This window comes from Leguminivora glycinivorella, chromosome 2, assembly GCF_023078275.1.
Source record: "Leguminivora glycinivorella isolate SPB_JAAS2020 chromosome 2, LegGlyc_1.1, whole genome shotgun sequence".
Taxonomy (NCBI): Eukaryota; Metazoa; Arthropoda; class Insecta; order Lepidoptera; family Tortricidae; genus Leguminivora; species Leguminivora glycinivorella.
The window spans coordinates 9,282,060-9,343,007 of record NC_062972.1 but is presented as its reverse complement, the minus strand read 5'-3'; the positions used below and the strand labels follow the sequence as shown (position 1 = coordinate 9,343,007).

At 37.8% G+C, this 60,948-nt stretch overlaps 2 protein-coding genes across 2 annotated transcripts; one reads left to right on the top strand and one right to left on the bottom strand.

The window, feature by feature from the left end:
• The first annotated feature begins 735 nt into the window (after positions 1–735).
• Positions 736–48,557, top strand: LOC125242288. The gene is made up of 5 exons (XM_048151051.1): positions 736–960; positions 37,348–38,844; positions 39,077–39,261; positions 46,464–46,678; positions 47,609–48,557. Exons 1-5 carry the CDS (start codon positions 933–935, stop codon positions 47,841–47,843), a joined length of 2,160 nt encoding a protein of 719 aa, XP_048007008.1. The 5' UTR covers positions 736–932; the 3' UTR covers positions 47,844–48,557.
• Positions 48,558–58,589: 10,032 nt separating this feature from the next.
• On the bottom strand, positions 58,590–59,981 carry LOC125236371 (sex determination protein fruitless-like). Its single transcript, XM_048143158.1, has one exon. The coding sequence runs from the start codon at positions 59,615–59,617 to the stop codon at positions 59,333–59,335; it is 285 nt and encodes a 94-aa protein (XP_047999115.1). The 5' UTR covers positions 59,618–59,981; the 3' UTR covers positions 58,590–59,332.
• Between the last annotated feature and the right edge of the window lie 967 nt (positions 59,982–60,948).

Below are 60,948 nucleotides of genomic sequence, written 5' to 3'. Positions count from 1 at the left end.
AAAGTTAAATTTGTTTTTATTAATTCCTATTTTGTTACCAAGATTTTGTTGATGAATTGAGATTTTTATTAAGTTTTATTTCGTCATTAAGGTTCTCTAGTATCTATATTTTCTTAATTATAACAATTATCCTGTATATATCTTACGAAAGTCGAATGATATTACTAAATGTTGGTAACAAAATAGGATCAATTAAAATTTGCTGACGTGGCATTGTACAAAGTTGACGGGAATTGCTGACCTACTGATGATGGTGAATCATTTATTAAGTATCGATAGTAATGGTAACTTAAACGAGCAAAACTACGAGCTCAAACTCTGTAAGAGTGCATGGGGTGTCCAGTAACATAGCAGCTCCAAATAATATTGTCACCAACTCACCAAATAACATACATATACAAGTATACATATGTATACCTAGGTACTAATTTAAGTCGTATTATAAGTCAATCGATGACCGGAGGATCCTCAGAGGGGCTTGATTAAAATATTTGTCTTCAAACGCTTATACAAAGGTTGGGCCTAGGTTGTACTTACCAACGCTATTTTCTTAGAATTCAGGGGCGACGTCCTTTGTTGTTCCAACAATGACGATTCATAAGCATTTAAGCAAGGGTCGCCGAAATGAATTGCCCACTGTGCTAAGTGTGCCAGCCGTGAGAAACGTTAACTAGCCATTCTGATTGTGTTTTTCACGTATGGTGGATTGTTACACGGCTCGGAAACGCGGAGGGCTTTTCCTGTCCATGTCTGGTTGTAGTGCACGCTCTCGAGTGGAGCCTTCATTTGTTTCGCGAAGCGCGCCAAACGCACGCGCGAGTCCGGCCACGGCGCATGCGTGCGAAACCGCGGGAACATTCGACCTGTGTTTACTGTTTACGTGCGATTGTAGGACTTTGCAGTATTGGATATTTTGATGATAGTTCAACATTATGGGGACTTTAATGCTTATCTTATGCGGTAAGTTAACTAATCTGATATTTACATAATCATTATATGGGTTTTTACTTTTGTTACTTACAACCTTATTTTGTTGATAGGTATTTTAATATATTATATTAACGTTAAATTACCAGTGCTCGACAGTGACCCAGTTGAGTGTTCTATCTTAAATCGTTGTCAATAAATTGTTGACAGAAGAGTGTCACCCTATTGGCCATTAGGGTATCGAGCACTGTCACTTTTACCTTTGCTAGGTATTTTCGACTTAAAACATAACTGCCATAAAATACTACAGATGTTTATAATTTAAAATCACTTCAAAAGTTGACATAAAAAGAAACAACGGTATCAACCGGAAATGCGTTCAGGGACGAAACAATCATTGAGACCCTTATGCCATTGTTAAGAATATAAATAATCATATCGTAAGTCAAAATTCACTCTGACGTAAGTATATAATTATGTTCAAATATTTTGTGGTGATATATTTTATTATAATGCGTATAGTATCAAGATCAACCTTCACACAAATAGCTCGTTCACAATGTAAAAATAATTAAAGCATGTCCTTTAATTTAAACACCACGATAAAGTGGAATGTGTGGTGATGCCATCGAGATCCGGAGATACGCGCGAGGTGGTAGCAATTGCAGCGGTTAATTATATACTAGCCTTATTATCCCTCTATTATTTACTTAGGGTTAAGAACTTGTCTTTACGATGTTCAAAGGCGGTATCAATGAAATACCAGAAGCACGTAAGTGAAACGGGTCATCACAACTTTATTAACAATACCACCCTTGTAGTGCAGCTAGGTACAAACAAGTTTTTTTTATTTTTATTTAGCCTGTTCGAGTGTCCCACTGCTGGTCTAGGGCCTCCTCCCTTTCTTGCCATTCGGTCCAATCCCGCCACTATACAGAATCTATGATGGTTGTGCTGTGGCTCAAGATCCATCCTGTGACGATATGTCATAATAAACATACTCTATATGCAGGAAAATGTGCAGTCATAAAATGTAGCGTTAAAATTAAGCTGAAGATTTATTACTATGCGTGTCCATTAGTCTTAAACGGTCAGCTTACATAAAATTACTATACGAATACTATTTCATTATTCCATATTTTATCATGAGAAAAAAAGTAACGTTTCACAGACCTGGGATCTTGCTCTTTAATTAAAAAGAGAAAGATAGTGCGAGCAAGCATTTAACGCGCGCGTCACTAGTGTCACTACCACTGACATTTTATGTCATAAGAACCTAGATAGGGCCGAATTTAAATATCTATAAGGTGCTGAAACGTTTCAGGACGTTCTCTCCTTCAGCACTAGATCACAAAAAAAGTAACGTGCTTAGCAGCGTTTGTACTATAAAACGGTATAAAGTGGAAAAATGTGCGTAGTAAACGAGGTTGAGCTCAATGCCAATGTCTCGCAAGAAAAACTGGCAGCAACATAATTGTAGTGAATTGCTATCCGCGGTACAATTGCTGTGGCGGGGACATGAGGGACATTGGGACAATATTCTACAACAGAGGACGCCCAAGTGAACTTTTCTGCAGTTTGACAGAGTGGAGATGTTATTTCAAACGTCACTATTTTATAAATTGATAGGTGCCGTTTATAATGACATTTTCACGCTGTGCTGTCAATTAAACTCGCTGCAGAATTACCTTGGACAGCTCGGATCGACTCTAGTGTTACTGCTCTACTTAACTAGTAAAATATGAGATCTCTGATGATAGTTGTCTAAGAGCTTAATTGGTTATCCACTTACTTACTACGCAAGTATAATCATTATTTAGTCTATAAGACGATCAATCATCTTAATAACCAAACCCTAAATAAATTAATCCGTTTTACCTAAGAAAAAACTTACACGGTATTTTTTTTTGCAGTTTCCTTAAAAAATCTTTTTTTTTTCACAACAAAAAAAATTATAAAAAATAGTTTGTTTACGTTCAATTTGAGCTCTTTCTAAAAATACCCCACTTGACCTAGTAACTTGAAATTTACAGTTTGCCCCGCTTACATATTATTTTGGCCATTTTCTACAATTAAAATTAATAAAAAAAAAAAAAATATACTTTCTATTTGTAGAGGTTTACAATGTCACAACTATTCCAAATTTCAAGTTGATAGCATTGACATCAGTAATGTGACAGGCGGACAGACATACGGACAGAGGCACACCATAAGGGTTCCTGTTGTACCTTTTTGGTACGGAACCCTAATAACAAAGGTAGCACTATAAAAAGCAAGAATAATTTTTAAGAAAAAAAAAACCGCCGCCTTTGGGGTTCTGGTGAAAGGTACTTCCGAATGTTGGATTATGTAGAAATGTGTAGGTATTTTTTAAAACTGCTTTTAATGTAAATCTTTGATTATTTGATGGAAACACAAATGAATATACGTATACCGTTAAGGTTCGAAGAGTTTCCTCAATTCTTCATGAATCCGATATCCGATTATAAGAAATCGAGCTTGACAAAATTTGAAAACTCAATATTTAAAGCATAGTAAAGAGAACAAATAAATGTGACTATTCTGAACTTAAATGTATGCTGTTCCTATAAAAATACGAAAGTCACTATAAGTGTGCCGTTCAGATTTGAGGAGTTCCGTTCTGATCAGCATCAAAGTTCCACTGCACACCAAATGTCACTGTTCTGAACGTAAACGCAAGTTGTTCTTATAAAAATACCAAAGTCATTATATGCGTGCCGTTCAGATTTAAGGAGTTCCGTTCTGATCTTCATCAGCAGTTCCACTGCACCAAATGTCACTGTTCTGGACGTAAGTGCATGCTGTTCTTATAAAAATACCAAAGTCACTATATGTGTGCCGCTGCCGTTCAGATTTGAAGAGTTCCGTTTTGACCATCATCAGCAGCTCCACTGCACCAAATGTCACTGTTTCGTACGTACGTACTTGCTGTTCCTTTAAAAACACAAAAATCACCATATGTATACCTATCAGATTTGAGGAGTTCCCTCGATTTCTCCAGAAAAATGGGACCAATCTGTATACATATACATTCAATAAAAAAAAAATTTCAAAATCGGTCCAGTAACGACGGAGATATCATGGAACAAACATTAAAAAAAAAAACATACAGACGAATTGAGAACCACCTTGCTTAAGATTTGGGGCGGCGGTTAAAAATTAAATCTTGTTTACTCATTTAAAATTGCCGTATTATTAAATACACGGTGTAACATGAGGAAACCGAAAGATTTGAACTACGCATAATTATTTCTGAGGGCAAAATAAAGATAAAATGTTAAATGACGTCAAGCTAATTTCGGCAAAAAAAATTGTTTGTATCTTTTTTGTTTGTTTTCCTGGATGTAAAGATTTTCAGAAAAAATTAAATGTTATTCGTTAAATTGGCACTTAAAATAAAAAAATACAAAAAAATACTTTTTTGCAACGAGTCACTAGTTACTTTTTGATATCTATCTGTGAGGATAGTATTAGATTATGTCCGATAACGGCATCATCGCCATCAAAACAGCGTTTTGTTCTGAGAAATAATAAGTGTTTGTTATTTTTTTTAATGCTTATAACTCTGAAAGTAGGCGAAATCCAGAAAAGTTTATATGACATTTTACTCTTCTAATATGATGAGGAATACGCTGTTAAAATTATTCGGTTTCCTCATGTTACACCGTGTATACTGCGGTTATGCAAATAATTATTGGTTCCCACTGTAGTATACATTTTTATACTACGTCAGTGGCAAACAAGCATACGGTCCGCCTGATGGAAAGCGGTCACCGTAACCTATGGACGCCCGAAACTCAAGGAGTGTCACATGCGCGTTGTCAACCCATTAGAAACTTTGTACGTGTACGTACACTCCCTTTTGCTGTGTTAAGTACACAGTAAAAAGGAGTGTACAAGTTCCAAGGAGGGTTTGAGTTGCAAAAGGACAATAGACGGAACAAATTAGTTCCGTAGGTCCTTCCGTCACCAGCACACCTAGGGTTGCAAATAGAAAAAAAACCAAATGTTTTTTTTTTCAGAATTGTGAAAAAAATGAAAAAAAACCAAGCACCATGGTTTTTTTTTCTAAATATGGTTTTTTTTTTCAGATGATCAAATAATACGACAATAACGGTTTTTCGTGATTTGTAACGTTTCAATAACAATAAAGTGTATTTTAATTCGATAAACATTCTGTATGCATGCATACGTTTATTGGGGAATCCCCGATGCGGCGTGGAGCGTGGAGAGGCGGTGGTGTTGCCAACAGTAAATAGCGACAACTACTAATTACAGATTGTGTAAATGTTAGTTTTATAAAACCAGAAATTAAAGTTATTATATTAAATTCATTTAATAGTTAACATAAAGTCTAAAAAACCGTATAAAAGTATTAACTGTTTTGCAAATTTTGAGATTTCGTCCTTTAAAAAAAACATACCTACTCCAGAAAAAAAAAAACAGTTTTTTTCACGGTTTTTTTTCATGTTTTTTTTTTCAAGCCAGAAAAAAAACCGTTTTTTTGCAACCCTAAGCACACCGCACTCTCGTTGAGCTCTGGCAGCCTTACTTACCGGCAGGACCACAACACTATGAGTAGGACCACAACACAACACATTACACATATAGTTATACCTAATTAAACAAACCATTTATGGTTTGAATGAAACCAGCCATGACTTAAAACATATTGCGATGATCCGGTGTGAATTTGCTCGTCACGCATTTCGTTGCAATGATCTTAGGTACATTTTCCACTTGAATCTGTGTACCTAATGTAAATATTAGAAATAATCCGTGTGGTAAACCAAGAAAGGCAAGATTTAAAAGTGGCTTGAAATAACTTCAAGGTTCCGTAACTCTCAAATATTCAGAACAGTATAAATCAAACAACGCGCGTCATTATAACGAAACTACCAAACCGCAACACTTTGTATAAAGTATTAAGTACTAGGTACATTTAAATACATATAAAGTTACTATACGTCGAAAGTAAATCGAAAGTTTACACCTTGATGGAATTTGATACCTAATTACAGAATCAAGAGAATATATGTATATCATGATCATGCATGATGCAAATATTCGTCGAAGGTAATATTTTTTCAATGATGACCCAATTCGACCTTCAAGATAATATTAAGATACGTCAAATATTAGTTAAGTGACGTTTTTGTTTAAAGAAACGTTATTTTGCCACTGACATATCCATATCGTGTATCTAGATCCAATATTTGACGTATCGCATTATTATCTTAAAGATTGAATCGTATCGTGAGTTACGAAATTGTTAATAAATTTCGATTTTGCCAACCTACGGCTTGTCAGAGAACTTTCGTTTTATTTAAGAGAAATGTTCGACTAGCCGAAGCCGATAATGAGAGATGCGAGTCATGGAGCGGTGCGTGTCTGGCAGCCTGGCACTGTCCTGAGAATAGAATAGATGCAGGCGGATTAGAGCTTGATGGACAGTTCTAAAATAAGGAAATCTTTTTGCTTTGTCCATTGATACGTACGGGGCTTTCTCTATCCGCGTTCTGATGCCGTTTCCGCAATTAAAATACATCCGTCGTTGCGGCGGCAACGTAGAGCGGTCGCATTCTTTTGTTTTATCAATAACTTATGTATTCAGTCCAAAATGTCCAAATAGAACTTGCATCACACGGACTTTCAGCGGTAAAACAAAATCGTTGATTTTTTACAAAAACTCATACTTAAATAAGATTGCTACCGACTTTAGTACTTAGGTACAAAATATTCTGTAGCATTAAATGCAACAACGATAAAGCCGGATTGTCATTTCGCAATAATTCGCCGGGTGTAATTGTATCACGATTGCCATCTTTTACATACTTACCCGCTTACGTATTCGTAAGAAGTCATCTTGGTTTCTCAGTTATGAATCGTATTTTGATGCTATAATCGGTCATTGCGCGTGTTGCAACGATTTCACGTGACTTTAGCGTACTCGCACGATGTAACTACACCATCGTTATTATTCATAGTTAAAAGTTAAACTAAACTTGTAAAAGCACTCCATATTGGCTCATATAAAATTATTTGTTAGAAAATTATTGTTTATACCGATTTGTGCTCCGAATGATCACTTCTCATAATTTTACTTATCATAATTTTGTTTCATTATTATCAATAGTACTACTATCACTGTTCATAATAATAATTTAGCCGAAAATTTTTAATCATAACTTCTATACAAATATTTAATAACATTCATAATTTTGTGTTTAAGAAAATCATTCATCATAAAGTAATTAAAAAAGTTTTGGGGAAGTTCTATGAAAAACTTGTGCCGTTTATAGAAGCGCGCTTGGAGCTTTTACAGTGACATACCTATACAATTTACATTAAAAAAGTCGTTTCTGGTTTACTCACGGTCAACCTAACACGCTCCTCCTCGCTACGCTCGTCGTCGCACCTAACTGGACTCTGTCACATGTGATTTCTGTTTTGTTAACAATAATATAACGATAAATTATATTACTCGCAATAGTTATGATCAATAAGTATATAAGCATTAACATTAGTATAAAATGTATTTATGATGAATGACATTATGAACATAAGTCATTCGAAGTTACGATAGTTATTAACATAAAATTGTTATAAATAATGATCATTATAATGTAAAATTGTATGAGAACCATTTTCGGACTACCAATAATCTATGTACCAATTTTATATGAACTTTGGCGCACCCTGTAAAAGCACATCCGGAAAACATTAGCGATCGTTAATTCTTGGTTAACCTAGAAATTAGAGAGTTTGATTACGTTGTTGAGAACCCAGAACCTACCTGCTTATAGTTAAACAGGTATTAGGTACCTACTACCTAGGTATTTTACAGAGGCTATATTTATATTTGGCAATTTTCTTGTCGCCGCGATTAGTATTAACAATATCTACAGCCAATTAAGTTACAACAACTATTTGACAGGATTTGTTAAGAAATAGGTTAGGTACACCTATTATAAAATAGCCGGTAAGATCTATAACTGCCCCTCGCTAAATAAGGTAAGCAGTAACTAGAAGCAGTTAACCAGAAATCACAAGAATGTGTTGCGTTACTTGCGTTGCTGAGAAAGTGTTATAATACTCCCAACCATCTGAAAAGTTTCTCCGGCTTCGCGAGCTTTTCCAAGTGGTTTCTTCTATGTAGTGAGTTACTGTTCCGCGTTGCTTTTGGTATCGTCCGGTGTCCTTATGTCACCGGCGTAAATCAGATGTGAAATGACGGGGTGGGCCGGCTAGTTACGGATGCGGCGCTTTCACCGTTTATGGTTTGCCGCGACCTGAGCTGACCGCGTGTAGCCGTGATTGCCAACATAATGTAACGACAATGCTTCTGTTTTGAATGTTACATTGTGATTCCGAATGTTTATTCAGGTAGTCCCACAAATGACAAATTTCCTTATTTAATTTCTCTCTCTCTCTCGTCTATTATATCTTATTTTATTCTGCTCTTATTCTAATTAGTAGGGTCATTAGTGGCAGTCACCTTGCAAAATGTTCGCAAAGGAAGCCACTTGGCACAGTTGCTCCTTGGGTCATTCTGAGTCATTTAAGACCGGGTGACACAAGGTACCCCCCAACAGGTAGGAGGGGGAGGGGGGGGGGGGGTAAAGGTACATCTTCCGCTCTTTATTCTGGGCTCCATATCTTCCCCCATAAAGTTACCAGATCGAGTTTGGTGTCGTTTTCATATAATTCGAGGATGATATATTCATTTCTGGAACAAACTTTTTGCCCGTTCATAGAAAAAAACGGAGAAAATTGAAAAATCTGAAAATTTTTCGTTGAAAATTTTCAGTAATTTGTCCATTACAATCATATAGTAGCGAAATTAACTAAATAAAAAATATGGTCATATAGCCTAGTTAATATGAAATATAAAATATATAACTTAAAAGCCATATTTAATGTATTAACACATCAAAAAAATTATAAACGAAGACGCGGCCGCCCTGTTTTCGCGAAAAGTACATCTCCCGCACAACATTCTGGTCTCCATATCTTCCCTGAGAAACTTACCAGATCAAGTTTGGTATTGATCTCGAATAATTAGAGGACGGGCTATTCATTTCTGGCACAAAATTTTTGCCCTTTCATAGAAAAAAATCGAAGAAAAATAAAAAGTAGCAAAATTTATTCAATGAAAATTTTTGGAAATTCGTCGATTATAATAATATAGTTGCGAAATTAACTATATCAAAAATATAGTCATGTAATAACTAACATGAAATATAAAAAATATTACTTAACACTTTCGCTACCAAGAACCCGACTGTCGGGCACACCGCTCGTAGAAGCGTAGCCGATTACATGGGTTTCCCCGTATGTAGCGAAAATGTCGTAGCGCCGCGTAGAGCCCGGTTTCGAAAGTGTTAAAAGCCACATTTAATCTATTAACATATCAAAAAAATATAAACGAAGACGCGGCCGCCTTGTAGGGTATGCAAACCGGTTAACCGGTTAACCGAAAAACCGGTTAACCGAGACTTTTTGGCCTCGGTTAAAAACCGGTTTTCAAAGTCTCTAACCGGTTAATAACCGAAACTATATTTATTTCCCAAAATGACCAAATTAGGCATAAAAAAGGGTCAAAGTACGTAATTCTTCAATGTTTTGTAACAATAAAGATTACGCACAGATGACAACATTATGCACCTGCACTGAATTTCTTAAAGAAGTCATAGTATAATCATGATTTTATAATCTAATTAAACGTGAAGATTAAACAATAGTCCCGAGTCCACTCAAATAATACATTTTATACAGTAGAGTCCGGTTAGTATTACGACTCCGCATATACCTAACGTCCAACCGCTTACAATAACCGAATAACGGAAGCACAGGTATTTGTTTGGTTTTCATATGTGATATTATGAATGTACATCCGTTTATTACGACTCCGGTTTTAACGACCAACCGCTTTTTACGACGTAATTTTACGCAAAATCCGTTCGTCAAGTCCGGTTACAACGACGAGCGACAACGTTTTACTAGTAAATTGAGAAAACAAAGCTATTTCTGTCCCAAGCACGGTCCCCTGTCTTGCCTACAGATAGCAAAATGAGATTGTGGCGATGTGACTTTTGGAGCATTGGTTTTAATAATTTTAACAATTGGTTCGCCTCGGGTCTAATCTTATGAGCTAAATAGAACCAGGGGCGGCTCACTCCGCGATTCTATCGCCGCGCTACATGTACGTGCAGGCGGCCGCGAGTTCGCGGCCTAATCAGGGGTGGCGCGCGTTCTCACGAAACGCACGTTCGCACTTTCTAATGGTACTTTACGTCGCGAGTTTTTTTATGGTGCATATGCGTTGTCCGCATGTGGAATGGCTAATAATGCGTAGTTAAATAGATACATGAACAAAATAAATACCGTTATAGGACATTTTTAAACAGATCTACTATTGATTAAGTCCCCCGAAAAGATTCAATAAGGCTTGTCATGTTAGAACTTAAACAAAAATATCTGTGAGTCTAGTGAAAAAGGGTATAACTCAAATTGACTCGGTGAAAAAGATCACAAGTCCCACCTCGGACACCACACTAGAGTCTAGACCCACAGATATATAAATACTATATATATATACCTAGAAAGTACCCAAAAATTGAATATAATAGTATAACATTTTATTTGAGTATTAATTAGTTTTAATCCATAGCCTCCATAGGCAACCCTATCGCCGGACGCCGCGCACGTGCGGCTCGTTTCTTTGTTAGAATTTTGTAGGCATTTAAAAAGGCGGCATGTCGTGAACATCAAAGCAGTGGGCCTTCTGTACTTGTGCTATTATATATTCTGTGATAGAACCCACTTTTTATTTTTCGATTGCGTATAAACTAGTTTTACTTAATAAAAAAATCGATTGTCATATTAATTACGTAAATCGAGGTTCAAGGAATGGGACTATTTATTATTACGACATACGACAGTAATTTGCCGGTGATGAGCAAGCACGCATACTAAAAAATGACATATCTTTAAACCGAAATGAAATTCGTTTTGTACGACGTCCAGTTAGTACGACGTAATATCAGCGGTCCCTTGGGCGTCGTTATACCCGGACTCTACTGCATATTTCAAATTATATTTTTAAAATAAAGGGAAAATGTAAATCTTGGTTTTCTTACGTTAATTCCTTGTACTACTAGTGTCTCTGGGAGCTGTAGACCTCCGCGACATGCTTAGAAAACGCACAACTGACAAATATTTAGTTCATAACGTGATTATCACAGTAAAGTCACGACAGTTTTAAGCGCCATATACGGGGACTCAAGTCCTTTATGGCAACTTCTGCATTTTACAAAATTTCCAAAAACTGGATAAAAATGATCTTCATCGTGCAAGTATGACCTGCTACGATATCATAAACAACAGAATTCTTGAAGGTAATGGTAATATTATTGCGTAGTACGGTAATTTACTAAAAATCCGCAAAACCGGTTAAAAACCGGTTAACCGGTTTTGAAGATATAGGTTCGGTTATTAACCGGTTTTTAAAGTTAACCGGTTTTTGCAAACCCTACGCCTTGCTCTCGCGGTCGGGCGGCGGCCGCGGCGCCGTGCGCCTTTTAGGTTTTTATTTTATTTTTTTATTTATTAAGGTCATCGTAGCTTCATTATTGTATCATGTTAGTATATTATTAATAATTTTAAAAACTTATTCATTTAATTTTTAAATATGTACCTATGGTACTGATCGACATTAAGTGCCTCTGGATTCACATGCAAGATGAATTTCTGATCTTATTATCATACTTATTCCTAAATAGATATTAATAGATTATAAAGTTCAATTAAGATGTTTCTGTATGTCAACATGCGTACCTACATACACACGGACTTACGGACACACAAAGCTCTGTACACATCAATTTTCTTTTTACGCAGTTGTATCTCTTTGCTCACTTCTGTTTGCATTTTCACCTACTGATTTCGACTCACGCGCTAGATGCTACCGGCAAAGTCAGCCAAACTGGCCCCCGAAGACCTAAATCCTTAGTCAATCCCAGTTGAAAGGATAAAGAAGATTTTTCTGCGGTACTCGGATTTGTCCCCATACAGCCATACGGGTCCTTCTTTGTACACTGCTCGAAGCATAATACGTAACATACTGTTGTAACGAATATTTGGCAGATGGCAAATATTCGATGCTTCAATCTTTTTTTGTCAATAGTTCTCTTCTGCAACTATTCACCGCGGTGCAAGATCTCGAACTAAAATAATAGTTATTTGTTATACAAGGGGGCAAAGTTGTATTTTAACGCCGAGTGTGGAATTGAAAAACGAGCAAGTGAAAGGATTCTATAGTTGAACCACGAGCGAAGCGAGTGGTTCGAGAATAGAATCCTGAACTTGCGAGTTTTTTAACACACGAGAAGGAAAATACATTTGCACCCGAGTGTAACACAAAACTTTTCCCCTCACTATAGCGAGGAAACTACAACGCAAAAAATGCGTTTATCACTGCTTCCAGTAGTTCAACAGGTGGTAAATCATCTTTATTACTAGATTCACCTACTTTTATCAATTTTAAAGCAGTTAATTTGACTTTATTCAAGGTCAAATTACTTTACCCACTAGTGGATAAAATGCGTTTTTACCCGCTGGTATTAAAGGACAAAACACGTGTTTCCGAGCTAGTGAGGGGAAAACATACATAAGCTAAAGCACCGTTCGCGATTTCAAGTTTTATAAGTTATATTTACCTATAAACGAACTGTTTCTACGCATGTACAAGTAAAGTTTTCGTTGCATGCAGGCTGAAACGTGCATGATGATCCATGTATCTGATGTCATAGCCCCAGGCTACATAAAGATAATGCTGAGAGACAGTGGACACAGACGTGGTAGTACTAGCTATAATATGCATATTTAAATTAGCACAGCTCAAAGCTGGAATAACTATGGGTTCACGTAAGCAACAGAAAAAGTCGCACATACATCTCATGCACTCGTGTGGCAGCCTCTCCGGGTAGTAAATATAAAAAAATCTTGTATTGCATATCGAGTATATCGACTAAGTAGATACCATTTAAAAACTTATTTTTCTTTCACATAATCAAAGTAGGCAGAAGTACTCGCAAAGGTTTAACACCTTTACGAGTGGTGATTGGTGACAACCTGATAACACATTTTTGCGGTATGGGAAGAAGACTGACTTTGAGACCAGAGTGCGTAGCCAAATGCACAAACGCTCATGATAATATCTGTTTCGTAGCTATCTATCTCTATCGCTCTTGCGTATTGGCGCGATAGAGCCAGACTGTATTTCTGTCGGCGTCTGGCGTCGACGATTGCCATTCTGCTACATCAGTTGGAGTGTATACCCGAGTGTTAAGAAGAGTTTTAAATTGGACAACCGAATAAAGTACAATGCAACAAAATATTATGCAGATTATGCTTCGAGCGGTGTACAAAGACACGCCCGTATGGCTGTATGGGGACAAATCCGTGTACCGCAGCAAAACCTTCCTTATCCTTTTAACTGGGGATGGACTAGGGATTCAGGTCTGTTGCGGAGGAGTGCCGAAACGTACCTGCGACCTCGTCCTATAGCCCTGAGGCGGCAATCGAGGGGTTTTAGTGGGTAAACCATGGGTCTCATTAGTCTATATGGGAGTCCCACATAACCATCCCAGGTCGGTCCCTGCGCCTGGGATGGTATGCGTAATGCATTTCCCCTCGTAAAAAAAAAGGGATTCAGGTCTTCAGGAGCCAGTTTGGCTAACTTTGCCGGTAGCATCTAGCGCGTGAATTGAGAGCTCAGTAGGTGAAAATCCAAACAAAAGTGTGCAAAGAGATACAACTGCGTAAATAGAAAATTGATGTTTACAGAGCTTTGGGTGTCCGTAAGTCCGTGTGTATGTTATGTACATATGTTGAGATAAATAAACATTTTGTTGAACTTTATAATCTATTTAGGAATAGGTATGATAATAAGAACAGAATTTCATCTTGCATGTGAATCCAGAGGCACTTAATGTCGATCAGTACCATTCATAATTTCTCCATGCAATTTTGTAGCTGATAGTACATTATGTATTTAAAAATTAAATGAATCAGTTTTTGAATTATTAATAATATACTAACATGCTGCAATAATAAAGTTACGATGAAGAATAATCACTCAGGTTTGCCATATACCTATAAAGTTCAACTTCAAAATGATACCTAAAAGGCGCACGGCGCCGCGGCCGCCGCCCGACCGCGAGAGCGGGGCGGCCGCGTCTTCGTTTATAATTTTTTTGATATGTTAATACATTAAATGTGGCTTTTAAGTAATATTTTTTATATTTCATGTTAGTTGGGCTACATGACTATATTTTTGATATAGTTAATTTCGCAACTATATTATTATAATCAACGAATTTCCAAAAATGTTCATTGAATAAATTTTGCTACATATCATTTTTCTTCGATTTTTTCTATTAAAGGGCAAAAATTTTATGCCAGAAATGAATAGTCCGTCCTCGAATTATACGAGATCAACACCAAACTCGATCTGGTAAGTTTCTGAGGGAAGATATGGAGACCAGAATATTGTGCGGGAGATGTATTTTCGCGAAAACAGGGCGGCCGCGTCTTCGTTTATAATTTTTTTAATGTGTTAATACATTAAATATGGCTTTTAAGTTATATATTTTATATTTCATATTAACTAGGCTATATGACCATATTTTTATTTAGTTAATTTCGCTACTATATGATTGTAATGGACAAATTACTAAAAATTTTTATCGAATAATTTTCAGATTTTTCATTTTTCTCCGTTTTTTTCTATGAACGGGCAAAAAGTTTGTTCCAGAAATGAATAGATCATCCTCGAATTATATGAAAACGACACCAAACTCGATCTAGTAACTTTCTGGGGGAAGATATGGAGCTCAGAATGCAGAGCGGAAGATGTACCTTTACCCCCCCTCCCCCTCCTACCTGTTGGGGGGTACCTCGTATCACCCGGTCTTAAATGACTCAGAATAACCCAAGGAACAACTGTGCCAAGTGGCTTCCTTTGCGAACATTTTGCAAGGTCGTCCATACAAATCTGCCACTAATTACTAAATTTCGAGACAATCGAGACCTTTCCGAGTGCACATACTATGTTAAAACAGTCAAAAATTGTATGCAAATAAACCAAAATTTTCAATAGGTAGTTTCAGTGCAAGACGTGCAACTTTTAATGGGGTCATGTTAAGTTGGTTTGGTCCATCATGGCTTGGTAAACCTCCAGTCCTCTGGCGTGTCTTTATGGGATACCCTGACTAAATAAATATTGAACGCGGAAGTTATGCCATTCAATCAAATGTCTGCTTTTTATGATTTAGTGATTTATTTACAGCTTTAAGCGTAAATACTTACTTACATAATCATTAACATACTATGTTCCAACTTCATTAAAGTGTGTGTTCACATTATCCGATCCGATATCGGATGTCGGACCGATATCTCATACATTACATTACAGGCGCCATCTTGGATTTTTTCTATTGAACTCCTTCCGACATCCGACATCGGATCGGATAATGTGAAAATGGACTTAGGCACTTATATGTAATTCACTACAGTAGGTATCATTACTCATTCATTAGAACGGTACCTATCTATACACAGTCAAATGCAATTAGAGCCAATCGAACCCATTCTATAATACACATAAATTACTCGTGCCCTACTCTACAACCAAAACTTGGTACGTAATATATATCACTTTGCGCGCTTTAATGACTTCCGGAATTTTCCACAGCTTAATAATATTTTGTATTACCAGTCTGATATTTACTTTTACTATTACTTAACCACTTTTTTATAAACTGATCGACAATTTGGTAGGTAGTCATACATAGTCTATGGAAACTGACGACAGGGCTAGGCAAACCATTGCATTGCCGGTTCACTTGAAGTTTGAAGTAATCAAGCCCCGCTTAAGGCGCATAGTTATCGTGAGCAATACTGCTTTTTCAAATTATACGATCCGAAATCGTCCCTATCTTTGTCAATTGCCTTTGATATCCTTTATTCCTACATTCGATATCGGATCGGATGATGTGAAAATGCTCTAAGGGTGGATAATGAGGTGCCTTTTTCAAGACGATGTTTTATTCTGCCGTAATGACACTAATGACCCAAAAGCAAAAAAGTTTGATTAAAAGGGCAAAGCTCGACCGCGATTTCGCCAGCTGCTTGACACGCCACGAATCATGCTCACTTTGACCTGCACTGCTCTAAAAAAGCGACGATCCGATGATTATATTAATTTTCTCACCTTGCAAAGAGCCGCAAAAGCAAACAGTAGTACCTTACTGCCTAGGGATAAAGTGTCTTGAGATCAAATAAGTATAAACAGTTTTCTGCTTGTAAGCATTCGAAAACTAAACATGTAACCAAAGGCCAAGTATATGTTTCTCATTGCATTTTTTTATGACCAATATGTATGAGCGAAATAGTAGAGACTAGCATTATATCAAAATCCGATTTTCTAGTTCAGAAGCCGCTCCTGCTCTCGTTGTAGATATACCTGTAAGGACAGGTTGATTGCATTATGGAAGTAGGCTGCATTAAATTACAAGTTGGTAATAAAAATCGGTGCAGATGCAGAGCCACAAGCTCTTTCCCTCCGTCTAGTTTTATATTGAATCAACTTGGAATTTGGAATGGTTTACTCAATTAAATTAAATAGTATTACATTAAATGTTAAATGAACTAAACAAACAGTAAGTACCACATTAATTATAGCGAAATTAATTGATACAAATTGGATTAGAAACTAAGAAGCTAGGTACATACCTAGTTTAAAATAGTCGATTTGCTGGTGTGTGCGGTACCAATGGACGTTGGAGTACTAATCGCTTTTATGTATACTTAATTTCACATTAAAACAGCGATGTGAATTATGACATGACAGGAAAAGTTAATAAATTATAACTAATGATTCTTAGTCTATGTAATTGCAATAAATTCCACACTATTAATCCGATTCTGATAAATCAATGTCTTACGTTTATGATATTGTTAAATGGCTATTATTTAGTGCGCACATTTGATTTCGTATCGAATGCACCCATATACGTGAGTGACCTTTGGCCTTATCAAAATTACATCAAGTCAGTGACAATTTGGGGAATGAGAATCAGCCTCTTTGTGTTCGTCGCAGGATAATTTCTTTTATAACCAGTTTCGATACGAGCCCGGTTTAATCTAACGCGAACGCGACACTAGTTTCTACATGATTGGTCTTCCAACTTCTTAGAAAAATTACCCCAGACGATAATACTAAATGCTTCTTTGCAATAAAGATTTATAAAGCACCGACTTTGGCGAATTGAATGTTTGACAACATAAGTAATAAGAGAACATTTTTCATTCGTTAGTAGCAAACATACCTACCTAAATACTTATAAAGTCCCTTATATAGCATAGTTATTTAATCCTAATTGGACATGTTACGTGAACACTGTGTTTGCTATTGCATGCAATGCAGGAACTGCACCTGACCACTCGACTTCTAGCGCCAAAGAGATATTTTAGATAAAGAGTTAAAATATGCAGTTTAACTATATCCGAGATAGACGACGTCAGTGATCGTAATATAGGCGCAGTAGCACCTTACGCCGATTCGCGTGTCTTTCCTAAGTTTGATCTGGATGTCGCTACAACACGCGAATAGAATTTGTCTCGCCTAAACTTCAGAACGACGTGCAAATCGCATCCAATAACTATGCGCTTATATGTAGGTATATCGACACTCTGGCCCTAATTTCTAGAGCATATTCTCTTTTTCAAAAGCTTTTTCTTTTGAACTAGACAAAAGTCATAAATGTCATAATCTACATTAACATCTGATAATTGAATGTACCTATTTCCTAACATTTCGCGAACTTTTACAACTGAACTGGTTTTATATTAAGCAGATAGTTTCCGCTCAGCCAGAACACACCCAACGGATGTTTCATACAACATACAACGTGAAAGTCAATCAATGCTTTTATGTCCCACGTCTCACGAGTAACAGAGCATCCGGTGTCGAATCCTGCTGGGTGTCTTAGCTTTTATTTATGTACCTGTGGTTGGTTATACACAAGTTATATCCTGTTACATACACTCCATAAAAGGTGTTGAGAATGAATTAGTTAGGTATATCATATCATATGGCACGACGCATTTACTGAAATATTTTTTTAATTATTATTTATGTTCTTTTGATTTTAATACCTACAACCGTATTTTTTGTAATGAGTTTTTAAATATCTAATAAAGTAAGCCGTTAATATTTCTTTTAAAGGATGTTTACAACAATATATTTTATAAATTTTACCGGTGATTAATGGTAATTTGTATGTATGGAAAGTTTTTAAGGGGCAGTTAAGTACATAATATTAGATATTTTCTCAAGAACTCTTTCTACCCCAGCCGGCGTATCATGCTTCCAATTTTATCACTTGTCCACGTGGATAAGACAACTGTCGCTCTCACACTGACATACTTGCCAAAGCGTGACGGATGCTTTATCCACGTGGATAAGTGATAAAATTGGAATCATAATACGCCGGCAGCATGGGAAGCATGGTCGCGCGATAGACGATAAAATAGCAGGCCGTCCCTATCGCACTATTTGTAAGTGCGATATGGACGGCCTGATATTTTATCGTCTATCGCGCGACCATGCTTCCCGTGCAGGCCTACTATCTAGGCCTACTACCCTATATCGCAATTCACCAAGCAACGACCATTAATACATGGCTGTATACATAGTCTCATGTTATATGTATATCTACGCAAAACGGTAGAAACGACCTATTTATTAATACGTACTTTTTCCGTATTGTCGATTTTAAATATTTTTCAGACCAAAAATTGATTACTGTCATAATGATCACTGGAGACAGGCTATATCAGTTCTTTAACTGCCTGCCTGCTTATTAAATAATAAAAAAAAAAATGTTAATTTAGGTATTTAAAATATTAGTACCGTCAAGTGTTATAAATTGCTGATCTAGGTTAATTGTAGCAATAACTAGTTGCCCTTCTCTATACACACGAATCGAGATCATAACTCATACCGCGGAGCGAACAAAGCTATAAACTATATTGACTTATTACATACTATGACATGACATAAACGAACCTCGCATGTAGTTCTGCGTGCGTAGCCGAATGGCATTTTTCCGACGCGAAACACAAGAGCGATATAGATATCTATACGAGCGTTTTAGTAGGGGGAAATTAGCTAAAATTACGGCACAATTAATGGAAGGTTTTTTTTAATTGAAATATGTACGTTATAGACTGAAGCTATTTTTCATCAACCCTCCCCACTCCTCCCCCCTCTGCGTCACCCCTCTACCCTCCCTTAAAGTGCCGAAAATTTGGTTTTTCTCGATTTCTGACAAAACTGTTGAAGATACAGGAAAAGCGCGTAGGAACGAAGTAATCCTTAATAAATTTACTACAAATCATTCATTAACACTTTGGTTCTAGCACTTATAGATTTCGCGTGATCCGTCACGAAAGTTGGTCCTTTGCTGCAATTTTCTTTAATGAATGTTAAGTTTTCACCCAAAATGCTTACGAAATCGTCGAAATTTGTTTGATATGACTAAAATATTGTAACCCATGACTAAAATAAAATTAAGGGGGAAAAATCACTACCATGGGTGGAATTTCCAATATGTCTTGGAATTCCAGTAACTATTTAAGACGTAATATTTTCACGGTAGTAGTCGCTAGGAGTACCATTGATCCATATAGTATATCGATGACTGGGGATGAGCTTTCGGTAGCTATTGGTAGAGCCCTGGAGTTTCAATCCAGAAGCCGTGAGTTCAAGTTCCACCCATGGTAGTGATTTTTCCCCCTGAAATTCATTTTCAGTTTATAATATTTTAGTAATATCAAACAGATTTCGTAAGCAATTTGGGAGAAAACTTAACATTCACTAAAGAAAATTGCAGCAAAGGACCAACTTTCGTGATGGATCACGCGAAAACTATAAGTGCTAGAACCAAAGTGTCAATGAATAATTTGTAGTAAATTTATTAAGAATTACTTTGTTCCTACACGCTTTTTCTGTATCTGTAACGGTTTTGTCAGAAATCACGAAAAACCGCATTTTCGGTTATTTAAGGGGGGGAAGAGGGGTGACGCAGAGGGGGAAGAGATGGGGAGGGTTGATGAAAAATAACTTCGGCCTATAATGTACATATCCCAATCAAAAAAAATCTTCCATTATTTATGCCAATATTTTCATACATAACTTTCCAGAAGCAACGTACTATTTCGTTTAAAGAGCGTTTCGTGAGCTTTTGTGCCATTCGGCTACGTACCCTGATCAGAATAATCACACATAACTACAATTTATAAACGTTGAACGCGGCATAGGATAGGAGGATGGCGGGTGGTGGAACAACTACTGCCCGATTCGTACTTTTAGGACAATCTTACGATGTTAAAGTTAGCTTAGATGAGTTAAAGTTAGATAAGATAATGGAGAAGCAGCCACTATTCGGGCAACTAATGTCACTGAGACGTTTCAAATCATATGGAAATTAAATAATCTGACACACTTCGTTAAAACGTACCTTCGTAAGTGTGATAGGGAGGCAAGAGGCCCTTAGGATATAGGATGGAGGAGCTGCGGAATCGAAGTAGTACCTATCTTCTAGATATGAAGTGTTTAACATTGTTCGGGCTTTAGGTATTTATTAACCTTCATTAATGTTGTCTCGTGTTTGGTATGTGAATGGTCATTCAAGATGGAAACTAGAATGTAAGCAACCATATTTGTCTGTAAAGATTGTTAATTGTAGGTAGCTCCTATATGAGTTAGCGAGGAGCGAGGTAGGTACCTATATGTCAAAATATGTGGAGTATGCACCTTGGCGTTACTTTGGCCGACTTCAATTAATTTGGTCTTAAGAATGACCTCGAAAGTACCCGTTTTGGTTCTGTTTCATCAGGTTACGTAAAAAAACATTTATTTTTATTTTTGTTGGACTTGAAGATTTACTTTTACGTAACCAACACTTATCATTGCAAATTACGCAAACAAAATATCTACCTTGAACCACAGTGACATGTAACACAAAAAGTTCATTAATTAATTTATATTAGGTAGGTATAAGTACTTAGTTATGGCGGTAAATATCATAATCTGGGTAAATATAGGTATGTACTGTAAGAAAAATAGCGTGAAATATGTAATAACAATAGCACGCCATTGAGATCATTCCCACGCTGTTAGCGGTCAAATGTCAACAGTAAGGTATCGTAGTAACTGCGGAATTCTCATTACGACTATTGTACTAGGTCTGCGGCCAGCGGGATTCAAGGACTTTCCGACTTCAATCAATCAAATTAATAAGCGATGTACTTATATAATTAAATAACCATGATCGGATTCAAATAGCTATCATCATCATTACTTAAGGATAACGTCTATTCTAAAACATTTCGTAACGGAACTTTCAAAGGTTTAGGTAGGTACTTAGTTAATTAGAGCAATAAGAGCAGCATAATTTACATAAGTAGATCATTTATAGGTAGTTAGTACGTAAATTAGCTCAGTACTCAAGCTTCAACTTGAGTGCGGTGCTTAGATAACGTAGACGATAAGTAGCTACTAATTAATGAATGAATGGAAGCCGACTCGAGCTTGTTGTGACTTATAAGTTGCACGAAACTTAATTCGCTTTTTACTTCCTTACTTAAATCGTTTAATTTATCGAAGGTGCTGTGAAATGTTGTTACGAAATGAAATGATGTTTCAAGAAAGAGTTGTCTGACTCGAACGTATAAAGAAATCGCGTCTGCTCCTGCGTCGTAGAGAATATCCCTTACAAGGCGCCGGATGAATGAGAGGCGACTAGTATTCTGGAATCTTAAATTAAATCCGATTTTCTCGACGTCGGCGCCGACTTGCCTTTTAAAGCAATGTTTCTGCGAAATCGGCGAATAGATATCTAATTCTGCACGTGTACCTGTAACGTTGATGTTTAATCGATGACTAACGTCTCCATTTATCAATCAATCAATTATCTATTGGTCAAGTCAATCAAGTACAAAAAAAACCGGCCAAGAGCGTGTCGGGCCACGCTCAGTGTAGGGTTCCGTAGTTTTCCGTATTTTTCTCAAAAACTACTGAACCTATCAAGTTCAAAACAATTTTCCTAGAAAGTTTTTATAAAGATCTACTATTGTGATTTTTTTCATATTTTTTGAACATAGGGTTCAAAAGTTAGAGGGGGGGGGGACGCACTTTTTTTTCCTTTAGAAGCGAATATTTCCGAAAATATTAATATTATCAAAAAACGATCTTAGTAAACCCTTTTGTTGGCGTGATTGATATACATATTGGTACCAAATTTCAGCTTTCTAGTGCTTACGGTTACTGAGATTATCCGCGGAGAAACAGCAAACGAAACGGACAGAAATTAAAACATATAAAACATATAAGTTACCACGAAATGGTCCCGTCCGCATAAATTAACCCGAGGGTCAGCGCTGGTCTTCCGTCGGGACCATTTTGTTGGTCGCGAACGAAGCTGTACGACGCGGACCTGTAACATACATTTAGGTACTGGTACTTAATATCAGTTGAAACCTGACTTCAATGGGTAATACCGAAAAAATAGGTAGACCACTCTTAGAACCCTGTCTTATTGACACCGTGATTGAGGGATTTGCCATACAAGTAACTTTGAAGTTTACTGTGAAAATGCTCTATAATAGTGGTCTAGGATTAAGTACTTACATCGAATTACATGGAACTAACGAAAACCAAAATATGAGAAATTATTAATTCCGTACCGTAAGTCACAATAAGACGTGTCTTTGAAATGAAGTTGTACAATTACAATAAAGAAACTGCAGACACAAACGCTCGAAGCATGTAGATTCTGGGATAAACGGACAGCAGGCAATTCTGAACCCGTAACGGCGAGTCGTGTTGGCCCACATCGTGCCAGTAGGTAATTGCAACAGCAGCACCCACGGCCGGCGACAGATCGCGGCTCCTTCCCATTGTAAACTCAATTTACAATGACCGTTTTTATGTTAGGTGCTACGAATTTACTGCATAGGTAATAAACAAATTCCAGAGTTCATATGTCAATAACATCATCCTCAAAGCATAAAAGGTTCAGCGTAATCATAGCTTTGCAAGTCAATCTTAATCAAGAATTTGAAGGCGTCGCGTCGACGTCAGTTTCCAACTTTCCAGTTATGGCACATTTTACTTCATCGTTTTTAGCATGCCGTAATGAATTGATGTTTATTTAAGCATATATGTAACATCTCGTAGTTGCACCTTGCAGGCAGATTCTCGTAGTTTATGTAAGTAAATATAACAGCTGCCTAAATACTTACTTATATGTTGGTCAAACAAAGCTTCGCGGTTCAGTGGCGCCGCATGTCTTATTAACAATGATGTATCTTTCACTCAATTGATTATTTCACGCTTCGGCGCCACCGAAACAAATCTTTCTGCATTGTAGTACCCATATCATTTGCGATTGTAGTTACTATGTGTCAGCAGGTTGAACCCTAAATGGACTATTGTGCTGTGTAAATAATGTGTGTTGAATGTTAGCTAAATATCGCATATTAATAGCTGTTATGGGTGCCGTAAGTGATCTTACAGACGTATGTTCAAAGAATGGAGGTTTCATCACGCGTTCACAACAATGGCAACCTAGATGAATAATGTGGAAACAGGGGAACTCTTCATCATTGTGCCGTCCATTTTTACAATTAGTAACCTCGCATAAGGTCAGTTTCGTGTATAAATTAATAGGTGGGTTTGGTCAGCGTCTCGAAAAGGAGCCGACAAGAGTGTGCAAAGATCTGATAAAGTTCCCTTTACCGTACCACAGTTACAGGCAGCTTTATCTATGTTAAGATATTGTTTTATTATACGTAGATATGTTAGATATACAATGTACATAATAACATTGTTTTGCTCTCTTATGGAACATCTCGACAAAATTGAGATCATTTATTGAAGATGGTAATGTTTATCGCCTTGACCTGGTTCATCCGGACCATATAATTACGTTGCAATGTAAACGTTCGATCACATGAGAATCAAAATAATGTATCGTCGATTGCAATGTATTGATAGAAATGCGAGTAGCGAGAAACATTAATTACGAGTACTTATAACAGGTGCCAGATATTTCGACACCATATAATTACTCCCAAATAATGGGTAGGTGCAAGTGTGGAAATTTATATTCGTAGCGTACCTGCATGAGTACCTACTTAGATGCCTACAATACAACAATAATTACGGCAATTCGGCTTTCAAGTAGGTATGTAGGTAAGGTAACTTATACAATCGAAATTAACGAAGTTTGTTCTAGGGAGGGAGTTTGTGTTTTGTCGAAACCCATCCCTCCATAAGTAGTTAATGTATCTAACATATCAGTACTACTGTCGTATCTACATACTTATATCAGTACAGGCCCCGTAGCCGAATGGCATTTCTCCGACGCCAAACGAAAACGAAACGCCGCGCCAGTTTGTCGGGCTCTGTCGCGCCAATATGCAAGAGCGATAGAGATAGATATCTACTAGCGTTTCGTTTCGTGAGCGTTTCGTGAGCGTTTGTGCCATTCGGCTACGCACCCAGTACAGGTATAATAGATATGAATTTACGTACGGTTTTTTTCGTTTGGTGTAACTTGGCGTGCTCTAAGTAATATGTACCTGATAGGCCCACTTCCACCAATCACTTAACTCAGGGTTAGTGAGCTGTCAACGGTCAAATTACATATAAAATGGTGGGTGAACCCTCCATTTTCGTTGGTGCAAGTAACCCTTAGGCTCAATTTTAACTTCTGATTAGCAGAAACGTCTGCAATCGATGCCCTTAGGCCCACTTGCACCAACCACGCAACCACACCTCGGACACTGGCGATCAAATCTATGAAAGAGGCGCGTTCTTAGCACACATATTCTAAGCTCGTGTAGGTGAACGCGTACCATGCTTGTATGAGTGAGATAAATATGACAGGTCGATTGTTCGCGTTTTTGACAGGCGGTAACTGTCAGGTAACCGAGAGGGGGTGGGCGGCACTTTCAGCGGGGAGCGGGAGTGGCCATACAGTACGATAGTACTCTTTATTATACTGTGACTAACTCAGGGTTAGTGGGCTGTTGTCAAATATATAAATGGCGGGTTAACCCTCCATTTTCGTTGGTGCAAGTGGCCCTTAGGGATATATTATTACTAAGGCCCACTTGCACCAATCACTTAACTCAGGGTTAGTGGGCTGTCATCTGTCAAATTCCATATAAAATGGTGGGTTAATCCTCGGGCTAACCCTCCATTTTATATACAACTAGTTTTTGCCCGCGGCTTCGCTCGCGTTAGAAAGAGACAAAAAGTAGCCCATGTCACTCACTCTCCGTCCCTTCAACTATCTGCACTTAAAAAATCACGTCAATTCGTCGCTCTGTTTTGCCGTAAAAGACGGACAAATAGACACACACACTTTCTCATTTATAATATTAGTATGGAATTGACAGTTGACAGTCCGTTAACCTTGAGTTAAGCGGGTGGTGCAGGTGCCCTTAGATAACTTAGGTTTAGGTAGGTATTTATGAGATATGTAGATAGACATTATAATATTTATATTACTTAGTACCTATCTAGTTACTGCACTGAGTATGAATGCATCTAGTGTTCGTGGATTTCGTAACAGTGAGTAAAATTTCAGTCACGGAAAATTTTATCACTCGGTACACATCTCGTGGAATGTCAAGCATGAGTACTGACTATTGATTTTGAATTTTATGGGCTAATAAAATGCCGTTTTTATTCGATGTAGAGGTCTACGTAAAAACAAAACGCAAGGCAGTCGAACGATGTGATTGCGAAGTCGGACGCAAGTTTGTTTCGATAGATTAATGTTAATATGTACTTAGGTACCTAGAACTAGAAGTAACATGGGACAGGACCAACCTACATGTAATTTATATTACCTAGGTACATACCCTTATAAAAGGGGCTTTTATTGTTAATTGGTATGCGGTGCTCTCGCACTCGAATGTTCTCGTTAACACGTTGGCCACTATGATATGTGATGTGGATACGATAAAGCGCCAACTTCAAAGGCGAGTTATATTGCATCAGCATCAAAAGTTGATGTTGCGTTGTTTCAGCGTTACTATTGATGCTGACTGTACACTCCGCATCAATAGTAGGTATATATATATATATGTATTTTGTAAGATTTGCCAACATGTAATCTAAAATACCCTATAATGGACGGTGATGCCATTATGGACAAAAAAACCGGCCAAGAGCGTGTCTGGCCACTCTCAGTGTAGGGTTCCGTAGTTTTCCGTATTTTTCTTAAACTTAGTACAGACAAATTACTGAACCTATCAAGTTCAAAACAATTTTCCTAGAAAGTCTTTATAAAGTTCTACTTTTTTGATTTTTTCATATTTTTTAAACATATGGTTCAAAAGTTAGAGGGGGACACACACTTTTTTTTCCTTTCGGAGCGATTATTTCCGAAAATATTAATATTATCAAAAAACGATTTTAGTAAACCCTTATTAATTTTTAAATACCTATCAAACAATATATCACACGTTGGGGTTGGAATGAAAAAAAAAATGTCCCTACTTTACATGTAGGGAGGGGGGGGGGGGTACCCTAACAAAACATTTTTTTCACTTTTTATTTTACCACTTTGTCGGCGTGATTGATATACATATTCGTACCAAATTTCAGCTTTCTAGTGCTAACGGTTACTGAGATTATGCGCGGACGGACGGACGGACGGACAGACAGACAGACATGGCGAAACGATAAGGGTTCCTAGTTGACTACGGAACCCTAACTAGTTGACTACGGAACCCTAAAAACACAAATCCTTAAAAAGAAGTATCTAAAATTAGTTTCTAAAAACTGACAGCAATGTACCATAAACTAGAGTCATAGAGCTGCTTAATTTTGAAGTTTAATTCGGTTATTTCTGAAGGATTTGGCGGCAAGGTAAAAGTCATCAGTTTACTGAAAAAAATATCAGGTCGAATATCTGCGCTGCGAATATCTTAGTAATGTTGTTAAGAGAGTTGAGTTCATGTATAAAATAATACTCGGTGTAAACTTGAATGAGTTTTACTTACTGCATTAAGCATGAGATAAGGTATAAAACATACTAGTTTGTTACTCCAAAGATATAAAGAAATAGTGTTATTTTGCGAGTGTCCATAACTGGAACCCGAAAACTGCGTACCTCCTATGATGGACAAGGAACAATTTGCGAAATCAAAATTTACAAGAAACAATCCTATGTTAAAATAACCCAAAATAATTTTTTTTGGGGTATATAAAATTGACTCATTGAGTATCAGTTGGCTTTAAAAGCAAAATTTTAAACTTATTTCACTGTCCATAATGGGGGATCCATTACTGGACAAATGCCGTCCATGATTGGAGAAAAAACACCTCGTTTTAATTTGTTAACTATGAAGAAACCAATAGGAGTATCTATTATGCAATACGCTTGAAATGTAAAAGAAGGATAAGACATTCAAGTTTTAAGACGCTTAGCGGTAGAATTTTTACACGTGTCAGTGAAATATCAAAAATAGGCTAAATATTATCTTAAACCGTCCATGATTGGGTCCGTTACCTTAAGTATAACATCAAAACAAATTATATATTTTAAGTAGGTATTCAACATTTGGTGCAGCCTGCAAGTGGGTACATTTACCTAAATGCAGTTACCTATAGTCATTATGAAATGTAGGAAGAAATGCATATAAAACAGTATACAATATGTTACACTATCTGTCTCTACAAATAACCTACGCAATAGCATCGTGCCATCACAATCGTGAAGTATAGCGAGGTAAGTATGCAAGTTGCGTTGGTCAGTGACTTCTGCCGTCAAACACCGCGTAATATCATCTAATCGGTAATGCGGCGTTTATGTAATAAGTTTTGGCGTCGACTAGCACTTGGTCGCGTTTCGCTTTCACTGTGGGCCATGTAGTGTAGGTAGGCAAAGTTAGTCCACTTTCTCAGTTTGGGTGATTCCACTGGTAGCTTTATGCTAAATATTTGAAAACGTTTGAAAGGAATACTCAATTCACGTTCAGTTATAATTATCAGCAAGTGGGTACGGATAGTAACGGATAGCTATATCAAATATTAATGAGTAGGTATGCTACTACGATTATGATCAGTCTTATATTTGATTTTAAAAACCGGTTTTGTGACAACTAATAATTTGAATTTATTTGTGGGTATATGTAGAGGTATGAATGTAATCACTAGACCTAGCGGTCAAGAGCTATGACCGGCGTTAGAAGACTTTCACCAGTAGGCACACATGATGGCAGCACGTCTTTGTCTAATTGTATTAATGACATAAGGACGGGTAGTCTATCTCGCGGCGAGTGTGCGGCCATTCGTTAAACTAGATAGTGTGCTTCGTTATAAAATACATAAATATATTCAACGCACTTGAGACATTAACTTATACATTTTTTAAAATAAAATTAGCGTGCCTACTCGTTTTTTTGAGATTAGTAGTAGTTCGGCAATTAATAATTATTGTACCAAATAAGTAGAATAGAATAGTTATGCGTTTTACTTTCTAGGAGTTATTAGATTCGTCTTAGAATGCGGACAATGCTGTAAACTAAGTTCAGTAACGCTATCGCAGTTTAACAGAAGCGCGCATTATTGTGCATTTCCCAGTTAACACGCATACCAACTTTGGCAATTGACCGGATATCGAACATCCGTTTGTAATAAGTAATCAATCACCAAACTAGTATATTATAATATTGAATACTTAAAACTTTCAAATGTTTAATTGAAGATTCCTACATGTTCAATCTCATGTTAATAATCGATAATGATATTATGTATGTAGGTATTATATCATTCGTTACGTATCTTAAGTATGACTATGTTACTTAGATATTACTCAGTTTTTTTTTATTTCATACAAATAAGGTACAGAATTATATGAATTAACTACTGTGCCGGTCTGTCTTACTGTGAGAAAAACCAAGATTTATTGAATACTTTTCAAGAATAAAAGATCTAATCAGAGATTGAATACTAGAGTTAATTGCTCTGACATTACATTTATCCCTATAATTAATTAGTATTGATAGAATATAATTATGTCCAATCAAATATATAAACCTTCAATCAAATATATAATATATAATCAAATATTATACCTTCTCGATAAAATCGCTTCAATAAAATTGAACTATTTAGGCCTCGCATTAGGGATAGGTAAGGTAGTGATTCCTACTAAATTGTCATTAGAATGGAGACATAATTCCCAGTCCCAGGTCACGAATTGATGGGATCAGAGCGCGCGTGCGCGCAGACCCCATAAGTTGTGAGGCGTGAGCATTGTGCACGGTCCGCTGAGCGTGCGTCGCCCGCGCAGCGGAACCTGCCGTGTTCTATCATTCCTATCACTACCTCAGTTCTCTTCTAGTATCAACCATTCTAAGTTTCATCGCTAACTACGTATGAATCTTCCGAATCTTGAGATCAAGCGGTGGCAAATGGTGTGTTTGTAAGACGCTGCGAATAAAATTGCTGTCCTTATCTCGAGATGACATTCTTGCATTGTTCAAATGACCTAATTCTGAGTTAATTGCAGACAATTTTTTGTTATATCATAATACCGAATGCGGTATGGAAGTAGGTACTTATGTACTTCAAGCATTGGTTGGAGTTTAAATGTCAGTAAGATGTATTGAAATGAGCATAACATGTTAAGTACTGTTTTTTCCAAATCTGTAACGTTTCGTTTAATTTAATTAAAATTAAAGGAGAAACCTGATCACTTAGAAAACTATACATATTAGGTTTATGACTGTCCTATGCAACATCACATTATGTATGTGTAATCTATATTTATAATGGGGAACAGACAACCTACAGAAGTAAGCATAACCTAGCATTTTTCCCAGCCTAAATAATTAGTGCTAGTAGATCTACTTTCCGAATCAATCTTGTTTACTTTTACCCGGTCATCGGCATCCTCAGTTTTATTACTTACTATTTGTTTGTATAAGTCTTCTTTTTTACTTATTACTTAACCAGGGGCCCATTTCCCGAAGCTACAAGTTACAATTACAAGCGGATGTCAATGTCTAATATGACAAGTTGGAAAGAGACTTCCGCTTGTAACTTTCAGTTTTGAGAAATGGGCCCCAGTGCCCCCAGTTTTTTCGTCATTTTCACACACTGACAGGTATATTTTCTCTATCGCCTGTGACATCAAAATCTTAGCTTGACTGTAAATGCCTATACTTTTCATTAATTCACCTAAGTAATTTTTACTTCCCACCACTGAGTGAGGGATTAGTTTTAAATAGGTAGCAAAAACTTCTTGAATGTGCCATTCATAAGTACAACCTTTGATTTTACTGTAAGATTATAATTTACTGTTGCGCGAATAGAAACAATTGGTATGTATCAAAGAGGATCGAGTATTATAGAGAGTTACTGTCGAAGTAAAATGTGTAATCACAGTGCATAGACTGCCATCTCTTGACACAGGCTTAAAACTTTTGAACCTCAGTTTTGACAACTTGGCCCATATTCTTAGCTTGATATGTATTAAAATGTCAAATATTAATATTAGCGTCATCTAGCTGAGCGTACCCCAAAGGTGTAACGCCATCTTGGCCACCGTACCTTTTTCTCTATGGCTTTGAGGTACGTTTTTTTCTTAGACCTTATCCGTCTATACGGAGTTACATATTATGTCTTTGGAATGTATGTACCTATATGATAAGTAAAGTAATTTATTCTTTACCTACCCTCTCTTTATAAAGGTTTCACATATATGTTATCAATAGTAGAAAGTTAGCGTTTTCTAACACACAGTGCATCATACATAAGATACGACACAAAGTAACCCAGTCATACATACCTAACTTCATCATCATGTCAGCTCTTTATAAATCGTCTACGCTGAACGCCAATTATCTCGATCCAGAAGTGACTCGCATTCTTCCGAATGTCGTCCATCCAAAGAGTTCACTCTTCCTAGCTGCATGCTTGTTAGCAACATGTGTATGTCCCGCTCAACTCCGTTTCAGTTTGGTAATGACAAAACCCACGTCTTGCACTTCAAGATCTCAGCATACCTTACGTAGATATGTATATACATTACTAAGTACTTATCATTATAACTCATCTCGTTGCCAGGTAGACTAATATGTATTCTGTGCAGGTAGCTAGAAATTCATATTAGTATAAACGTCATAACTAAATAAACTTGAATTTCTGTGAAAAATCTTAATTCTTGCTCGGTCGACACTACATCATGCCAATCACGGAAGTACAGTTTAGGTAGTAGGTGCATATTGCTAAAATAAGAAACGCGAGTAGACGTGGTAATAACTGCCGGCACCAATATTTTTATTTTATAAAAACAAAGTCGTATTGACCTTGTCTGAACCAAATCGAGAAGTAAATGCTCTTAATTCCGCCATTCACAACACAGCACAGGACCAAATTTCACTAGGTAATACAATAAGTAGTAGAAGTAAATAATAATCAGTCTCTTGACTCTACCACAAAATTTGTCAGCCAACGTGTATCACTTGTACTTATAAAAATAATAACAGAATAGGTTTACTATTAAATATAGGTGGATACATATATTTAATATATTATTTATGTGATGTTTGTCGGTTTTATTTTGATGGTACAACAAAGTACATATTTACATTCTTTATTGTAATTTAAATATATAAAACATGATTTTTCCGAAAGAACTGTAATGTAAGATAAGAACCTATCAAGTTTGATCAATTAGTTTCCTTTTCTGGTCCGCAATGTTAAAAATAAAATTAATGATTAGGTACACCAAGTCGAGTCCAAGCACTGTAATAAAAGATTATGTGTGTAAAAGCTTAACACTATGGCTACCGTCGTGTCTTGGCGGGTAATAAAGTTGTAATTAAATATTGGCTCTCACAGTCACAAGGTTAAGCTGTGGCGTGGCAATGCCAGGTTAACTTCATCAATAAAATTGATAGTTTAATGACACAAATACATTGAAATTAAATTGTTTTGCTTACTGCTGCAGATTAAGATGGTTCTCTGTATTTACCGAAAATAGTCGTGTTTTATCACTAAATAATACTACTTATTCTCACTAATAAAATTGTGCAGCGACTATCATATGTCTAGTGTAGTAAAAGTTTATCACGTTTTTATGCAGGTATTGCAGGTAGTACTTAACATTTTATTTAATACATCGCTTTTTTTTGTATGGAAAGCAAACCACTTCTAGTCGGCAACCAGTTGAATCCAAAATTTTATTTTTGGCAGCACTAATTTTGCAGTGGTTGCTGATAGCCTACCGTAAATTATTAGCAACCTTTGTTTTATTACGCGATCATGCTTTACAATCAATTTGTAGACCGCAACACAAATAAAATTGAGGGTTGCGGCACTTTGGCGGTCTACAAATTATTATTTAGAGGGCAGTAAGCAAATTGAACTTTGAAATCGTGTGGCAGGGGCAGTTCCTACGGCTGTCATGACGTGGGAGCACGAAAGGACCTATAAGTAAATGGTTATAACATTAGTAGGTACTTGAATAACCTTATTCTAAAGGGCAAATTCGTTCTTATCACTAACCCCAATTAAGTGAATGTCGAGGTTTCTTGTGTTATGATATTATTTGATTATGAGATTCGTCAGTTAATCAGATAATTTTCTATTAAACCGGTGGCGAACAAGCATACGGTCCACCTGATAGTAAGCTTATGGACTCCTTCTAGAGGCGAGGCCGTTCAGCATAGCTGGGCATTAACTCGTTAATTAACGAAGTTAACATTTCGTTTAACGGTTTAACTTAACTATAAAAAATGTTATCGGACTCGTTTACTTCCGTTAAATTTCTCCGAGTCCGTTAATTGTTAATCCAGCAGGACAGGCGCCACCTGCGTTCAAAAACACGTTCTGAACGCTACTATAAAAGCCCGAAGTACGGCAAATTCTAGTATTTACCAGTAAATCCTTAGTTTTACCGATGTCGATCGCTAAAAGCCCGAAATATTACCTAAGTATTGTTCACGTGGGTTCGCTTTTACCAACGTTGATTCCGCCTGCGCGATTGACGCCATGGCGACTATTCTAGTGATAGGGCAGCAAATTCAAGCAGAATTTACCACATTTACTTCCCTAGCCTCTACCGCCCCAAGTGCCCCAACAGTCCCAACACCACCAGCATCACGGCCTAGCCACGACAATGGTCTAAGGCGTCTTGCGGCAGCGGCAAGCGGTAAGTCACAAAAACAAAAACGCAGCGCGCGCGAGGCATGCCACGACCTTGCCGCTGTTCGAAATCGCGCGCGGGTTTTTACGGGCCTACCCGCGGGAGCGGCGCGCGGGGCGGCGCGCGACTCAAACAACTGTAGCGCGCCGCGCGAGCGGTGCCACGACATTACAGCGGCGCGACCGGCCTAGGCGGCTACATGGGGCTAGCGATTCCGCGCGAAACAAAACATTTTGTTTTTATTATGAGCGTCTTGAACCCGAAACCTTTATTTAATGAAAATTGAATTGTACTTTCGCGTATGTAGTATGTAATAATGATTTCAAACATATTTTTGTATAGTATTTATTCGTATTACTCTTAATTTTTTTCTAAGTGTTTATTTATATTAAGTATCATTTCACTAGCCATAAAATAAATTCCATGTACTTAGTCATCACACATATTCTCTTGTACATGACGTAATTGACTAATTAAAGCATTCTATGCACTTTAGAGTCATATTCGACAGTAAAAAACATGTTTTTAAATATGAAAACGTTCTGGCCGCTCCTAGGCCCTGCCGCCGCTTCTAAAAGTACGTGGCATGGCTAGCGCCCGCGCGCGTTTCCCGCGCAGCCCAGCCGCCCCGCTCGCCGCCCATTGTCGGCCTAGCCACGACAATGGTCTAGCCAAGAGAATACGTGTGATGACTTGCTGCTCTCCATGAATTTAGCTTCGGCACTGGCAGTAGCTCAGGCGATCAAATGATACTTCCACAAATGCACCTAAAAAATTCAATAGGCTACGAACTTCGGGCTTTTACAGTAATATAATAAAACATTATATGTTTGATAAACACTAAAATTACATACTTTTCTCACGTGTTAACGTACAATATCATTTTCATTAAACTAAAGGTTTCGGGTTCAAGAATGTATAAAACGATTAACAAAGTTAATGTTTTTTAGTTTCGGATTAGCGATTATCGAAGTTAACTATTTGATTAACGGTGTCCAGCTATGCCGTTCAGCTATAAAAAGTCGGACAGAAACTGAACACTATGGCGCGCTATCGAGATCAAGAAATATCCAAACTTTAATCGAAGATGGCTTTACTTTACCACCGCTTAGGATCCAGTAGTACATCTGGTAATGGAACAAAAACCACGACTAAGACTGTGAGGCATTTGTGTTGTAGCGGCAAGGTCGTTGCAGCATGTTTTTGTCAATTTTGTGTAAATTAATTAATTGATTAATTGTTTTTGACTTACCGTATTGGCCGCAATTTTTTTAAATATTGTCGTAACTAGCTTTATTTCGTGGCTAGTGTGCTGTGATCCTGCTTTAGAAATCTATATTAGGTATTTATGGTCATGGTTCGCTAATATTTCTTGTATGTGGGTAGCTTTTGCACATTGTAATTTTTCCTCAGTCACCCGTTGACCACGAACCACGAACGCTGTAAAGTGTTCGAAACGTCGGGATGAATTGTAAATTAATTATACGCGATTTAATCCGTTTCCATAGTTTTATATTTCACTATGAGTTAGGTTTAGATGAACAAATAATACGACAATAACGGTTTTTAGTGACTACAAGCAGGTATTTAGGGTTGTCAAAGGTCGGCAACGCATAAGTGGCTCCCCCAAGCGCGGATCCAGCTTCGTGTCCAGGGGGGGTCACGTGGTAAAGGCCCGGGGCCCCAGGGGGGGGGGGGTCACGTGGTTATTTGTATGGCCAACTTAGGCTCCAGGGGTGGGAGGGGTCATGACCCCCCCCTGGATCCGCGCATGGGCTCCCCTTATGTTGCTTAGATATGTCATGTCCAATGGCGACGATGACTGCTTCTCATCAGGTGGCTCGTCTGCTGCATATATCATTAAAAAAAATTGGCTGCGGTTTTCTGTTAATGTAGAGCACTTTTTCAGGGCACCTTTAAATTACAGGTTCGACTCTGTCGCTTTCTTTTAATAACGCACTGCTATATCCTGTGTAGACACCGACACAGAGACCACAAGTTTTTGTTACTTACTTGCTTCCGGGTGACCAAGTCGTGCTTTCAGCATAGTGCTTGATTAAATAGATTATTCGTATTCAATATTACATTCAACGGTTGGAGATTAATCATAGTCGATATGAACCAATATAGCCAGGATGCGGATCTCGCTGAGCCAGTCACTTCTCCAAGGCTTTACCTACCCGCGTACGACACACGATCCTGCCTTTCTAAATACCTAATACCTACTCATTATTTTGTTGCTACTTGCTGTGACGACAGCAACTGCATTTCATTATTCATGACATGACCCTGATTTAGTTTAATGATTTAACAAATTACAAAAGTTAGGCATTTAGCTTAACACTTTCGCTACCAAGAACCCGACTGTCGGGCACACCGCTCGTAGAAGCGTAGCCGATTACATGGGTTTCCCCGTATGTAGCGAAAATGTCGTAGCGCCGCGTAGAGCCCGGTTTCGAAAGTGTTAAAATATGTTTAAACTAGTTTTTGCCCGCGGCTTCGCTCGCGTTAGGAAGAGACAAAAAGTAGCCTATGTCACTCTCCATCCGTTCAAATATCTCCACCTAAAAAATCACGTCAATTTGTCGCTCCGTTTTGCCGTGAAAGGCGGACAAACAAACAGACACACACTTTTCCATTTATGATATTAGTACGTATACAATATTTAATAACGTCTAGAACTGTTTAAATTTGAAAATAAAAACCCGTCCCCGTTCTGGGAAAAGACAAAATACTCTTTATCTCGGATGTCGCGCCTTATGGGGCTCGTAGAGTAAAAAGTACAGAATCTAGTGTCTGAACTCTTATATTCATACAAGAAGTAAGTGATTTTTCGAGAACTTAAATAGGTACGTAATTTCGCAAATGCAATATTATATAGAGCAGCGATGTGGATCAAATAAAAATTATACTTTTAAATTACCTTTCATCTTCTCTAATGGTACCTAGTATATTTGACTTAGGTGATGCTCTTTATTTATTGACAGCCTTCTTTCGTTTACCTAGTCTAGTCTACCTAGCTACTGAGTGCCATTTCATCATTCAGGTTCCGATAAGCTACCTACTCGTACTTCGTACTTACAACAATTTTACATTAGACGATAGCGCTATAAAACGCAGTGCTCCTGCAATCTATTTCTAACGGTAAGACACTGTCCATGGTTGTGACACTTTTGGAGTGAAAGTTGTGAAGTTAACGAATCTACGCATATATAAGAACTAGAACTGTATTTATGGTCGAAGCGTAACTTATTCAAGTACCATTTAATTTCATAACTGTTGTTTAACGTACATTTAAGATTTATCTCGCGTCTTCACCCACGAATTAAGAGATGGAATTTAGATCATGAAAGTAAAATGTGTTGCGATTTCCGATGCTATTGGACCGATTAAATTTATTACTTAACTGGGACCTCGACGGTTAAGTAGAATACCGAAGATAATGATTGATGTTCTAATAGGTACTTTGATTTTATTAACTAAGTATTATGAAACCGATGTGACGGGCATTCACCGAGAGCAACTAAAGTAGAACGAAACAGGTGTTAGGTGGTACTCCAGCAAAGACGAGTGAGACGTTTAATATGATGCTGCATTGTAATTATTATAATGTCAGTGGTTTGAGGTGATATACATATCGTATTGCGCGATCATTACGTAATAAATAACTTTGTAGGATATTGGTATGACTGAGCTTTTTGACTTTGACTGCCGTGTGCCCGGATAATGTTGGCATTCTAACATATATTTATCAATATGTAGGTTAAGCGATTGTTAATTATAACGAATTTTAAATATTCGTGATGAAAACAGATACGATCTAACTACCTTAGCAATCGTTTATTAATTATAATGAACCCCAAGGCAACCGAATGTTGAATCGTATCATTAACATTGTTGAGGCCATTCTTTGAACAATATGGGCTCGTTAATTGTTTTTATCAGATTAATTACGAGATGGTACCTACGACTTTTTTTATTGTGACTAGACGTAGTAACTAATTATTAATCTGTGTTTCAGCCTAGGTAAAGGTCACGTTACCTTTACAGACTAAAGATGTCCAAATTAAATCAAACTATTTTTTTGTTTCAGTTATACCATCTTTAGTGACATCAATTACGGTGTCATCAAATGGAAACAGTCCAGAAGTCAAAATGTTTGGCGGAATGATGGTTGATATGCAAAAAGGTTTTGTACCAATGACGCCTCGCTCAGAAATGACCCCATCGGCTACAACTAATTACGCTAAAAGTAGAAAAATCAATCAAATAAATTCTACAAAACTTTCCATAAACGAGAGATATAGGAGATTGATACCTTACATGACTTTTTACTATGCTAATGATTTAGTCACACCTACCCCAGAAACATACAAAAACGTTGAAGTCGAAAAAGCTCAAATAATTGAGGGCAGTACCGTTGGTCAATTGTCGGATCGTCAGCCTAAGAAAATAGTATATTCAACCTATAGAAATATACCTAGATACCAAGGCAACAGACTCACCCACTACAATATAGCGTCAGCAAATCCGACTAAAATATACAAGGAAGTAACTTACAACCAAGCACCAAAAGTATCAAATTACAATCCCTTTATAACTGAACACGGTCATTTAGAACATCAAGACTTTGGAAGATTAGCTCAAAAACCCAGCTTTAAACCAATAAATGTTCCTGTGGTAGCTACCACTCACAAACCATATTTGAATCTACAACAAAATGAGGATCCCGTTAATATACAGTATTATTTTTCGGAAAAAGATCATACACCGAAGTATAAATTAGTGCCTTACGACCAAACTCCTCCTGTAAAAGTATTACCCCATAATGAACATGTTTATGACGCTCCTAAAAGACCAGTCTCAGTACCTGTGATAGCCTCAAAAGAACAAGTTTACATAAAGCCTAGGCCGAGACCACAATATGTGTATGAAGATGTAGAGGTCCAGCAGCAAATCACGAGGAAGCAACCATCGATAGTGTCGGAGAATTATTACGAAAAGCGACCTAGCATCGATGTATCAAAGCCCGATATCCTCGGCGGATTTAAACCTATTGTCAGTTATACTCAACCTACGGAAGCTCCAGTTTATACAACTTTGCCCGAGCAACCACTGCCCCATTTCGAAAGTCAGAAACAACAACCTATCCAAGTGATTGAAACGACATCCATTACAGAAGTTAACCATTACAGGCCGAACTACTACGAGTATATTGTTGAGCAACCAACCTACAAACCTGTGCCGGTCAGCCCTGCTATTCCAGCGAGTTCGATGACCATAGGAGATCTATTGAACTCATTGCAATTGAATAAATCAATTCCCAAACCTATAACGAGAGAAAATGTCGCATCCTCAATAAGGACGTTACTGCAAGTGCTGAACGCATTAAAAGCGATGCCACAACAGAACGAAGTAGACGTGCCCATATTGAGCACGCCAAAGCCATTCGTTGCACCTGAAACAGTTGAAGTGACAGTGAAGCCAGTGATAAAAGTTACTCCAGCCCCCGTGGCAAGTGTTGAGGATCTCCACGAAGAACAATATCTAGCGCCTGTTAACCAGCCTTCGCAACATATCGACGGTGACGGTAAGCGCTGTTATTGAAAAATTTTACATTAGGTACATAAAGGCCGCGCCAAACATTGTTTTACCTTCGATCACGGTCAGAGCCTGTGGTCACAGAATACTCATACAATACAAGTCATACACCGTAACGTAACCATAGCTAATGCCCGCAGAGTGGCAGTAAAACTTGAGCACCCCTACCCCTTTGGAGAATACAGTCCAATGTTTGTGTATCCTCACGTTGCTATCCTCAGATTACCACAGAGAGGTGACGAGTTCCCAGTCGTTCCCGCTGCGCCCGCACTCGGATGACGAGGGCGGGACGCCAGGCCGGCCGGGCGTGGACTACCCTGTGCTCACCGTCATCCCCCCCACGACCTTCAACTGCAAGACGCAGCGCTATAAAGGCTTCTTTGCGGACCCGGAGACCCGCTGCCAGGCAAGTTGGAACATTATACCAAATCCAACATTGTAAACTAACGCGAAATACATCCATCCGCGCGATACCTACGTCACGTTGGAGTAAAGAGAAAGATGGAATTTGCGAATTCTAACCTTGAACTAACCTTCGTTTCTTTGAGACCTGAAACTTCGTCATCCGATACCTTAATATCACAGAGCCAATACCTACCGCAAGATTCGTAAGCGATATCATATCGCACAGGGTTTATAGTTTATTGTTCCACACGCTCTCAATAACATATCGCATAAAATTAACATTATTGCGAGGGGTCGCTTATTATTTCATATCCTTGGATTTATGTAAGATTATATCACCGGAAAATTGGCCATAAATCTGAATGAAAAATGTATCTTGTCAGTGTTGAAAATTTAAAGGTGACAGTTCTACTCGAATACACTAAGGAACCTAATTATAATTGTGTAGGTAAAGGTATAGATTATTATCACGGTCTTGGTTCCTATAACTAAACGTTATAATATTCATAATCATGCCTATTTTGCGTGATGGTAGTCTACACTAATTTTGCTGACCCGTTTACCCTAGAAATCTAAAGGTTGAACACGCCAAAAATGGGGCACACTTAAATGTTTTCCCCTCACTAGCTCGGAAACACGTGTTTTGTCCTTTAATACCAGCGGGTAAAAACGCATTTTATCCACTAGTGGGTAAAGTAATTTGACCTTGAATAAAGTCAAATTAACTGCTTTAAAATTGATAAAAGTAGGTGAATCTAGTAATAAAGAGGATTTACTACCTGTGGAACTACTGGAAGCAGTGATAAACGCATCTTTTGCGTTGTAGTTTCCTCGCTATAGTGAGGGGAAAAGTTTTGTGTTACACTCGGGTGCAAATGTATTTTACTCCTCGTGTGTTAAAAAACTCGCAAGTTCAGGATTCTATTCTCGAACCACTCGCTTCGCTCGTGGTTAAACTATAGAATCCTTTCACTTGCTCGTTTTTCAATTCCACACTCGGCGTTAAAATACAACTTTGCCCCCTTGTATAACAAATAACTATTATTATTAAAAAAATATAATAAATAAATAAAAGATGTTTGATTTAAATATGAGCAAATTTAATGTATTATAAATGCAAACCATAATTAGTCAAGGTTTCTCGACGAATAAGCCATGGATCGTACTTTTCCGAACACGACTCTTTTGAGCCTGCACCATCACGTCAGGATACCTCTTTGTCGCTAGGTCCAGTTTTCGCCGCTCCTCCGCGAAATTAAGCTCCCCGCCTCTCTTTTAAGAAACCCTTTCATTATACTCCAATATTCCTCGATAGGCCGAAATTCTAGACAATTTAGTGGATAGCTATATTTCGGTACCACGGCTACGCCATTTGCTTTGTAGCCTTTGTACCACTCCATGACAGGTTTCGCGTACTACACCTGGCAAGGTCTGGCCAAAATAAAGGCCAGGAGTGGTGTTTCTTAATAAACGGAAGTAATCGCTTTTGTAAGCACTCTTTTTGATAGATGCTGCCTTTTATTGTTCCGGTAGTGACAAAAGAGCAGCTTCTTTTCCCGCAACTGCTAATTGCCTGCCAAACTAGGTACGTTTTTTTTTGGAAACTTAGATCTTTTTTTATTTGACAGTCTTTGGGTGCTATTTTTGCTAGTATAAAACTCTTGGCCAGGGATTTCTTAGAAATCGGATTTTATGTAAGTTTCACCGTCCATTAGAACGCAGTCAAATTTTGTTAATAAATTTTCGTATAGTTTCTCAATCGAGTTTCTGCTGCTGATTTCTGTCTTACATTCCGATCTGGTCCGTTTTGTACTTTAAAACTTCTTAGACCTGGGTAGGGTTGCAAAAAAACGGTTTTTTTTCTGGCTTGAAAAAAAAACATGAAAAAAAACCGTGAAAAAAAAAACAGTTTTTTTTTCTGGAGTATGTTTTTTTCTAAAGTACGAAATCTCAAAATTTGCAAAGTAGTTAATACTTTTATACGGTTTTTAGGGTTCCGTAGTCAACTAGGAACCCTTATAGTTTCGCCATGTCTGTTTGTCCGTCCGTCCGTCCGTCCGTCCGCGGATAATCTCAGTAACCGTTAGCACTAGAAAGCTGAAATTAGGTACCAATATGTATATCAATCACGCCAACAAAGTGCAAAAATAAAAAATGAAAAAAAAATGTTTTATTAGGGTACCCCCCCTACATGTAAAGTGGGGGCTGATATTTTTTTCATTCCAACCCCAACGTGTGATATATTGTTGGATAGGTATTTAAAAATGAATAAGGGTTTACTCAGATCGTTTTTTGATAATATTAATATTTTCGGAAATAATCGCTCCTAAAGGAAAAAAAAAGTGCGCCCCCCCCCCTCTAACTTTTGAACCATATGTTTAAAAAATATGAAAAAAATCACAAAAGTAGAACTTTATAAATACTTTCTAGGAAAATTGTTTTGAACTTGATAGGTTTAGTAGTTTTTGAGAAAAATCTGGAAAACTACGGAACCCTACACTGAGCGTGGCCCGACACGCTCTTGGCCGGTTTTAATTTAGACTTAATGTTAACTATTAAACAAATCAAATAACTTTAATTTCTGGTCTTATAAAAGTAACATTTACGAAATCTGTAGTTGGTAGTTATCACTATTTACTGTTGGCAACACCACCGCCTCTTCACGCTACACGCAGCATCGGGGATTCCCCAATAAACGTTTGTATACTGAATGTTAATTGAATTAAAATGTACGTTATTGTTATTGAAACACGTTACTACTCACGAAAAACCGTTATTGTCGTATTATTTGTTCACCTGAAAAAAAAAAACATATTTAGAAAAAAAAACCATGGTGCTCGGTTTTTTTTCATAATTCTGAAAAAAAAAAAAAAAATTGTTTTTTTTTTCTATTTACAACCCTAGACGTTTCTATTTACAACTCTACGTTTCACCTTTTGAACATACGATTGGGACATCTTTACTTTTTAGCCACGTCACGAGGTAACATCATACAATTTGGAGCAAATATCCTCAAGATGCGTTCCTTCTTTTTTATTTAACCGCCGCCTCAATTCTCTCAAGAAAGGTGGTTTTCAAGTCGTCTGTATGTTTTTTATTTTTTTTTATGTTTGTTCCACAATGTCTCCGTCGTTACTGGACCGATTTTGAAAATTTTTTTTTTTATTGAATGTATATATAGGATATGCATACAGATTGGTCCCATTTTTCTCAGAACCCAGTTCTGATGATGGGATCTTGGAGAAATCGAGGGAACTCCTCAAATCTGAAAGGCATACATATGGTGATTTTTGTGTTTTTTAAGGAACAGCATGCATTTACGTACGGAACAGTGACTTTTGGTGCAGTGGAACTGCTGATGATGGTCAGAACGGAACTCCTCAAATCTGAACGGCACGCTCATAGTGACTTTGGTATTTTTATAAGAACAACATGCACTTCCGTCCAGAACAGTGACATTTGGTGCAGTGGAACTGCTGATGATGGTCAGGACGGAACTCCTCAAGTCTGAACGGCACGCTTATGGTGACTTTGGTATTTTTATAAGAACAGCATGCACTTACGTCCAGAACAGTGACATTTGGTGCAGTGGAACTGCTAATGATGGTCAGGACCGAACTCCTCAAATCTGAACGGCACGCTTATAGTGACTTTGTTATTTTTATAAGAACAGCATGCACTTACGTCCAGAACAGTGACATTTGGTGCAGCGGAACTGCTGACGAAGATCAGATCGGAACTCCTTAAATCTGAACGGCACACTTATAGTGACTTTGGTATTTTTATAAGAATAGCATGCATTTAAGTTCAGAACAGTGACATTTATTTAGTTATGTTTGTTAAGAATATTGAGTTTTCAAGTCAAATTTTGTCAAGCTTCGATTTCTTATAATCGGATTCATGAGGAATTGTTGAGGAAACTCCTCAAACCTTAACGGTATACGGTATATATTCATTTGTGTTGGCATCAAATAATTAAAGTATTTAAAGCAGTTTTAAGAAATACCTATACATTTCTACATAATCCAACGTTCGCAGTAGCTTTCACCAGAACCCCAAAGGCGGCGGTTTTTTTTTCTTAAAAATTATTTATCCTTTATACCCTGCAACCCACCAATTCCTGACTTTCGTTCTAAAGTTAGGCGTTCCCGAAACCTTTTCAATACGCAAAAAACAGTGGATTGTGAAATTTTAATCTTTTACCCACATCCCTGTAGCTGAGTTTTGGATTTTTTGTGTTTTCGTGCAAAATAAGTTCACGTTGTTTTAGTTGCCTGTTCGATATCGCTACATATATAAGTATTTACAAAAGTAACTGAACTATGCTTTTTTACGATTTAAATGGCATCAAAAAATTTATTGTATAGGTACCTTAAGCAGCAAATGAATTTATATGCCTCAGTTTTGGCGTGTTCAACCTTTAGTCGATCCTTAATCAGTTAGACCAATTTTGCTGACCCGATTACCCTAGAAGTCTAGTCGATCCTTAATCAGTTAGACTACATCTATTTTAATGGCGTCCAGTAGGCCTAGCACATGATGGCGGCGAGAGTATGTCGCCGCGAGATAGATGACACGTCTTCTTCTAACTGTATTAATGACATAAGGACGGGTAGTCTATCTCGCGGCGACATACTCTCGCGGCCATCATGTGCTAGGGCTACAGGAACGCAACTGGATCTCAAAAAAATCAAAAAAAAAAAAAAAAAAAAAAAAAAAAAAAAAAAAATCAAAATAATTTATTCAGCAAATAGGCCACAGGGGCACTTTTACACGTCACATGTACATAGGTATTTAAAAAAATATTTAAAATTGAGTTGAAATTACAATTGATACTATTATATACTAATTCTAAGTTCTAACTAAAGTTAACTCTATACAATTAATTAGAGATGTAGAAGGTCTCTAAATGTCGAATTACAACCAAGAACTACACTAAATTTTAATATAAAAAGTACAAATACAAAAAAAAAAGTCTAAAATTACTTTAGAGGTGCAAATGACTCTAAATGTCACAACTAAAAATAAAATGTATATCTACTTAATCTAATTCTCCTTAGAGATGTATATGGTCTCCATGAGTCAAAATCATATATTTAAAATATTCACTAAAAGAAAGGAAACAAACGACAACCGAACAAAGTGTCCTAATTTAATAAAAATTAGAATTAAAGTTACTAAGTTATAACAGCCCCAGTAAGCTTAAACAGACCGGTCTTCACAGACGGCACCCGTTCACGAGTATGACGCGTATCTCAGCCATCGCCTCCCTCAACCTTTATTCGGGAAGGTGGCGACCCGATCAACGACGCCACCGAAGCAAAGACTTTTAAGTGTGCATGACATGTTCAAGCTGCCAGGCTAAATTAAATATTCAAATAATATAACATAGCTGTAAGACACTATATTCTGTGCTCGTATGTTACAAAGGAAGGAAATATAGATTTATACAATAAAATTAAAGTAAGATAAACATTAAACACATAATCTTGGAGATGTATAAGGTCTCCAAGTGTCCACAACTAAACTTAAATAAAAACAATATAATCAGACGAGAATATGTTCTCATACGTCAATTGAACACTAGTATGCTTAATTACACAATGCAGAGAAAATGAAAAAATATATACGACTTCATTCATCTATTGACAAGCAACCACCTTAAAGGCATCCCTATCATCTATAAAATCCTTCACAGTGTAGTACGCCTTACATAACAACAAACGCTTAATGCGTGCCTTAAATTTGTCAAATGGCAAATCCACTATATCGGTTGGTACTTTGTTATAAAAACGTGTACAGTTCCCGACGAAAGACGTACCAACCTTACGGAGACGGTGGGCGGTCACAGCAAGTTTATGTTTGTTCCTTGTGTTATAGTTATGGATGTCACTGTTAAGCTTGAATTCGTGGATATTTTTCCGAACATACATAATATTTTCGTATATGTATTGAGAGGCAACGGTAAGAATGTTCACCTCTTTGAATTTTTCTCTTAAAGATGCTCGACCGCCCAATCCGTAGATTGAACGGACTGCTCGTTTTTGCAGCACAAAAATAGCCTGAATGTCTGCAGCTTTTCCCCATAACAGGATCCCATATGACATAACACTGTGGAAGTAGCTAAAGTATACCAGCCTGGCCGTCTCTACGTTTGTTAGTTGTCTGATTCGCCTTACTGCGTAAGCTGCAGAACTAAGTTTGCCAGCTAAAGTGGCTATATGTGCATGCCATTGCAGTTTTGAATCCAAAGTAACTCCAAGGAAAACCGTTCGATCTTCAAATTCCAGCGTTTCACCTTTCATTTGGATCTTACTGTTATTTACCTGCTTAACGTTCGGAAGCGCAAATCTGATGCACTTGGTTTTCTTGGCGTTTAGAAGTAAGTTATTCGCCGTAAACCAGTCTGTTATGCTAGACAGTGCATCGTTGATGTTATCGAAGCTGCTTTCCTTTCTGTCAACTTTGAATATAAGAGAAGTGTCGTCAGCAAATAACACTATATCATGTTTATCTTGCACTAGTTTCGGTAGATCATTAATGTATACTAAGAACAGGAAGGGACCGAGAATTGAACCTTGAGGCACTCCAAGTGCTACCGGTGAACCTGCTGATTGAGTCCCATTGATAACAACTCGCTGAGTTCTGTCGGAAAGGTACGATGAAACAAGGTCAAGGGCAGCAGCTTTAACCCCATAGTGGCTCAATTTTCTCTTTAAATTCTCGTGATCAACGCAATCAAAGGCCTTTGATAGATCACAGAAAATTCCAACAGCATCTTGAGCTCTTTCCCAGGCGTCAAAGATGTGTTTTAGAAGTACCACACCGGCATCAGTAGTTGAACGACCTCTGGTAAAACCAAATTGATTATTGTCAAGCAATTTATTTCTGTTAAAGTGAGACAACAGTTGATTAAGAATAAGCTTCTCAAAGACCTTACTTAGCGCTGGTAATATTGAAATAGGTCTAAAGTTGGTCGGGTCTGATTTCGTTCCTGATTTAAACAGCGGGATAATTTTGCTGTGTTTCATAATATCAGGAAAAATGCCAGTTTCAATACATCTGTTGAAAAGTCTGCGAGTGGGTTGATCATGAATCTTTTCTGAGTGATACTCTTCATAGGTATTCATATTAATTTAGTTGAAAATAATCGTTAAATAACATAGCATAATTAATTAATAATGTTTACTGCAACATTTTCAGGTGTGGCACTACTGCGACCTAAACGGTGGCCAGGCGTCGTTCCTCTGCCCGAACGGCACGATCTTCTCTCAAGCCGCGCTCACGTGTGACTGGTGGTTCAACGTGCGCTGCGCGTCCACGGCGCAGCTCTACGTGCTCAACGAGAGCCTCTACAAGTACATCCTGCCGCACTCGCCCAAGTTCCCGGAGGACTACAGCGGCCCGCTAGTCGACAAGTAAGATTAGACACCGTAACTTGTACATTAAATTGTTCTCTTATATCTGTATGGGGGCTCAGAACCTCTACAAGTACGATCAAGGTGTTATAACGACGTGAACAACGCATACCTAAAGGTATTATGTAAACACGGCCATATTTTTTTTTATACCACGTCGGTGGCAAACAGGTACCTATATACGGCCCGCCTGATGGAAAGCGGTCACCGTAACCTATGGACGCCCGCAACTCAAGGGGTGTCACACACATTAAAAACTTGTACACTCCTTTTTTGAAGAACCCCATACTGTAGTTCATCGGGAATACCTCGACATAGCTCATTCCACAGCCGGAGCGTTCGTGGGAGGAAATCCCTCTGAAACCGCAGGGTGCGCGACCATTTAGGTTGCACGGTGTGTGGATGAGCGCCCTGTCGGTGGCGAGCGGTGCGATGATGAAAAGTGGGCGTTGGCATCATGTCAAACAGTTCTTCAGAACACAACCCATTTTACAGGCGATAGAACACACATAAGGAGGCGAAGTCCCTCCTTAGACTTAAGGGTTCAATACCGCCTGTGAGTTTGGGATCGTCGACAATTCGTACAGCGCGTCTCTGGATCGAGTCAAAGGGTCCAAGCTGGTATATTGCCCTTAGATGAAAGTACGGTGTCCACTTAGCTGCAGAAATAACTGATCTTCTCCCGCATTGAAACATATTTGTCAGCTTATCGTCAAACGGTTAGTCGTCAAACAGTAGATAATTTATTAGTATCAATATCATTAGTATTAACCTAACCTAACCGCGTCTTCGTTAATTAGAAAATTGAACTGCAGTGAAACCTACCTACACAATACTTAGCTTACTTCCGTAATAAAATTTTCCCTATGACTCTTTACTTATATCCGATTTAAACATTCCGCTTAATAAGTTGTTGTGTTGTTATTGCAGATACCTAACACTGAAATTTAAAGAAATGGAAGAACAGTTCAAGAAAAACAAAAATAAGAGCACAGCATCCGAGAAAATCGATTCCGACGAAAACGTGTCCACTGAGGAATCGAGCGAGAAAAATTCAGGCGAGAGCGAGGAACAAACTCACACGAGTGAAGTTAGCGTAAGCGAGCCAAGCGTCATCGTGGCCTCGCCGGGAAGCAGTGGCAATGTCCAGAGGCTAGAGGAGTAGTACTGTGTATAAAACAATATCCGATTCACTAAATTTTGCAGCATTTTTAGCCAAGGTCCGACAGAACAATGACCTTGCGCCGAATATTAATAGACGCGATAGTGTAGGCTAGGCGTCATAGACTGTGATAGAGCTAGACTCATCAGTTTTACTAATATCTATATATCTATTGTGTAAATCATTTTAGCATTGTACTAAATATTAATATGCTTGAATGTCAATAACTAGACATGATTTGCCATTTAGCTAAGTTAATATTTATATTTAAATAAGTTTGTTGCAATGACAATAATTTAAGGATTAAACTTGCCATATTTTGCCATGTTTAATTCGGATTTTGAGAGCGAAATGTCATTACTCATTAGGAAATTGTCCATGTATGTGTTGTAAAATGAGCGTGTATGTGAAAACGAAATATTTTATAAATGTGGTATACTTAGCTAGTGAATATTTAAATGTATTGTAATTAGTTAATAGGTCATTGTAACTAGCGCTCGAAGTACATTACCTGCCCTTGTCAATTAAAAATGTGATTAAAGTATAGGTGTATATAATACCGAAAAAGGCAGAAAACTCCTAAACTATTAAGTTTATGTGCAATAAATTGTATTATTAAATGTTATGTATAATAATTCATTAATAGGTGGACATTATACCACCTTACTTTGAATTACATTATATAGGTATAACCAAAATACTATTTTTATTCACCTGACAAAAACGAGAATGGACCAATGTACCCCACCCAACTTTGAGGTCCAGTATATTCTTATGTACTAGCTTTTTCCCGCGGCTTCGCTCGCGTTAGAAAGAGACAAAAAGTAGCCTATGTCACTCTCCATACCTTCAACTATCTCCACTTAAATAACCTAACCACAAAATTAAAATTATGAAAAAACCGCCGACCGCGACATTGTGTACCGATTTTCATAAAACATGGCTAAGAACACTCCCGACTAACTCAGCTTTCAAACAAAAAAACTAAATCGAAATCGGTTCATCCGTTCGGGAGCTACGATGCCACAGACAGACAGACACACACACACAGATAGAGATGGGTAGTGAGTAAATACCTACTCAAGAGTAAATATCGAGTAAAATACTCAGTATTTACTCAAAATACCCGTATTTACTCGTTTTTACTCAAATTGGTGGGTATAAACTATTTAGCGTGCTGAAATGGAAATACAAATTAGAAATATTGGTGTAATTTGTTATCGGCTACTAAGTAATCAAATTTATATGAATTTTATTTTAAAGACGTGCTCTCCATACATGTAACTTACCAACAGAAATTACCAGTTTGTTAAACACCATCTGATAGGTCTTTAAAAATTAATTGAATGTTTCTAAAAAAGTTTTTTTAATAATATGAATAGTTTTGGAATGAAACGATAATTAATGCCGAAATAATGTTTATATTATACCTTTCTAACTTTCGAATTCGTTGTTGGAAAAATATCCAGAAACCGTCAAATTATTACCCATATAATACAAAACACAAAACTAGTACTTTAAACGTCATCAGCTGAGCCATTTTTGAGTTTTCTGTAGAAAACCCTTAATAAAAGGTCGTAAGTGCCACATTAACAATCACTTCCGAACGTCATGCCGTTATCTAAAACATCAATTTAATTTAAGTCTCATACTTTTACTGTAAATACCTGCTTTTTTAAAACAAAACTGCTAACTAAACATTATCACTATTTTTTTTATCACAATGATTACCTCTTTTTCGACAAACTAAGACTCCCATAAGCTTCTAATAATATAAATATAATTTAAACATGTCCACACAGTTAAAATAAACACGACTAAGTACTTAAATCTAATTTTTTAAATTATTTTTAGGTAACAGTTTCTACTCACCCAAATGAGTAAATACGAGTATTTATTCGGTGCTTTGAGTAAATTACGGGTAAATATTCAGTATTTACTCACCCCTACCCATCTCTACACACAGACAGACACGTCAAACTTATAACACCCCGTCGTTTTTGCGTCGGGGGTTAAAAATCACGTCAATTCGTCGCTTTGTTTGCCGTGAAAGACGGACAAACAAACAGACACACACACTTTCCCATTAGTATGGATCACTCACTGTCCAAGTGTCCACTGACGGGGAGCGAGTTCATTGCAGTGTTCGGAACCACAGATGTTATGTTTCACTTTTTGGTATTTAGGTATTGTAAAACAAGAGTACTAAGAGTAGGCAATAAACAAGACAGGTAATTTTTTTGGCAAACGTATTGAGTTATAAAAAAGCGTAATGGCCGTTCAAAAACTCGGAGCCTACCTAATAAGGTAGAGTAGGTAACAGGCAAGTATAAAATAAATAACTCAATATTTAGTTATAACTAATTTGACTCAGGTATGTAATTGAAACAACATAAGTAATGAATGAAAGATGATTTATTTACACGTATGTATCAATTGATGCGCTATTTATTATGCGAAGATAAAAAGAGCATTAACATCACATCATGTCCAAGTTTAATGTAAAATAAATTAGACACAGCTATAGTAATATGTACTACTTGATGTCAAAATTAAACAGGTACTTAGGTACTACAGATAAAACATTAATTTCTTTCTACCAACCACATACAGTGCACGGCAACTCCTATGTCACCGTTGCGTTGGCGTATTATGTAATTGTTTTTAACAGATAGGTATAGATAGTACCTAAGAATGGGCATTACTATTAAACAAATATGTAAGATTCATTACTTAATTGATATTTTTCTTACTTGCGCTTTAATATGAACGTTATTACCTGCAGAATAAGGTCGTGCACAGAGTAGGTATAGCTAGTATAGTAGTAGCGGGAACGGGCGGCGAGTCGTCAACACGTGTTTCGCTCTGCGATATCAAGGGCGCCGCGTTTTCAAAACGCTTCGATAACAAATATTTCACCGTCCAGTATAAGAGAGCTCCCTTATTACAAGTGACAAAAGTCATACAAATCAATTAGTCCGATAGGTCAAGTTAAACTGGTCAAGTCGTTAGCTCAATAATAGTACCTATCGAGCTTGACGAGATGCTTGGATCACAACAACGTAATATGTATGAAAGCTTGCGGCGCTTAAGACTGTATTCTTTCGAGTCGTGTGTAACGTATTTTGGCGAGGCAAATTTGAAGCACAGTGCGTGTCTGTCTCACTCACTCTTACGGTAAACCTAATGAACTGTTTCACTTTCAGAGGATTTTTGAAGTAATTTGGGTAATATGACATTGTCGCGGTGAGGTCTTTCCGGTACAAATTTATCGGTGGATCTTTTCGGATTTGTGGATGATGAGCCGATGCGATGTCGCTTCATTTTGAAGTGTCGACTCTCGCGAGGGAGTTCTTAGAGGACCGCGAGGAGCGCGTGTGACTGTTGAGTTTTTGAATGATTTGAAGTTTGTGAATGATTTTATTTTGTGTGTATTTGTGTGGGCATGAGGTGTTTGTGTTGCGAGAGTCAAATCAATAATATGAGTGGTACAAATTTTATTAGGGGGCCTCATGTGTGAGAAACTCAACACTCGAATGCTGCGTAACAATGCGAGCCGAAATCGCCTAATCGGAAGTGTCCGACTTGGTATCGACTAATCTATACACGTTGTAACATGAGAAACCAGAAATCAAAACCTGGTTTCTGGTATCTGGTACCCGGTAACCGGTAACCGGTAACCGGTAACCGGTATCCGGTATCCTGTATCCTGTATCCGGTATCCGGTATCCGGTATCCGGTAACCGGTAACCGGTATCCGGTATCCGGTAACCGGTATCCGGTAACCGGTATCCGGTAACCGGTATCCGGTAACCGGTATCAGGTAACCGGTATCCGGTAACCGGTATCCGGTAACCGGTATCCGGTATCCGGTAACCGGTATCCGGTAACCGGTATCCGGTAACCGGTATCCGGTAACCGGTAACCGGTATCCGGTAACCGGTATCCGGTAACAGGTATCCGGTAACCGGTATCCGGTAACCGGTATTCGGTAACCGGTAACCGGTATCCGGTAACCGGTAACCGGTGACGGGTCTCCGGTATTCGGTGACCGGTAACCGGTAACCAGTAACCAATGACCGTTAACCGGTATCCGGTAAACGGTGACCGGGGACCGGTAGACGGTAACCGGTATCCGGTAAACGGTAGACAGTAACCGGTAACCAGCATCCGATATACGGTATCCGATATCCGGTTTCCCGTGTTCGGTTTCCCGTTTCTGGTTTGGTTTTGGTTTTGGTTTTAGTTTTAGTTCTGTTAGTTTAAACAAAAACAAAACTGAAAACGAAAACGGAAACCGAAACGGGAATGGAAACGAAAACCGAAATCGAAACCGAAACCGACACCGAAACCTACACCAAAACCGACACCGAAACCAAGACCAAAACCGAAACCGAAAAAAATATTTAAGTTCCTAGAAGTAAAGAGTGACAGAGATAGCACTATAATCATTTAAGTTCCTGGTAGTAAAGAGTGACAGAGATAGCACTCATGTTAGTCAAACTCGTGGTATGTGCACTTCCCGCACACAGTAAAGAGTGACAGAGATAGCACTATAATCATTTAAGTTCCTGGTAGTAAAGAGTGACAGAGATAGCACTGTAATAATAAAATTTATGTTCCTGGTAGTAAAGAGTGACAGAGATAGCACTATCATAATTAAAGTTCCTGGTAGTAAAGAGTGATAGAGATAGCACTCATGTTAGTCAAACTCGTGGTATGTGCACTTCCCGCACACAGTAAAGAGTGACAGAGATAGCACTATAATAATTTAAGGTCCTGGTAGTAAAGAGTGACAGAGATAGCACTATAACAATTTAAGTTCCTGATAGTAAAGAGTGACAGAGAATAGAGATAGCACTATAATAATTTAAGTTCCTGGTAGTAAAGAGTGACAGAGATAGCATTTTTGTTATTTAAATTTCTGTTAGTAAAGAGTGACAGAGATAGCACTATTGTTATTTAAATTTCTGTTAGTAAAGACGTAAAGAGTGACAGAGATATCACTCACGTTGGTCAAAGACGTGGTTTATGGACTACTATTTGGACCCCCCAATGTCACGCTTTTTTAATCCTTTAACATGGATTGTCACATTTAGTATGACGTAATATATGAATGACGCCTAAAGATTGAGAGAGACAGCAATATTGTTCTTCAAATTCGTGGTAGTGAGAACAGGGTGCGTAGCCGAATGGCACAAACGCTCACGAAACGAAACGCTAGTAGATATCTATCTCTATCGCTCTTCCGTATTGGCGCGACAGAGCCAGTCTGCGTTTCGTTTTCGTTTCGCGTCGGAGAAATGGCATTCGGCTACGGGGCCTGAACAGACAGCACTATGTATCGCGCGGCCGCCGACTACGCAAGTCGCCGCGTAATTATAATAACCGTTCGGCTCCTTTTTAGATCGTGTACAGTCAACAACACAGCTGGCAAGACAAAGTGCCAAAAATATGTATAGAGTATTTTATTTCCTGTACAAGTGTTGGTACTTGGTACATTAAGGTATGTGTATACATATATTTGGCACTTTATCTGTATTCACAGCTGAGTTGCTGACTGTACCAATAACGATCAACTATGAACTTTTGTGGTTTGTTTTAAATAGTTCTATGCAGATATAGATTAGAATACCTATTCTATCGGTACTTTTTGTATAGGTTATTATAATAACTGGACAAAATAATTATAATCAGTGCCGGCGCACTCCGCGATCACGATTCTTTCGCCGAGCTACAAGGCCTTGATATATAGGATGTATTATTTTATCAGCAACAAAAATATGTGATGATATTGAATTAAGGCAAAACAAGACATATAAACGCTCTCCATTATTTCCTCCCTGGTTTATGAAGCTAGAACAATGATTTTTAACACATACGAAATTCGTACACTGAAATAAAGTGATGATACTATAAATATACTCGACATTCAAAGTCGATAATCTAGTGACGTGAGAAGTTATTGATATAACAGAATTTTGCACAAAATAGGCTCACCCTTTGATGTTGAAAATGCCGCCACTATAAAACAAACAGACCGCACACGAGCAGCCGACATTAAATTCTATTGCACGGCGCGAAGGTCGAAAGCCGCGCCCGCACCTGGGCGTAGGTAGCGAGATCGGGTGCACGTGCGCTTACCTTTGAAATCGCCGACACACAGGTGTCGCCGTTCGCCCTCTCTTTTCATTTATGTTTCTGTTTCAATCGGTTAGCCGTTTGCCGGCCGGCAATAAAGGTTGTTTTTTTAACCGACTTCAAAAAAAGTAGGAGGTTCTCAATTCGACTGAATGTTTTTTAGGGTTCCGTAGTCAACTAGGAATCCTTATAGTTTCCCCCTGTCTGTCTGTCTGTCCGTCCGTCCGCGGATAATCTCAGTAACCGTAAGCACTAGAAAGCTGAAATTTGGTACCAATGTATCAATCACGCCAACAAAGTGCAAAAATAAAAAATGGAAAAAAATGTTTTATTAGGGTACCCCCCCTACATGTAAAGTGGGGGCTGATTTTTTTTTTTTCATTCCAACCCCAACGTATGATATATTGTTGGATAGGTATTTAAAAATGAATAAGGGTTTACTTTTACTAAGATCGTTTTTAGGGTTCCGTAGTCAACTAGGAACCCTTATAGTTTCGCCATGTCTGTCTGTCCGTCCGTCCGTCCGTCCGTCCGCGGATAATCTCAGTAACCGTTAGCACTAGAAAGCTGAAATTTAGTACCAATATGTATATCAATCACGCCCACAAAGTGCAAAAATAAAAAATGGAAAAAATGTTTTATTAGGGTACCCCTCCTACATGTAAAGTGAGGGCTGATATTTTTTTTCATTCTAACCCCAACATGTGATATATTGTTGGATAGGTATTTAAAAATGAATAAGGGTTTACTAAGATCGTTTTTTGATAATATTAATATTTTCGGAAATAATCGCTCCTAAAGAAAAAAAAAAAGTGCGTCCCCCCCCCCCCCCTCTAACTTTTGAACCATATGTTTAAAAAATATGAAAAAAATCACAAAAGTAGAACTTTATAAAGACTTTCTAGGAAAATTGTTTTGAACTTGATAAGTTCAGTAGTTTTTGAGAAAAATACTGAAAACTACGGAACCCTACACTGAGCGTGGCCCGACACGCTCTTGGCCAGTTTTTGATCATATTAATATTTTCGGAAATAATCGCTCCTAAAGGAAAAAAAAAGTGCGTCCCCCCCCCCCCTCTATATTTTGAACCTTATGTTTAAAAAAATATGAAAAAAGATCAAAAAAGTAGAACTTTATAAAGACTTTCTAGGAAAATTGTTTTGAGAAAAATACGATAAACTACGGAACCCTACACTGAGCGTGGACCGACACGCTCTTGGCCGGTTTTTTGTTACTCGATATCTCCGAGAATCGTGGACCGATTTTCAAATTATTTTTTTTAATCGAACGGGTATAACCCCGAGATGGTCCTATTGGCACCAAGTCCCAGGCGGCGCGGCGCGCGCCACGCCGCCTGGGGCGCGTCTTACGTCCTTCCTATACAAAATGTACTGAGGAGACGATTTTTGAATTACACTCAGGTGGCGTGGCGCGGACGTCCGTTGCGCGCCCCGAGACACGCGACGCTCTGGTGTGGCCGGTACCTTACGTCCCTAACCTATTAACCGATCCGCCGCGGTGACGCGGCCGGTGCGCGGCGCGCTCTTCCAGGCCCGCGCCCCGCGCGCTCCCCCGCCTATTAACAGTATAGTCATGCAGTGATTGAAATTAAAATTATTGGATGAATGAAGAATGGAGTAACAACAGGTAGGTAGGTACCTATTATTACTGTCATTCTTACTTAATTCTGCATAATTATTATATTCTTAATTTAAACATTGACTTATCTACTCGAATGTGTAAATTACGATGACTGTTAAGTAATTAAATGAGAATTATATAGATGTATTTACCTATACACGAAACGCTGCTGATGGACACGTTTGTCATACAATGACCAATACTAGTTACAACCATTACTGCTAGTGTAAACATTTACTTTAAATACATTGCGTCATTTACCCACAATGCTTATACAAAAATATCTTTTGGGACGAAGATTCTTAAGACAGAAGTTCATAAATCTCGAAGCAAGCAGCCATCGGCTGATTTAGGTACTTTCGAATTTAGACGCGCATTTTCTGAATTTTAAATTATATTAGGTACCTATGTACCTAAATCCTTAGCGTTGTAATTTAACTTGAACCTATGTAAAGTAGAGCATTACTAACTACACTTATTTACAGTCAGATCACGCTTTGTAATACACACTTCAATCACAAGTTATTTTCTTTTCAGTCTTAGGTGTTGCCTCACTTTCCCTTACAACTAATAACATGTATTCCCTAAAATTAGACTGTTTGACACCAATGTTACTTAATTTCTTTACTAACAATGTTTAAGATGCAGAAATGGAATATTTTCGATATAATTTTGATTTGGCCAGTAAAAGTTAAGTAATATAAGTAGGCATCACTCTAGGGATCCAGTGGATCCAAAGCATATTGATCAAGATCACATCAAGATCCTGTTGCGCGTGGCGCGTGGCTATGTCAGTTCAATTAGTTGTTAAATATCACGAGAATAGTATTCAGCTATTTGAGCCTGCCCTCGGAATTATTTATTGTCTAGTTTCCGTATATGATCATACACTTTCGTTTTTGCCTTTGCCCTTCATTCAAATGTACTCTATTAGGTACTGTACAAATTAAAACCACTACATTTTGATGCCTGATGGGAGAAGCTGTTTATGGATGATTCACGGATGATCCATAAATTACGACACATGAGCATGGGTTAATAATAGTTATTTGTTTTACAAAAGGGGGCAAAATTGTTAAAACCGCACGTGCAATATTGATACCCGAGCAAGCGAAAGATTCCAATATTGAATCGCGAGCGCAGCGAGTGGTTCAGAATGTGGAATGTTGAGCGTTGCGAGGGTTTCAAGGCTCGTAGGTAAACAATATTAGCCACCGAGTGAAACACAAAATTTTTCATTACACCATCATCATCCTCCTTGCGTTATCCCGGCATTTGCCGCGGCTCATGGGAGCCTGGAGCCCGCTGTGACAACTAATCCCAAGATTTGGCGTAGGCACTAGTTTTACGAAAACGACTGCCATCTAACCTTCCAACCCAAAGTTTTTTTTAGTACATCAACACTATGTATGTCTTATGTATGTACAATAAAGTGTTTACATACATACATACATACTATGAAAATATGAACGGTAAAACATCAAAGTAACTGAAGTATTTTACTTCAATTTATTTAAGAGTTTTGAATGATTCACGGTTATTTTCATTAGACTTATATTGACCGGGATATAGACCGTGATTACCTTTTTGATTTTTGTCGAGCTCCCGATATTTCGACGCAGTTGCATGCATCATGATCACGGAAAACTGACGAAGGCGGGTGGATGTTAAAGTTGTATAGACAGCGCGCGATCTACCCTCCTTCGCGCGCGTCGGCTGCGTTCACTTTCAGCGTTACCACTGTGTTCAATTTATTTAACATTCAAAATCATCATTTATACTTGAAACACTTAGCTTTAGACATTAAGTTAAAATTTGTATGAAATTACTTTGCACTCTTGTGGATAAAATGCAATTTTACTATCCGTTTTCGAATAGCAAAGAGAGCCCTTACCAGTAGGTGTGGTGAAAAAAAATTCTCACACTTGGCCACATGTATTTACTTTGATTGATGTATTTTAGTTTGATGTTTGGCTTTTTTCTCCGAAACACAAAAAAAAACTATTGCTTATGGTTACTTTAAATCAGCTCTTTTATTAATTATTTAATGTTACAAGTAATAATTTCAGTAGTTTTCTTAGAGCATTAAACCAAAAAAAATATTTTTTCAACTTGAATTTTTAAAGGTTCAGAAAATTGTCAAACCTTGTCAAACAGTCTATTACCACATACTTTTATCAGTGGGTCAGAAATAATGTCAAAAATTTTACCAGTTTTAATGAAAAAGACTTCTTCCTGACTCATAGGCCTCATTGCATTCATTGTGTTTTAAAAAGTAATACCACAACCGAATTAAGCAATATTAGACATATAATTTGCTTTAATATAACCCAGTTAGGTTTAACTAAACTTAAAAGAAGGATTTTATACTCATTAACTCAAGTTTTATCAGATAACCCATTTTGCTCACCCGTCACTGTGACGGGTGGGACCTACTTTGAAAAGCGTAAAAAGTATACTTTTATTCACAAGAGCAACGCGTTTTTTAGCTAAAATAACCAACCTCAACCTAATTGTTACTTTCACAAAGTAAGACATCAAGAGTTTAGATACTTTTAGGGTAAACAAGAAAAAACTTTGTTTTATTGTGACGGGCGGGACGTGAGTTACGCATTGTGTAGACGCCCAATAAATCCTAACCATGAAACTTAATTTAAATTTACTTGCCACTGGTTTAAACAGCTTTAAATATATTTTCTTTTACACATATCACTTTCTCCATAATGTTTATTAAAAGCGCGAAATAGCGCTGCCAACTTAGGGTATATATATATGCCACCTTAGACAACTGGTGCTAGGGGTACGTTTGGACACATATAAAATGCAAAAAAATGTCATAAAAAGGAAAAACTCATTGATTCATAAAACTAGGCATAATGTTCTATTCTCTAGATGTAGATTTAAATGTAAATTAAGTTATTTAATTTTTATGCCTGTGGTGTCGGTTTCGCTGGAATGACCCTTATGGCACTAAACCGATTAGGCAAAATATATGAATAAACACGATTTCCATAAAATCATTGTTGAATAATATATATAATGATATAATATAACTGTAGGTACAGTGAATACAAATAAAACAACTTTCGGACAAAAGTAAGTGAACCTCACAAAGTTTGTGACTCCCTCTTCCCCGTGTCTCATTTTCTTATCCTCCTCCCTCTCCTCAAACTTGTGATGTAGTTAAAAGATGGACCTTAATATTGAACTGAATTCTAAAACAATAACAAGTGGAGACTGGACCAACGAATAGGTATAGCGCCATGAAAGAGTCCAATAGGAAGGTATTACTTCAGGCTCATTGTTAGCTTGAAACTTATCTATACATACTTAGATAACACATACGTTATCCCACGATAGATAGTTATAATTATGTGCACAAACTAGTGCTAATGTTATCATCTAAAGTTTCATCAGAACAACCCACGTAATGTATAATTTACCCTGTTTATAAAGCATATTAAAATGAAACCTTAGACACCTACGTACATAAAACAATAAAACGCACAAAACGTGCGGTATATGTATTACCTACTTACGTTACAATGCAAAATGCATGTTCAACATTAATACTATCTACGAAAGTATAACGATAAATCGATCCATCATCAACATCGATGGTATACGACTTAAATTCGTGGTCGTATAGAGCAAAGCAGGGGTCGGGTAGCGTTCGTGTAGGTGACGAACACCTCAATCGAGTGATGGATTTAATGTTTGAGCAGCAAAGCGGCGTGCTTGAGACGAAGATGCGAGCGCAGCGTGTCGATGCGGCTGTAGGTGGCCGGGCAGTAGGGGCACAGCGAGCGCTGCGCCGTGTGCGAGTGGAAGTGGTGCCAGCGGTTGGAGACCTCCTTGCCGCAGGACTTGCAGCGCCAGAGCGCGGCGCTCTCGGCCGCCGCCACGAACATGCTGTGGTACGAGTACTGCGGCGCCGGCGCCGACACCGCAGCGTGCAGCCGCTCTGCAACAACCCGCCTCCATCTCACTAACATACTTGGCGTCTTATAGCTTCATCGCCAATTTTTTGACTTACGCTTTGAAGTCTAAATAAATCGAAAACGTTAAGTGTGACACCATCAGCTGAAATGACGTAAAATACTCATTCTTTTTAAGCTTTCAAATAGAAATAACCTATTCTGAGTGACAGTTTTCCCTATCTAGGCAGCCCAGCCAAGGTGACAATGGTTTGCGCTACTACAACAAAATCCTTTTGTGTCTCTATCAGACGATCACTCTTCCATGTTAGAGCAACAGTGACAGCTTGCGTTTCGTTCTCTAATACGGAGCGTATAAAACGATTGGCACGTTGGCTACGCGCACTCAGGCCATTAAGTACCTATACTTATCGGTTTAAAATGCGTATGTAAACGTCAAGTTCAAGGGTTCGAGCTTTGTTTTTTTTTTTTTTTTTTTTAATACCACGTCGGTGGCAAACAGGTATACGGCCCGCCTGATGGAAAGCGGTCACCGCAACCTATGGACGCCCGCAACTCAAGGGGTATCACGTGCGCGTTGCCGACCCATTATAAACTTGTAAACTTGCATGCTTTTAAATATCGATTGGCTTTTAATGGGACAGACTTTGTAATTTATCTGCAATAAGGCTCAAATCAGTCAGATCTTTTTTTTTCTTGGTCATTTTCGTTATATGAATCCGGAATTTGAAAGATTAAGTAGTTTTGAACGACTTAATGTGCAAATGTTGCTGTAAAAATTTGGCCTGAGGAAATATAAAAGTTCCCATGGCATTTTGCAAATGTGATCGCGATGCACTGTGCACAGAAAGCGACCTGTAAAACGATCAGGCCTTGGTCTTCGGTTGACGCCGAACGTACAGATTTTAAGTTATTTACAGGTTTGGATGTCTTCCCATACAATGCAATGGGACGCTTTACATAAGACAGCATAAGGTGTCAAACAGAGACCAAGGCTTGGCGACGCTTCATCACAGTGATCCGGTATAATTAACTAGTGAGTTTTAGAAACGGGTTGTGGGTCACATGGCATGACTGAACGAACTGACCAGTGGGGGGAATGTGTCAACTTACTGAAACTACACGGATTGTAACATACCACAATTTAATGTAAAAATTAGTAATAAATACAACAGATAAATGCAGGAGTTTGCAACATGTTAAAATTGCATTACATAACATCAAACAATGTGAAAAATAATAATTTGCATTAACTGCTTGCATAAAACAAAATAATTTAAATTAAACTGTAAATGGAGGCATCAAACCAAGACATCAAACAAAATATTCATAAACAACAAATCGTTCATAAAATCTCATGTAAAAATATAACAAGTCTGACGAATCAG

What these genes read in the sequence shown, in the direction of transcription:
- LOC125242288 (XM_048151051.1), top strand. Translation starts at nt 933, where the DNA reads ATGGGGACTTTAATGCTTATCTTATGCG. An exon ending in ACCCGGAGACCCGCTGCCAG is followed by an intron (nt 39,262 to 46,463) that starts GCAAGTTGGAAC and finishes CAACATTTTCAG; the next exon opens with GTGTGGCACTACTGCGACCT. An exon ending in AGCGGCCCGCTAGTCGACAA is followed by an intron (nt 46,679 to 47,608) that starts GTAAGATTAGAC and finishes TTGTTATTGCAG; the next exon opens with ATACCTAACACTGAAATTTA.
- LOC125236371 (XM_048143158.1), bottom strand. Translation starts at nt 59,617, where the DNA reads ATGTTAGTGAGATGGAGGCGGGTTGTTGCAGAGCGGCTGCACGCTGCG.